This window comes from Camarhynchus parvulus, chromosome 2 (genome assembly GCF_901933205.1).
Source record: "Camarhynchus parvulus chromosome 2, STF_HiC, whole genome shotgun sequence".
NCBI classification, from domain to species: Eukaryota; Metazoa; Chordata; class Aves; order Passeriformes; family Thraupidae; genus Camarhynchus; species Camarhynchus parvulus.
The window spans coordinates 116346385-116418473 of record NC_044572.1 but is presented as its reverse complement, the minus strand read 5'-3'; the positions used below and the strand labels follow the sequence as shown (position 1 = coordinate 116418473).

Here is a 72089-nt window from a genome sequence, read left to right as displayed (position 1 = left end):
TTCTCTTGTCAGTGTATGCAAAATACATTTAGAAAAACACTTAAATGTAATTTTATAGATTCTAGGTTTGAAGAGAAATTTATAACTTTAAGACAATCATAGCAGCCAATTTGCAACAAGCAATAATTTATTCATCTTTTGATACTGGAAACCTGGTGTCTGAAGGAGTGAACTGCAATACTAGTTCTGCTTCCTCTTTCTTTTGGTTATGTAAGGATGTGTTTTAACTCTAGCTGATTTGCTGAAACCTCTGTGCTTTCTTTTGATGCTTTCATCAAGCACTACCTTATTCATGCAAAACAAGGAATTCAGGAGATTTGAATTAACAACTTGTAGCTGTCCATGTTTTCTGCTAGTATGTTTTAATCAAACAATGTTGAGCTACATGTTGCTATGTTACTGCTTTGTCTTTGTCTTTGCTTGCCTTCAACAGAAATAATTTTTCCCAAGGCTGCACCATGCTGCTGCCACACTGCAGTGTGCCACATAGATGTGTCCTATAAGCAAGTTAGCTGAAGTGTCTCTGTGTTGCAAGCTGATTTAAGGAAGCAAGAAAGAAGAGGTACACCTCCTCTCTTCCACACACAAAATATTGTGGAATCTGCAACAACTTCAGAAATTCTTGCATGTTGCTGGAGGTGGTTTTAGTTTTCACACCAGAAGTAATTTAATTTCAGCACTTAAAGCCCAAAAAGCTCCAACATATTGCTAGCGTGCAAAAATTCCATGTGTGCTAAAAAACAACAGCATATGGTTGGGTGGGGTGTGACCAAAATGAACATAGTTATCACATTGTGAACTTTCTTTTTACAGACTTGATTAAATAAGGAAGAGGGGGGCAAAAAGGGGGCATCTAGGACAAGAACCTGGAATCCTCTTAGAGCCTGTCCTTTCAAGTGCTGTGTAGTGAATGGGAAGATTCATCTTGCATAAACTGGTTTAAAATAGGAGGCTGGCATTTCATCTGAACATGAGCATGGAGACAAAGGAGAGGTGGAAAGAAGGCAGGGTGTCTTTGGGGTGAATCATTAGGGGAGAATGGTAGGACATGCAGGCCAGAGGAGAACTTCAGCCCTCCCTGTTTGCTCTTAGAAATTAGGTAGGTTGAGATTATTTGGTTTGAATTGGGTAGAACAAGTTTTAAGAGGGTTCATTGCTGGGGCTATGTGTTTCAGGATGTTTAAACCTTACCATCAGTTCTCTCAGCAAAATTGTTTGCTGAGGTAATTGTAGAAACAACTTAAGTAATGTCTGATTGTGACTGTACGTACATCTACAGTCTTTTTTTTTTTCTTTTTGACTCATTTGAGTGTTAGAGCCCTTGTCAGGTCCCCACATAGGAATATCTAAAAATTGTGCAAATCAAAATCAGAAATATTTCTGGAAATTTGTGTCCAGACTTATCCTTCTAAATCCCTGGTGGTGAGGTTGAAACCCTTTAAGACAGTAATATCAAAAACTCAGATGACTAATATTAATATGCAGTTGTTTTGTGTGATTTTATGGCTGCGCCTAAAACCCCTCCACTGTGTGTATCTCTCTTGAGTCGTTGTTAGTGTAGGATGCCTGCCTAGTTTACTTTTTTGAGCCTTTTCTGCCTTTTCTGTGCTCTTCTAGGTGTAAATACATCAGCAGAAGCTGAATCCTTATTTTCTGGCACAGCACATACTATTTTATCTGGGTTTCAGGTGTGAATACGATGGCAGCCCACCTTTGCCAGGAAGTGGCCCTTTGCAGGTTGTTTTACTGCCCAGGGCTTGGCTCTCTGCACAGCCAGCACTGTTGTCCTCTGGCTGGCCAGGGAAGATGCCCTCAATTCATATTCCCAGTCAAATGATGTAATTTCTGCTGCAGAGGCCAAACACCATCACTGGGCCAAATGAGCTATGCAATGCAAAATGTATCTTTGTTTTCTGCATGCAAGTCTGTCAGATGGTTAAAAGTTAAAAGCAGTCCTAGTTTGGCTCTGTTGTTGCATAATTGGTGATTTCTGTGAACTCTGTAATCTATTCTGGTTTCTAATGGTGATTTTTTTCCATGCTTTTTGTTGTTCCCTTTGTCTTCTCAAGTGAATGATCATCTTTCAGCAGCCTTAAAAATTAAAGCTTGGCCCAATTTTCTTTATGTTCTTGCAAATGACAAAATAACAATTCGCATAAAAGTCTATTCTTCCAATTTGAAAGCTAAGAACAGAAAATTACTTTGGATGACCTTGCAACTTTGTAAGGCCTTCGATTTTTGCCCAGAAAGGCCATTGCTCATGTTAATTTTGTTGGTCGAGACAAAGTATCTTTTTCAGAAAAAAAGCCCAGGTTATTCTGTGGAACAATAGGGTCTGTCAACATGTGACAAGGCTTCCATATCTCAAGGGGAGGATCCAGTTGATGCAACAAAGTGTCAATCAGGATGTGGAGCTGCAGGAAGTTAACTCATGCGTACTCCAGGGTTGTCCAGATCAGATGAAGGAAGTGCCAAAAGAGCTCACCCATCATAACCAGCTGAGAGATGAGCTGTGTGTGAAAGACAGGACAGCTTGAAGGGCCCTGAATGGTGATCTCAGGAGATGTGTCCCTCAAGGGACAGAGACATGCTTCATGTCCAGTCACTTGAAGCAACTTGACGTGAAAATACTAAATAAAACATACAGAACCCCCAAGAGGGCATTTCACCAAAGAGCCCGAATGGGAATTATCCAGCCTTTTAGCAGGTGTAGATCCCTGCCTGAAAGTGGCATCATGGATGTCTCCTGAGTCTTCCCAGTAAGCCAGTAATGGATCTGCAGCTTGCCAGATAGTCTGTCATAGGCTGTCAGCCACGGCTGGGAGGAGGGACAGCAGCCTCTTTTGTTCCCATGTCAAGCATGCAGAGAAGGGACTCCTAAGTAGATAATTCAAGGGGAAACAGCTGCTGAGTTCTCAATTCTCCACGACTCTCTAATTTTGCTTTCTTCTCTTAATGTATTTGCCTGCCGCTGGATGAATGTTGTGTGCTGACAGTCCAACAAATAAAGAAATGCTATAAACTTCCTTGAAAAACTGCTGTGAAGTGTAGCTATTTTGATGCTTATGGGAGAAAAAGTTGAAAGGCTTTCTTGAATATGTGGGGCCATGGAAGGATAATTTTAAATTCCTGTAAAAGGGCATGCTCACTTCATTTCCCTCGTCCTGTTTTTTAAAATGCCGTATTACAAACTCTTCTGGTTTTGTGATTGTGAAGGAATTTTTTTTCCTCTTTTAAAAAGCCTCAGCACTTGACGTCACTTGAATACATGAATATGTAACATTTCACTTAAAGAAATGTTTGAATTGTAGCTTGAAAATGCAAATCCTGTAGACAAAAAAAAAAGGCAGACTGCTGGTAAACAACCCTACCCACCTGATTAATGTCATTTAACTTTTAGGCTCATATCAGGCTTCTCGCTAGTAGGTTTCGGATATTTAGGTTGAGAGTACTTGGGTGTTTGTATCACTTAGCAAACTGCAAAAAGCGGTGAACTCCAGTAAGAAAAACTTGTCTTGGACAGTTTGTCTCTGGGAGAAACTGACTGGCTTAGCGAGGGCTATGTAAACATAACTCCCTCTTACCTTCTCCTGCACCTTTGCTTCAATCCTGCCTCTGAGTGTGTAAAATTTGTGATTTGCAATTGCTCTGAGCCTAGACAGCCTTGGCACTGGGGTGTTTCCGTGGTTCTCTTTTAGGGTTTTTTGGTGGGTTTTTGGAGTCTTTACCTGCGTGCCGTGTCCGCTGGCTGCTTTTGGGATGCCCCCGCGCGGTTTCGGTGCCGCCGCCGGGCGGTGCCGCGGGTGCGGTTGCGCGCGGCGCTCAGCAGGTGGCGCCATTGCACCGGGCAGCGCCAGCCCGGCTCCTGTGATGCGGGAATATCCCACACCGGGAATATCCCACACCGGGAATATCCCACCTCGGGCTCACTCCGAGGAGCCTGGACCGTGTCCGAGCACCGCATGCCTGGCTGTGGGACAGCCTGTCAGAGACTTCCCGCAGGACTAAACGTGCTTCTTGCATCCCCCTACACACCCATCACAAAGGTGAGGACAGGCACAGCATAAACTGGTTTATTTATGTGTGTATGCTTCAGAGGAGTGAAGGTTGACAGCCAAGGAGTACGTTCATGTTGTCAAAAAGGTTTCTTGTTTGCCCCTACTGACAGGCTGCAGGACAGGAGCCTCTGTTCCAGTGTTTCAGCTTGAATCAAGAATGATGTTATGACCTAAGCACCACAGGGTGGTCTCAGAGCACACAAAATTGTTTTCTTTAGGATGAGATCAAGAAATCCATATGCAAGAAGCACAGAGGAAAGTCACACTCCAAACACATCTGCTACAACTGTTACAACCCTCAGACCCCAAGGTAAGATTTGAGACGTGACTGAAGAAACATCCCCCGAACTTTCAGTGTGGATACTCTTGGCTCCAACAGTTTCACTGCATGGATCTGCTCCTTTCAGGCTGTGATAAATCTAATTTTCACAGAGCCTAAACTCACTGTAGTGTCAGCTGACAGAGATAGCGGCCCATAGGGGAAAATGAATGCCTCCAGTTGTGAAACCTGCCTTTACATCAAGTAGGTGATGTGGTTAAACCCCATAGTGATGAAAGGCTCTGGTTTCCATACACACGGAGGCAGTGTGGGCATCTTGCTGACTGTGCCACTTGTAATTTGCACTACTGGTTCTTCAGAGAAGAGATTCAGGAAATAAATTCTGTTTCTTCTTTGTTGTTTCAGTTTTATGGCATGGTCTCAGGCTTCCTACAGACTCAGGCAGGTGTTTCTGTGTGAGTTATGCTGAGTAATGCCAGTTTTGAAGGCTTTTTCACCCCCACCTTAAGCTTGTTACCATTCCCCACCTTAAGCTTGTTACCATTCCTCATTTAAATCCAAAGCAAAAGCTGTGGAGACACATCGAGAAATTTGTTCTCATCTGCACTCCTTTGAAAAAAGCCCTCAAAGATCTAGAAAATGGTGGTGCTTTCATTCTGCAAGTTGGCATCACTTACTAACACTGATATTTTTTGTTATAGTCAACCCTCAAATATGATATTTCTGGAAATGAAAGTTTTAGTTGCTGGGTAGAAGAGAGTTAATAATCCTGAATTTATTTAAAGGTTATGTTTTCTATATTCATGTAAAATTGTACTCAGTGGTGCATAGAGATGAGTGGTAAAATCTGTGAAGCCTCCAACAACTTGGTGAGTGGGCATCCAACACCTCCTTGCTAGAACATATTCCAGGATCATTGCAAAATACATTTAAGGTAATTTGCAAAGTCTAAAATCCTGGAAGCAGGAACTACCAAATTTGGGCTTCCTGTGTTACTTCTACTCTTGCTGTCTGCTGCAGTCATGGCTGGGGAAAGAATTAATGTGATTTTTCTGTGACTGTGCTGCCAATGCTGCAAGGAGGATGTTTCCCAGAAAACTGTGATTCCAGCCTACCCCAACTTCTTCAGGTGTCTGACTTCTTTACTGTAGCTCTTAATCCTTCAGTTGAGGATCTTTGGGTGAAATGTCATTGTGCTTTTATGGAAAAATTGAAATAAGCAGTAAACCAAAAATTTCCATGAGAATTCCCCAGGATTGCTCATGTGCTGAAAAGCAATCATGTTCATAGAACATTTGAATTTAACCTTGTTTTTATTCTGTGAACAAGATTTTCATTTGAAACAGCATTGAATGAAATTTTACCAAATTATAGTTTCACTTAACTATTACTCTGCTTTCCTATCTAGGTATTTTGAACAACCGCAGAAAACCTGGAAAGGAGTCCTGTGTTAAAAATTTTACTTAAATAGTTGTGTTCCTTTATTTAACTGGATATCTTATCAAAGTGGCTTTAAATTACTGGAAAAAATGAGTGAAAAATACAGTCATTTTTCAAAATGCTTTGCTTTTAGTGAATATAAGTTGCCAATGAAATGTTAGCCTCTGAACCTAATTTGTAATAGTTAAGAATATGTGGCAAAGAGCTTGTTTAGAAAAAAAATGTTTTTTATGTTTTGTTCTTAAAGATGGATTGAAGGAAAGATGTTGAAGGCAAGTTGTGCCAGCACTGCTTAACCTGCTAGTATCTTGGAGATTATTTCTGCTGGCTTTGTGGGCCTTTTCAGTGTGATCCTTGAAAATGCTAATTAATTTTGGGATTGCTGTGTGTGTGATATGCTTTGACATACACAGCAAATTAATAATAATATAATAATCTTTCTAAAAGAATTTTGAGAGCAATTTATAGTTCATGCCAGATGTCAGTTGACTGAGTAATTTAACACACTTGTGTAACTGAAAAGTAATAGCTTTTGCAAGCCTGCCATGCTGCTTATGGATATGAATGACAAAATTTATGGGTTTTTAGCTATGTGCATAATCCCAAAACATTCCCTCCCTCTTGCATGGAATAAGCAGTACCAGAAGTGAATGTGTTTTAATCATCTGAAACATATAGCCCAAATGCCATTTTATTTGTTCAAACCAGGAAAAGACATAATTCCTCTAAAGGAAGTGCTGTGAATGCAAGACCAAGAAAATTGCTCTTGTCCTATCAGTAGCTGCAGAGACCACATCTCCATAAAAGTCGTTAAAGCAGCAAAGACAGCACTGTCAGCTTAGAAATTGTGCTAGAAGACACACTAAGCCTCTGGCCCTGGAATATAAAGTGCTTCTTCCTATGTTTGTGCCCAGTGTAATGCCCTTGAATCTTGCAAGTTTTAGATGTAGATGTGACCCAGGGATTTAGGGAAAGCATCAGGATCCATCTGTCCAGACTTGAGCTGCCTGGAAACCATTCACCTGAGATGGAGTTCCTCTAGAGCAGATAGAGAGAGACAGGCAGCTCTGGGAGGAGGTTCTTCCCCAAAAGGTAGGAGGATTAATTGCTTCTTGTGGGGAACCAAATCTAAGTAAGATTATTATCTCTGTCCTTTCATGCTAATGATGGAAAACTACAAAACTGAGTGGAGGGTGTTTCCTTTACCAGCCCAGAAAAAGACAATTTCACATTCATCCTGCAAGTCATGGATTTCTACTGAGCATTTCTAATTTCTCCCAATTTTACAAAAAGTGCCATACATATTTGTTTTTCTTTTGATGTCTAAAGATTTTTAGGGTTTTTTTTCCATACATGTGTATCTTTGTAGATTTTAATATATAGTTGTATTATTTCTAGCATTTTCTTATTTCTCACACTTCAGAACAGCAGCTAACCTTTTATGTCACATTCTTGAAATTCTGTTTAGTCTTAATTTCAAGAAAAGAATTTCTTACAAGAACTCCCTGTTTTGCACCAGGACTTGAGAGACACAACAAGAAATAGGGCAAAGAAGCCCCTGGAGAATCTCGAAGGGGCAGACCCAAGGGTGGGTTACCAGGGCAACTGTTCTCCTATTGGATGTATCTGCTAGATATACTAATTAATTAGGCTTATAAAAATTGTGACGATCTCATGCCATGTGTGAACATAGTTATATTTGTGCACCTGCAAGCTTTCATTAAATAACTGCTCTTTATATCACCACTTTTAATATTTTTGGAAAGTCTTTCTTTCAATTCTAGGCAACAGTTTCACCACTTAGAGCAAAACACCTCCTTCAGATCTGGGCTCTTCATAAATTGTTTTGGAAACTCATGTCCACAGTGGTCTATGGTGATGGCTCATCCTAGGGTATTGGAGTGTCAAAACACTCCCGGCTCTTCACACTGCTGCCAACTCCATCTCCATTACCCCTATTTTTGTCTCTGAGAAAGGATAAGCCATGCAAGGACTCATTTAGGTTAACAATTGTGGGGCTTGTTGAGTTAAATCAAATGGGATAACCACTTTGGAGTGTAAGGAAAGGAGCTACAAGCCTGGTTCCTGCCTGCCATCACTTTCTTAAAGCTGAGACTCTGTGATCTCAGCTCCAATAGAAACTGAGTGTGCTGGGTTAAATATTGGGTTTGTTTTCTTTTTATGTTTGTGTTTGTTTGTTTGTTGGTTTGTTTGTTTTAAGGGTCTTTATGCTTCTCCTGTAGTCTTAAAAGTAGCAACTATCTTACCCTGATAATATTATAACCAGGAATTTCCCATGCATGCATTTAGATGCCCAGATACATCTTTGAATCAGAGGTCAACAGGCATAAGCCAGGTGAGGTGAGAGGAGGATTGGAAAAGGATTGGTTTAATCAAAAAGGGATGGGAAGTTGGTGAACAGTACAAGACCACATTATCTGCTTCACTCAGCCTCCTGCACTGAAATCCCACTGATCTAGAAGATCTGCTACTCATATGCAGAAGAAAGAGGGTGCATACCATCAATGGCATCTCCAAAAAAAGGTACAAGGATACTGAATGAGCTGGGTTATGATTGCTACACACCATAATTTTTTCAGCTCCTCACAACTTTGATATCTATCAGTTTTTTCATCTAAAGATAGCAGTCAAGAAGCTGTTGAGAGTAACCCACATATGCAGTGCCTAGCAGGGAGGGACCTTGGCTTTGAAAGAGCTTCCACAGCTAAGATAAAAAAAGAGAGTTACAGCGTATGCTGAAGTTGTTTTATGAGTAATTTTCCATTTTTTCATTGGGAGTGTTTGGCAGGGTTATCCTATTGACACGTAGGAAACTGCAGGACTCTCAGGGAGCGAGTTAGGAAGCAGTTTTTGTCACCAGTAACCAGCTAGGAGCTGATCCTCTTTAAGGAATCCCAGTCCATACATGCTCCATAAGCTGATCACAAACAACACCTGGACTCATTTTCCCCTGCTCAAAAGCACAGGGCTAATACTGGGAAAGGGAGGGTAACATTGTAAGTGCTGCTCAGACTTTATTGGCTTTTGCACTAGCTGATCTCAGCACCTTGACAGCACACAGCCTGTCTTGCTTTTTCTTCTCGAAAAACTGTGCTCCAGAGAATGCAACTAGGCCCTGAGCATAAACACTGTAGCTCTGAAGTGCCTATAAACCTGTTTGTTTTCATCATATTCCATAGGCAGATTTGGGTGGTTTTGCGTGAGATTAGTTGGATGTTGCAGCTGTAATTGCTGCTAGTAAAGTCCAGGGTAAGGAAGCAAAAAGGGCCTTTGTATAGTATCCACAGATGCTTAATTCATCTGCCCCGTAAGATGCTCAGGATCCAAGGCACACTCATGGGGAGCCTCCAGGTTCCTCTGTGTCCCCAGAGGTCTGGGCTAAACCGTGGTCCCCGGGCAGTACAAAGATGATGGCCAGTGGGGGAATAGGGAGGGAGTGGCTGAGGGATATAACAAGGGAAGGAGGCAATGGGTCCCAACAGCCCTGGAGGGAAAGCTCTTGTTCCTCCCCAACCCAGGGAATGCCTCCCAGGGTCCCCATAGCTAGATAGTTTAGGCAAGAGGGCTGGCTAATGCTCTGCCTCTGTTACCTTCATCTGAGGAGGTTTCCCATTTGAGTTTGCCAGTAAATCTGAAGAATATCTCTGAGAAAGATATTTTCTCTGATTTTGATTGAAAGTTCTAAATCCAGTTCACAGGATTTCATCCAGGCTTCTCTCATGAAAATAAGAGAGGAATATTGCTTTTCTGTCTTTTTGAGACCAAAATGAAGCATGGAGTAGACTCATATTCTACAGGCAAAACTTTGGTTAGCTCACTTTGCTCCAAACAACCATTATCTTGTTTACATATTCCTGCAGATTTGATTGAAGTCAGGAGACCTGCATACAATTCACCAATGCAAACTTTCTTCAGCATAACAACAACAATTTAAAAGCAATCTGCATTGCTTGTAACAGTAACTATGTTCACTTAAATTATAATGTTGCAGGATTCTTGTTAGACAAGACATGATTAATAGTTTTGATAACAGGCTTAAAAATCTGCTCAATATAAGTCATGCCTTCTACATTATTCTGACTGGAACCGTGTGCTGTGGTTCTAAGAAGTAATTTGCTTATTTATTTTAACAGCCCATTTAATGAAACTTTAATGAAGAGCAGTCCTTATGGCAATCTTGGGCTTCGTGTGTGTGGGAGGAATATTGGATCAACGTCATCAGTAACATTTTTAGCTTGCGATTTTTATTGGTGTGTTAGTAGAAGGTCTGTGTTTGCCATCTACTTTTGTGGCAGTGCCACAAACTAAATGCAGTTTCTCAAGAGACAAGGACTTGCCAAATGTTGCCCTCTTCACAAGAGTCTACACGAGTAGCTACAACATCAGACTAACATAGCTGCAATGGCTTGGGGGATCTCTTCCCTTCTGAGAGAAGGAGGCTGTGTTGGCTTTGAGAAGACTTTAGCAGCAAGTCTGAGGAGTCAGATGCTCTCTTGGGTGTGTGTATGTCTGTATGGTAGCTCACTCCCCTTGCTACACCGTCCCCAGTAATGTATGAGAAATCAATTTTTTCTCCTCTGATCTGAAAAGGATGAATTTGGAAATCTTAGTACTTTTTTTAAAAAAATCTTTCTGGCCAGCCCTCCTTTATTAAATTAGCAAATTTATACCAAATGGGGAGCCCTGAAGTTGGCTGGGGATGTCCCTAAGATCACCACTGCCATTATAAAGCTAAAAATATCTAAAAAAAAAGAGGATAAATCCCTTTTGTATAGCTCTGTAAGCAACTCTGCTTGCTGGTTACATTTACATATCAATGCATTTCGATCTTTTTTCCTTCTGAGCGGTTCTGAATTAAGCCTGTTCTTAAGGGCATTTGTTAAACCATGCCACTTAGGAACTTGCAGATATTTTCTGGGCCATTTTGAAGTGTGAACAGTTATCAAGCTTTGTACTAAAGTCCTATGTGCCTTTTCTGAGTAACAGTGTTTCTTTTTCTCTATCCTCCTATGCAGTGTCCTGTTGTTTATTCTTTCCCTGTGTTTTGTCCTTGTGTGAGTTCAGCTTGTTGTGGCAGTATTTACTGAAATGTAGGAGGAAGATCTCTGGGTTTCACTCAAGCCCTGCACATTCTGAGTTGGCCCTCAGGAAAGGAGATTCCTATTGCAGCTCCAGCACTGTCAGAGCAGTGGAAAAGAGGGGGTGCGTGGCTTGGGGAGTTGATGGAGAAAGTGGAAATGCCCTCATTCTCTGTCAGGATGAGAACAATCCCAAGCCCTTGCTGGAGCACACCAGGGATCACTGGGTTGGGCATCAGACTGTGAGGCTTGGTGGATAGTCCTCCTCCTTCCTGCACTTTTCTTGGATTGGACTGTCTCCACAGTCCTTCTGCTGAAGGACTTGGACACAGAATTTACTCCATTCTTGAATTTAACACGCATGGTTTTTGCAGGAAAGAAAGCAAAGTGATGGAGGGTGTTTTAGGAAAATCTGTTTACTTATGAAAATTTGTCTGACTGAGCCCTGGGGAAAGGGAGGACGCCTCACATCAGCAAGCACTGTTTTCTACCTTGTACTCACCCACCCACCCACACAAAACCTATGCATGCTCATATGCACAGACCACTTGTTACCAATTCCAATAACTACTCACAGCACAATCCATGGTTAGGAGACCACAGTGTCAAACTGGAAGGTACTGTGTGTTGATTTGAGTATAATGGCTTGCCTAGAAGAGCAAGTCAAATTTTCCCAAAAAATCACGGATGCAGGGTCTCAAACTTGGTTTTCTGAAGTTGTGGGCTTCAGAAAATGAGGGTCTTCAAAGCCATATTAAGCCTTGACTATCGAAAACATGAAGTCAACTTTTTGCATTCTCTTATTACTATTACTATTAGCAGTAAAACCAGAGAAACATGTGAAACTATATAAAAGCAGTACTACATTATGAATGCATAGTAAATGTAATTGTTTATTAAATTATGTTAATTTATATTACTTTAAATTATTCAGCTGATTCAAGAAGTCACTTACCATTAAGAATATCCATGAGTGTTTTTCAAATGATTTTGTGAACTGATTTGGTAACAAAGAAAATTGATTAAAGAACTTAAAGTAAACACCATAGATGTCTTCAGGCTTTAGTAAGTTAAGTATAGTGGAAGCACTTTTACTTCAGTGAAAGGAGCAATAGAAGAAAACTTAGAATTGAGTATTTTGATTTTTTCTTTTCTTCTACAAATTCTGTATTTTAAAGCTGCGCTCTTCTCTAGGTCCCTTTGCTTTAGTAGATGTATTATAAAGGTATGTGTGTATATAAATATATATGCACAAACACATCTACCTATCTATCTAATTTATCTATCTATATTATATGCACATGATGTCCAAATGTAACACCTGGGAACAAATAAGCATATATCCTGCCAACACACTGCTGTAGCTTGAAGAGTTGGGCCCTGATAGGAAAATTTGGCTATAAATAGTACTTCCCAATAGCATGCTTGACCAGGTTTTTAAAGTCTCCCCTTTCTGAACTACTTTCAGACAGACTAATAATGGAAAAAGGGAAAAAGTCATAGACTAAGAAGTTTATGGCAATGCTAAAGTGAACTGGCAGAGTTCTTCACATGAATTTCCAGATTTTCTCATTATGCCCATCTAATACCCAAGACTGTTCTTAGAAGTTTATTAGCAGCTCTGATTCTTATGGAGCTCCTAAGATATCTGCACATATAAAATTTAGAAAATGTGTCACTTTGGACTATTGCCCATATATTAGACTGTGCCAATAAAGTAGTCCCTACTGCCTCTGCTTTGCTAAAAACACAATTGTATCACATAAGTAATAGAGTGCAGCAGAGAGAATCACATGAGTTAGTCCTGAAAATGTAATGTTTGTAATATTTCTCCCCTGTCCTGCCAGGGCTTCACCTGCAAAAATGCCTTTTCACTTCAAATAAGAGAGCTTCCCTAATAACCAATTCTGTGGTGGTCACAGCTTTTCTACACTGGGAGCTGAGAAGCTGTTCTGGGGCTTCCCAAACCCTGACCCTGGGGACACAACCTGCCCAAGGGCTGTGTGATGGGTATTTAGACATGTGCTTTTCAGCTCCTGCCAGGGTAGGCAGCTCCTGCCAGGGTAGGCAGATCTCCCTAGGACTTTAGATAGGGAGTCACTGAAGCCCAGACTGAGTGCTGAAGTGTGGGCTTACCAGCTAAGTGACTGTCTTTGGAGTTCTGCATGGTGAGAACCAGCCATTAGATGGAAGACTGTAAATATTGTTGAATTTCAATGCCAGTTGTCTGGGAATTGCTGTGTCTGAGGCTGGCTGGTGGTTCTGCAGACCCTGCTGTGCCATGTTGTCTTCACAAGCCCTTCTGGGAGCTGTCTGGAGGAGGGGTAGTCAAGCCTATTGCACTGCATTTGGATGAAAAAAAATAGAAGAAAACTGGATAAATAAACTTCTTAAAATTACTTTTTCTTGTTTCAGTAGCTGGGCACCCCTGAGATGGTATATTGAAATAATAAATTAGGATCCTGTTCACAAATCTGTGATCCCTTTAGAGATGCAGATTTTTTTCCATAAGCAATGATGTTTTCCAAACACCTTCTAAATAATTCATAACCAGGAGCCAAAATGTAGAAGACTTTTAACTACAGAGTGTCAAGTCACTTTTCTTATTCATCTTGATCATATTCTTAAGTTCTTTCTGGGAATTTTCCAGAGTTTTGTTTTTCTGAAGCTGCTTTTTTGGGAGAGTTCAGACAATTTTTGACCCCGTTAACATTCCTCCATATATCACTGTATATTCTCTCACTGTTAGGCAAACTGAAAAAGTAGGAAATTCAGTTCTGCTAAATTGGGTCCCCAGAACTTCTCCATCTCTCCTTAGTTTTTTCCTACAGAACCATCAGAAAACCAGATCTGTTAGTGTGATGTCAGCTAATCCTTCTCTCCCAATACAACCACTTTCTAATCATGTCAGCTCTCACTAGGGACGGGAGGGCATGGCAGATCTGTGTGCAGCTTGGGCATTCTAGCACCAATCCATCTCACCTAGGGATGGGGTTCATCCCTCCCAGCTTTACTCCTAACACTGAGCAGTGTTGATGGTAAAAACCCCACCTTGTCCTTCTCAGCCACAAGAGCAGTGGTTGCTAGTATGACCAAGTTGCTAGATTTTTAAAATTAAGTAAAACATAAAATTAAGGAATCACTTTCTATAGGATGTAAGGGTTGAAACATGACAGGGAAATTTGGATGAGGAATATATGATACAGCAGTGTGCATTATATTGATTTGTGTTGTATTAATTAAGGAGTCGATATGTAACACAATAATTTAGTGTTGCCTTGAGATTCTAGCAGATTCAAATCCAGCCTTCTAGTTTGGTAGGTATTTTCCAAGCATTTTAAAACACCAACTATCTTTATCTTTCACTGATAAGGCCTTTCTGATTTAGCTCTGATATTTGAAATTGCTTCACAGGTGTTGTTACTGCCTTTTCCTGCCTGGACTTAGCTACTGCTTCCCTTTGATGGTGTTTCTAAATTCCAGAGCTGGGCATACATAAGCAGAGTGAAGGATTTGCCCTCCTGTTCCTTAGCAGACTTCCATATCCCTTCCTTCAGGGCAGGCTTTGGGCTGGAGTTTCGGTCCCAGGGCTCAAGGTTTATCCTAAATGACTGTTTTCTCTGCCCTTCATCCTACTTCATGAGATGCAAGAAAGAAACATGCTGCAGTCAGGAATCCAACACAGATTCTGCTGACAAGTTTTCTTCAGAAAATGACTCTTCAAAGACATGCCATAATCACTTGGGACCTGTCAGTGGTTCTTGCTTGCTGGGCAGAATTGCTCATACTTTCTGAGAGGGTGAGTGCTTGAAAAAATTGAACAAAACAATGTGTGCCTGGAGACATGAAAATCTAGTGATTTTTGTGTTTGCCCACAAAATACTAATGTCTGCTGGAAAGAAGCTGGCTTGCACAAATGTCTTAAGCTGAACACAAAACAATGAGCATAGACGACTGAAGGAAACGCATCTTAAGGTTAAAAAAAAGTGATTTTCACAGTTCTATTGTTCTTTGAATTATTTGTCTCCTTTCTGTGCTTCTCCATATTGCCATACAAGCTTCTGAAATTGCAGAATTATTACTCTTCATTTGACTTTGTAGGGAATCTCAGTCTTTGTTCCTACTCAGCATCAGCTACAACCTTCCTCATAAATGCTCAGCTTCTATATTCCCCAAATTTTCCAAGCAGTTTCACAGTTTCCATAAAGATGAGCTTGGGTAGTCTTTCATCTTTGCTCTTCCACATCCATGTGAGCCACAGAGCAGCCTTCATCTGGCAGGCTCCTGCGTTGTATCTGAAAAGGCAGCAGTGTTTGTACTTTGAGATGGTAAAAACAGTTACACGTTTTCAGTTCTAACCTCTGTATTTAGGATTTCCTTACATTTTTGCATCTTTACGTGGCTTTTCTCTCATGTGTGCTTTGTCTGCAAAAGGGAGAGAAAATTATAATAAAAAAATTGTATGAAATGTATATATTGCTGAAATGTATGCCATGGTGTAACGTAACTTTATGGACTGCTAATGGTTTGAAAATGCATTAATGTTAATGCAGTTGATATTTGGGGTAGATTTATTGGTCCATATTTTTTAGTCTATATATACCTTTGTGTAATCTATATAAACCACCTCACTGACAAAAACACTGTGTCTGACCTCCGATATCTCTTTAATCATAAATATCCAGGATCTGCCCTTCTTTGATTGCTTGCAGTTAGTATAGCATAAACCTCATTAAATGTTCTTCTGTCAAACCACAAAATCTATAAACAAGTTATCTTTGCATTTTCCTGATCTCTTTGCTTAAAATCAGAAAAAATAATAAAGAGAAAATCTTTAGAATCCCTTGATTTAGAGAATTTATTTCCAGCAATGTTAACAATGCCATAACATACCTGGATTTTCTGTTCCTGCAAGCTTATGATATTATTGATGTATTGATGTCTATCTTATTATGCAAGTTTCACATAATAACAGAAGGAATGCTTTAAAGAAAAACAGTTATTTGTATAGAACCGCATTTAGGATTTTTAAACACTATTTGTAAGAAAGAAAAACTGGTTCATTGAAACAAAGCAGTGAAATCGTATGTTTTGTTACATTACCCAAATAAATAAACCCTTGAATAAATTAATTTAAAAACCTTATTGTGAACATTTTCTTTTCTTTGAAAATACTTCTCTTTCCTTCCCTTTCTCACTTTCTTCCTATCTCTCTTTGATTTCCCTTTTTTTTCTCTGTCTCTTTGTCTTTTTCTATTGCTCTCATTCTTTCTCTCTTTTCTCATTCTCTTTCAAAACAATTTTTTTTTACAACTGTACTAGATTTTAGGCTCTGAAATATACATTAATCATTTTTTCTTGATCCGGGATAAGATCTCTTCTATTTTTACCTTTTTTTTTTCTTTTCTTTTTTTTTTTTTTTTTTTGAGATTTTGACGTGTTAGAGAAAACAATGAGGATACTCTTCCTGGTAATTTATTTCAGTTACTCAGTCTTAAAAGATTTCTTTTCCTGTCTTCCACCAGCTGATGAGAGCGCTATTTATTAATTTACATTCCTTTATGCCTGTGGTAGTGTTGAGGTCTTTTTTCAAGATAACATTAGTGGTAACATCCTTGTCATACATTACTTCGCCTATCCTAGTGTTGAATCTTCTCTGGTGTTTGCCACAGCTGTCATACTTCCCCTCTGACTACATTTTGCTGAGCTGACAAATCAGGTTCTTGTGATCAGCTCATGACTGGACATTACTCACCCTCCTTGCTGAGCCCTTTGCCTGACCACCACTGATCACACTGTACATAATCCCAGTGCAGGCTTGCCTACACCAAGGGTTATAACAGAAAGTAATTTCCTCTAATAGCATCCCAATGAATTTTTTTTTCCCCTCCAGGGGAATACCACACATCTGGCATACAAATACTATGTAACAAAACAATATTCAAAGTCCTACTCCTCCTGCTGCCACCAGCCACTGCTAGTCCTAACTTACAACATGGAACAGTTTCACTAATTCCAGAGTATGATCTCCCACATTCACAAGCAACATTAAATCCCGTTTCTATTATTCCCAGTCTTTAAAGTCATTATATTTTTTTTCATATCATGTTCCAGAAGTCCTGCATTTTTTGTAGACAAGGAAAAGTGTTTCTGGGACGTCTCTTCAATTATAATGTGTTTCTTCTTTTAAACCAGGATTAATGCTCTATTTTGTGTGTATATAATTTTAGGAAGGCCCAGGATGCATTGAATTGACTGCCTTAAGTGTATGGAGCGAGCACTGACCTTGCTCATGTGTGAGTAGTTTGAACCTTCAGTTCAAGGGGTCTCAGCAGTCCCAGAGCATCTGTCCTGTCCCAGTGGGGTGCTGAGCACACGGGGCTCTTCTCTTATCCCAGTATGGAGCTTTGGGGCTGAAGCATGGCTGGGAGTGCAGCGTGTGCTGCAGCCCATCTTAAATCCAGATCTCATGCAGGGAAGGGTGGGATTGCTTTCCAAAGGTGTATTGCATCCTGCATTCTTCAATGGTTCACTGCCTGCATTTAAACCTGGCTCCTGGTCTAGGACTACATCTTACTAAAACTTAACCTTACTAAAATTAAGCTTGCAAACTTATAAGTGCAGGAGATCTAGCTGAATGGGCACATATGTTGGCTTGATTTTATATTGACCATGATAAAATTAACGTTTCTTTTGTCTTGCCTGACACATTTCTGTGTATTTCTTAAATACTTGTGACTGATAGCTGGTGTCACCAGTTTGATTAAGGTGAGGAATCTGACATTTTAATTGTTTGAAATTGAGCAAAAGAATTGCAAAAAGAAAAAACCACTGATTTTTCTGTTTTCTTTTGGGGTTTTGGCATTCTTTTAAAAGAAAATATTTCTTCAGATTGACTTTTAGAATCCTCTACAGAGGAGAGATGAAGAACTATAAAACTTTAAAATGGGTCAACATGTCACTAATTATTGCTTTAAATAGTGACAGCTACATATTATTTTATACTTTTGTTCAATTTAATAAAAGTCAAATATATCCCAATTTTTCTAGCTTGAAAGAAGTAGTGTCCTTGATTTTTAGTGGACATTACCCAGTCTGTAGATTACTTGGAAATGCCCAGAGTAAAAAATGTAAAGGTTGTACCTTTAGATTTGCTGTCTAGATTTGTGAATATAATGAAAAGCTGCTCTTTTCATTTTATCCACAAATATTAGTAGACTGAATGCAAATTTTCTAAAGAAGAACAAATAGCAAAAAGTTCTTAATTAGGTTTGAAAAACAACAGTGTGAAGGTAAGAGCCTTTACAGAGACCTGCACATTCATCAAAAAATGTTTCTTGGTTGAATGTCTCACACCCAGGATGTAGAACAGTAAATAAAATCATAAATCTCTAAATGGTCCAAAAATACTTTCAATAACTCTAATAGGTCTAGTTTGTGAGACAGGAATGATGTATGGCATAAGTTTTACGTTCAAAAATACTGCAGAGTTATTTTATACAGATTGTGCAAAATGATATAGTGTTGAGCTATAACCCTCTGAAGTCAGGAAGACCTACATGTATTAGTCATTTCCTTGCTCCAAGTAAGATACTTCAGATAATTCTGTAATTCTTTGTTAAAATTGTTAAGCAAAGAATGTTATTGCCTTGCTTACTAACTTCTTTATCAGCTGCATTAATTAAGATCAGTTAAAATGCACACTAGTAAAATCCTCTTTACAGAGTATTTTATTTTTCACCTCCTTGTACAGAAAACTTAGGCAAAACCTGTTAGTGATGGAGTTAAAGAGCTTAGATTGCATTTGAAGTACTTTTGTACAAATATTAAGTGCGTATTTTAGTTAATATTATTTAAAGTGCAACCTGTACTTAATCTCTTAATGAACAGAATTACTCCAATACGGCAAATGATAAACCAACCTTAGCATGAACAGTACATCTGTTAATTTAATAGTTCCCTGATGCTAATTAAATAGTCCTTAATTTACAATTTCAAATATTTTATACTAGCAGTGTATTTAAGATTTGGTATTTCTTCCCTGTTTTCTGATGGTTGGATTTTTCTAGTAAGATTTTCTTACGACTACTTCAGACGCACACAAATATTTAGTATTGAGTAGCGCGGCGCTTTGAATGCCCACCGTGCTATTAAAGAACTTCCAGATTAAGTGAAAATTAATTCACGTTAGACTGCAAATTGCTGTCTCTATTATCTCACTCCTGAGTTATTGTGGTAATTGATCAGTATCAGAGGAGCTAAGTAATACAAAAAGAAATGCGAGGAATTGTGTGCAGAGTGTGAAAACGAGTCTTATGTCATACCTTTGCTGGCTGGCTCATTGACTGTCTCACCCCGTGGCAGTCACCGCCGTGCACCAGGCCTTGAAGCACCAGACGGGTCACTTGTCCTCTGCTTCTCTCTTGGACAGGGGAAGGTCCTGCTGCTGGCACAGCTCTGCAGGATGGAGGCAGCGGGACAGTGCTTATTCTGCTGGAGTGCTTGCTTTGCTTATTGCCTGACTTACCTGTGCTCTACACCTTTCTAAGCCACCACCTTGAGTACAGGAGGACAAGTGAAACAAAATGAAATGTTGGTATTTAATCTTCCTAATTCAAAAACTAAATTAAAGGCTTTTAACTTTTTGATAAACACTGTGTCTTAAACTGGACAATACCTTGACTGTGCCTCTTGCTCTAATTTGTCCCTGAGTGAGACCGATGTCCCAGACTGCCTCAACAGCTGCAGTAAGCAGGTAGTAGCTCATTTCCCTTTATATTTTCACGCCACAGATGATACTCTATAGCTCTGAATTTAAATGAGACAGATAGCCTCGATTCCCACCGGGAAGCTATGAAAACATCGCTTCTCACAATCTACATTGCAGAACACTTAGGATGACGTGTGCTTGACGTTTTGAAGTCATTTTTTATTCGGGACGTTGCTTCAAGATGGTTGATACTCGCAGTTTCCCAGGTTCCGCCGCGGAGGCAGCGCTGCACTGCGCCGCGCCGGGATTGCGCTGGGATTGCGCGGGATTTGTGCTGCGCTGGGATTGCGTGGGATTTGCGCTGCGCTGGGATTGCGCGGGATTTGAGCCGCGCAGGGATTGCGCGGGATTTGCGCTGCGCTGGGCGCGGCGCCGTGCGCGGCCGCCAGGGGGCGCGGCAGTGCCGGGGCCGGGCAGGGGCAGAGGAAGAGGAAGAGGAGGAAGATGAGGAGGAGGAGAAGAAGAAGAAGGTGGCGGATCGTCCCCCTGCCCACCCGGCCCCGCCTGGGGCACTCCCGGCAGCCCCGGGGACAGGCTTTTCCCCCGTGATTCCGGCTGGGAGTCGCTTGAGTAGGGAAAAAGGAAAAATAGCGGGATTTTTTAAAACAAAAAAGGCGTGGGGGAGGGGGGGATATAGCTGTCTTCTATCTCAAGGGGAGGCGGGCAGGCAGCATTCACCACTCCTCTCTGTGGAGAGCCGTGACTGAGGTAGTCTCGGAAATGAGGCTACCCCCTAGAAAAATTGCTGAGAGCAGGGTTTTCATTTCTTTTTCAGAGCAGGAAGGAAAGTGGTGAATATTAAATGTTGGTTACTTTCAGATGCAACCACCAGAACCTCAATGTGCCTACAACAGCAATATGACATTGGAAGGGGAACTCACGTCTCTAGATGGCACACTTCATCACCTGGGTCTTCAGATTTCCATCGCATCCATTTTTTTACATGCTCCATCATCTTCATCACCACTGCTATCACTGCTATTGTAGTTTAGAAGGCAAAAAAGGTTCCCTGTCTCTGGAAGCTTTCCAAAAGAAAGCTTCACCCATTCTAAAGAAAGTTCCATTTCTTTTCAGGCATTAAGAAGTATCTTAAAAGCCACACCGAGGGATTGGTAGTGGAAAGATCACTTACATATTCATGTTTCTTTGGCTACAGAACTATAGAATATTTATAACAAATCTTTAGCGCTGATACCCAAGGGGAAAAAAAAAGTAAAATGTGGGCAAATAATACCTCAGTGCAGGGGTGGTCAGCTCATCCTTGTGATCCTGCAAACAGTTTAACTGAGTGGTTCAGGTCGCTCAGGATACAAGGCATTTACAATATTTCCCTTCTTTCTACCTGTGTGAGGGTCAGTTTCTGCTGTGCATCGTCCTGGCTCGCAAACAAGCAGGCAAAAATGGACTTTCCTCTGTTCTCTGCTTGGCTTCCCTGAGATCCTGTGGAGTGCTGGGTCTTACAAAGGACATGTAAGCAAGGAGCAGTGATGAACAGAAGTTGTGACAATGTGACACTACATAGAAAACATGAAATGTGCTTATACGTGTATAGGTAGATGTGTATATCTCAAAAGAAGAAATGAGAGCAGCTGTGCGGCATGGCAGGAGCAGGCAAAAGATTCAACCCCAACTCAGTGAGCTGAAGGGAAAGAATGGAGTAGCCCATGTGCTTCATCTGTCTGCTGGACAGTGTAAGGGTGACTACACGGGGATGAAGAGGTGACAGGCTGCTGAAAGGACAGGAATTCTCCCCTTTTATCCCTTTGCAGAGAAGGGTGATCAGTCCAATCTGCAATCCGTTTTTTGGTAAAAAAAACCCCCAAACACTGCTGTCAGGCTGTCTGCTGAGACCAATCAGAAAGAGGACAGAGCTCTATGACCTTCAGGCAGAGAGTGTTGTTATCATTACAGTTCTTGTGGTTACTGCTGTTACTTAGTTGTTTTGCCTTATTTAGCCTTTGAGAGCATCCCCTGCCCTGGCTGGCTGTGGCCGCTGTTTGATGGATGAAGAGCAGAATTAGGCCGCGGCAGATGGCTGTGGACGGAGTTGGGATAGGAGCGGGACAGAGCCCCGGCAGGACTTGCTTCCAACCCGGCTGTTTCAGAGGGGGGGGGAGGGACTCGGCGGGAAGGATGCGCGGGGGGAACCAGCTCGGGGACGGCGCCGGGGCAGCGGCTGTGCACTGCGCATCGGCGGAGGCTCGGGCCGAGCCGCTCTCCTGCCGCTCCCGCACCTCTGCCTTGCTGGCTGCTCACTCCCGTCGCGATGCTGGGTTTTCTTCAGTCGGGGACGATCCCACTGCGGTGCCGCCGGGGCACGTCTGCCCGACGGGGGACGAGCGCTCCGGAGGCCCGCGGCGGGAGCGCGGTGCCTCCGCCAGCACCAGGGACAGCGCCGGCAGCAGCGCCGCCGCTCCTTTGTTCCCCCGCCGCCGAGGCCCCGCGGAACAAAGACTTCCGCCGCCGGCGGCGCGGGGACCCCGGCCTCTCCCCTCCCCGCCCCCGCACCCTCCCCGCACCCGCCGGCTTGGCCCGGCCACGGCCGTCGCTTCCCCCGGAGCCGCGTCCCCGGTGTGCCGGCCGCGCACGCCCTGCCCGGCGCGCGTCGCGCTGCCACCGCCGCCCGCCGCCCTCCCCCGCGCGTAAGCTGCCCCGCGCACCCCACGCCGCCGCCGCCCCCCATTGCGCTCCGCGCCCGCCAGCCGCTGCCTTGCGCCTCGCCCCGCCGCCCGGGCCAGCGCACAAAGCCCGCACGCCGCTCCGCCGCCCGCCGGCACCGCTCCGCCGCTCTCCCCACACCGAGCCCACACGCTGCGCCCCCTCCCCGCCTGTCCCTCGCAACCTCCGCACGCTCCTCTGGGCGCACCCATCCAAGCTGCCTCTCCGCACACGGCTCTGCTGCAGTGCCCCCGCGGCACCTCGGGCACCCCCGCCCCGGCACCAGCTCCGCACATGGCTCTGCCGCTGCCCCCCGCGCACCGCGCCGTGACCCGGGCTCGCGTTCCTCGCTTCTAGAGGAGCCCCGCAAGAGGAGGAGCCATTATCGAGCGGGCACTCCTAGCCACCGGCTGAGCGATGCGCAAAGAACAATCCTCGCGATGATAATATTAGAAAATATATTTATTTCCCATTAATCGACTTTACATGGTTCAGCCCAAGAAAGCGAGAGGTCGAGTCACCACTGCCTTGAAAAACCACCGCGGCTCCCGCACCGCTCCAGTAGCCCCCCACGGCCCCGTTACCTGCTGCTGACAGCTGCCCCCGCGGGCCCGTCCCGTGGCAGTGGCATCTCCTTTCCACCGGGCTGAGCCAATCAGTCCACCAGTCCTAGTTAGTCTCGGTTTCCGTAGGTGAGTACAGGTTGTCGAGATCTTTATTGCTTTCTCTCTCCTTTTCTCTCTTTCTTTCTTTTTTCTTTCTTTCTTTTTTTTTAAAGCTCATTGCGATTATTTTTGTTACTAACATTATTGTTATGGTATGCTCAAGCGAGATCTTTCATGCTGCTTTGAGGATCCGCTCTTGGCATTCACCGCGTGCCTTAATTGTATGACATTAAATCAAGGTCCGCTGTGAACACGGAGAGTCAGAGCCTTAGAGCGCTCTCTCTCGCTCTCTCTCTCTCTCTCTCTCAGCAGAACAGCAACTGATCCCCGAAAAAAAAACCCGGTAATTTCCCTCCGCCCTAGTCCCATTCTGGCCCAGGCTGCATATAACTCACGCTCGAGTTTTCTTACTAGCCAGTCTGTTGTTTGCAATGCTCAGGAAGTTGTTAAATATGCATTTAATCGATTGAAAAAGAAAAAAAAAGAAAAAAAAAGATAATAATATAAGCGCGTGCCTATTGCACAATTCCAGACGACTGCTTTAATTTCACCAGCGTCTTCGAGGGATTTTAAACACAGGAGCTGACTCTCCCCGGCTCGACGTCTGTCATTTGGCATCCCTGGCCGGGAGGGATGACCATGTCTTTCCGGCTGTCTCGGTCCGCCTGGTCCTGCGGCTCCCCCGGAGCACGGGCGGGGGGAGCCCTCACCCCCAGAGCATCCCCGCTCCCCTCGGCCAGGGGGAGGGCGGGTGGGGGGGCAACAGGGGATCTTTCGGCGATGAAAAATGAAAGGGCAGGATGTGTCATCTTTCTTTGTAAAGCAGAAAAAAATTTGACTCACTCGCACCTGCCCCTTTCCCGGGAGGGTCTGGGCAGCCCATCTGGCTTGCCTACACTGAACTGGCGAGTGAGGAAATGAGGGGTGAAGTCATTACAATAATTTTAAAAAAATCAGCCTAAGCTTTTATTATTATTATTATTACGCTTTTTGCCATCTTTCACGGCTGAGGATCGGGACCATTCATTCCTTTTCGGTGCCGACGGCGCGCCGGGAGGAGCGGAGCGGCCGGGCACCTTGCATCACCCTGCGGGCTCCAGCACGGCCGGACCCCAGGAACCGGGCAGCTGACCTCGACTGCTTCCTCGGCGCCAGGGCCCGCGAGAGAGAGAGGAGGCGAAGCGGGATGTGCTGCGGCTGCAGGCGGCGGCGGGCGGGATCCTGCGGCGAGCTGGGCTTCCCAGAGACTTTTCCTGTAGCTTGCCGGGGCATCCGGGGGCAAACTGAGAAGGCGGCTCCGGGCCCCCTCGGCACCGTAGCTCCTGCGTGCGGCCGCCTGGAAAACAGACAAAGCGAGAGCGTTAGAGATGCAGGCGGGGAGGAAAGGAAAGGCAGGCGGGGAGGGAAGGGCGCCGGGAGCCCGCACGCCGCGCGGTTGCCAATGACAAAAGGGAGAGAGGGGGGAGTCAGAGCAGGAGAAGGGCGGGGAGGGAAAGGGGAAGGGGAGGAAGAGAAGGGAAGGGGGGCCACACGGACTGTCGCGAAGCTGGGGTCGGCCAGACCCGAGCCTGTGGGGCTGCTTGATCCGCGGCCGAGGACGAGCAAGGCGGAACGCCCATCACCGCAGCGCTAGGGCGAGCGGGCATCTGGGTCCCTGCAGCGCGGTGGGAACGGGCCAGCCGCGGGGAACCGCAGAGAGCAACCTCCCTGCCCACCGCTGCAAAAATCCCCCCAGAGCAAGCACAGAGGAAAGCTTAAAAATATAGAAGAAAAGAAAATAATAAAATTAAGGGACTGTGAAGGGGGTGGGGAACAGCAGTTCCCCCTTCTTTTTCGTCTTGAGGACAATACTAGAGCAAAGAATCATAGGGAGAAATCCAAGCATCCAAATAAAAATAAGAAATAGGAACCCACTCCAAATACCAAAAAAGAGAATCACAATCAAAAAGGAAATGGTCAAACCTGCCGAGGGCTGGCGGCTCCTCCACCCAGTCGGAGCCGGGGAGCTCAGGAGAGGAGAGCCCCTCTAGCTGCTTTCGGGGGATAGGAAGCCGTCCGGTCTCTCCCCCTCGCTTGCTGCTCCAGAATTAGGGATTAATGCCTCTCCAGCCAAACAAATAAGGCATCTGCCTTCAGTACAAGAGGATTACACGGGGTTGCTGACGTCACCAGCCAGGCAGATGTTGGCTCCCAAAGTCCCGATCATCTCCCGTGTCCTTGAAACCCGGCACAATCCCAGACCCGCGCCGCCCGGCCGGGTCCCCGCAAGGTCGAGGGGGACCTGGTCGGAGGGGACCCCGCCGAGCCGCTCTCTCCCAAAACGTCCTCACGCATCATCGGGAGAGAAAGGTGTGAAAAACCGAGCCCGGCAGAAAGTTCAACCCTCCCCCTTCCCTCCGGGTCCTCTCCCTCCACCCCCCCCGCCCTCCCCCACCTCCCCAACCTCAATGTCACATGAATCTGTACAGTCATAGCGAGGAAGAGGAGCCTGATCCCCGGCTCACCCGGAGTCCACCCTCCCCGCACGGCAGCGCCGAGCCCCCCTCACTGCGGCACCGCCGCGCCCCGGCCCCGCGCCGCCCCAGCCGCCCTCCCGCCCGCCCGGAGCCCGGAGCCCGGAGCCCAGCCCCGGGCCGCAGCCGGGCCGGGCCGCGCCGTGCCCCGCGGCTTTGTTCCCGCCGTGCCTGTCCCGGAGCGGCTCGCTGGCCGTGCGGGGACAGCCCTCCCTCTCCCTCCCCGTCCCGCGGTGCCTCTGCGGCAGGCAGGCCCCGGCGGGCGGCAGCGAGCCGAGCAGAGCCCGGCCGAGCCGAGCCGAGCCGGGCCGGGCGCGCAGGGAGCGCTGAGGCGGCTCAAGGCCTCCCCTCGCCCTGCGGGGCCGGCGGCAGGCGCTGGAGTAGGGTTCTCCTGGCTAAAGGACTTGGAGGGTGCGTTTCTGCAGTTCTTAGGTGGAGGCAGAGCGGCTTGTCGTTCCCGTGGCTCAGCCCCGAGTTTGCTGGAGCTGTAGGGTGGGTTGGAAGTGCCGCAAAGTACATCTGAAAGGGGAATCCAATTAGAAGCGCGATCAAAATAAAAAAAGAAATTTGCCTGAGAACCACGTCTGTTGCTTTTGCTGTGGCATAAAGTCCATGACTCATCATCACTACTCCCTTTGCATCAAACAATGGTTTCAATCATTTCGGTACTGCAGAAAGGCAAACTAGACGATGTGACATAACGGAGCAGGATGAAGAAGAAGGAATCGCCAGTATCTAGGCTCCTGTTGGGTTGATGTTGTTGTTGTTCAAAGGAGCTGTTTTATAGATCTGTTCCATATTATCCTTGTCTGTCAAAGTGGCATTTAATTTTTCCAATTGTGGAACTTGGTCACTGATAAAATCAATTTAATTTACACCACTGTCATTCAGCCGATCCGAGCAGTAGATTTATTTTTGGCTCGGAGTTGAAGGGAAAAAGCAATCGTATGCAGAATGGAGAGATCCTTTTACTTCTTTTGCGAGCAGTAAGAAGAGAAACCACTGGCATGGCATTTTAGCAGAGCTTGCTCTCCTGCAGGAGAAATATAAACGCAGTTTCTCAAGTCTTTTGCCTAGAATCTTGAGCAGGCACATGAGAGGGATAACAAGAAAGACAGAGCAGCTCGCGGCCCCGGCGTTCCGTGGGGGCCGACAGCCTGCTCTCTGCCCTTTCCCGGGGTGACACCAGCCGGCTCCATCCTCGCCCGGTCCCTGTCCATGGTCCTGACCCGCCGGCGGCAGCGGGCGCTGCTCCTGCGGCCGAGCCGTGGCCCTGCGCGCCCCTCCGCGCCAGCGCGGCCCGCCGCCGCCGCGGGGCCGGGGAGCCTGCCACCCCTCCGCGGCAGCTCCATCAACACCTCTGCTTTGCTCTTGTTGTTGTTGTTATTATTAATACCATTTTTTTTTCAAATTCAGCACCTTGGAAGGAGGTGGCGGTGGCAGTGAGGATTTACCTTTCTTGGGCTTTATTTGTTAGCTCTCCTTTTCCAAAGAGCTTTTAATCACTGGGGCCTGGGCAAACCCGCATTCTAATGTAAAGTGGTTAATATCGGACAACAGTCTTTAAACCTCGGATTCTCATTTGTTTCCTTAAATGGATTAACGTGCAAATTCAGACGCAGTTTTTAGTAACCGGTACCTACCTACGGGATGACCTGACGAGAACTGACAACATTGGAAACTAATTTTTTTTTCATTAGAAGTTGTAGCGGGAATTACTTGCACACGATAGTTAAATATCCTCTAAGATATCACTTTGCACATATATATGGCCTCTTTCTGGTCCTAAAAGAAAGATCTTGCTACCTAGCTCCATGCATGCGCAGAGATACACTCTCTCTCACGTACACATACATGTATATATACATAAACTTTAAATAATTTAGTGGAAAAGTCAGGCGTCGCCGTTGACAAGTCTTTTCTCAGATCACACACACACACACACACACACACACACACACACACACACACACAATTGGCTAACGCTGTTCCTTAGCATTTAAAAGCAAGGACAGGTCTCGAAATATTATGTCTTCAGTCCCCTTCTTTCTCTCATAACCTGCTCCCCCGAGTTGAGAAAGTCGGGCAAAGAGCCGCTGAAATAGCCCCTACGCTGCAAGAGGCTCTGAATGCGGCAGCTTTAGAAATTGTGCACTAGCCCTGCAAAGAGAAATGTGTGGGCTCTCTAGAATGTGATGTGCTACCGGCTGGGGAAAAGGCAGAGCTGAAGCCATTCACACTTCGTAGGCTGGGAGATTTCTTTCAAAAGAGCCCTGAAGTATTTAGGATTTGGGGGGAAACCCTTGTACCGGAAGAAAATGGCCTAAACACAATAGGACTCGCCATTTTCTCCTTCCAAAGCACAAAGCAGCTCCGCGGCTTCAGCACCACACAAAGAAAGCCCGGACCCTCTGAATTCTCTTACATTTTCCCCCACGATTTCAAAAGCCTTGCCCTCTATCCGATCCGCTTTCCCAGGAGCGCTCTCACAGAAATAAAGAAAGAAAGGAGGAAAGGGAGGGGGAGAGAGGCGACTAGGCTAGGCGCGAGAGAAACAGTTTTGGTCTTAGTTTATTTTAAGCAAATCCTGCCACGGAAAAGTAACACCATCACATGTACACTTGAGAAGGGTGTCTGGGGGGGGGGGGGGGGAGGGGGTTGGAATCCCGAAAAACCAAACAGCTGGAAAGCTGTTTTGACCACCGCATTCCTTCGAGCTGGACGGACTCAAGTTGCACTACAGAGACCCAAGCAGACCACGCTGCCTGGGGATGTGAATGTACACACACAGGCGTGCACATTCCTGGGCGAAAAAAAAAAAAAAAAAAAGAAATTCAAACCATCCAAGCCCACAAAGTGGTGCTGAGAAAAGCCCTCTGTCCCTCTCACTGCCGGCACCGGGCGCTCCTCCGCGCCCGCGGAGCCCCGCACCCCCGGCTGCTGCCCTGCTTCCGCACCGCGCTCTGCCCAGCCGCCCGCCCCTCTCCCTCTCCCGATTTTATTTTCTTATTTTAGCAAACCGGCAGAAGACTGAAAAAGAGGGGATGGCATATTTAAGGCAAAAAAAAGAAAAAAAAAAAAAGAGAGAAAACAAAGAATCAAAACAAACCCCAGCAACCCCAACCTAATCAACAGCATGTCACTATCGCCCTGAAATGCAGCAAGAGACTTTGTACTTACAGGCAGCGCTAAAGTGAGTAATCCTCATCCCAGCGTGGTTGGGTTTGTTAGGGTTTTCTTTCCCTCTTTTTTTTTTTTTTTGTCTTGTTGTATTTAAGTACTTTTTTTTTGTTCCCGTCGTCCATGGCTCGGAGTGGATTCAAGCAAAAGCGGTCGGTTAGCAGGAATAAAAATAGAAGTGATTTCATTGTGTAAATGCAGCTAAGACACAAGAAGCCGTGTTTCTCCTAATACTTTCGGCTTGGGAACCAGCAGCTCTCAGCTCAGGAAAGCAGGACTCTGTGAATCTCCCCCTCCTCTCTCTCTCTTCCTCTCTCTGTCACACACACACATACACGAATACGCACACACACACACACACATACACACTTACTTTTCTTCTTCTTCTTGCTTTTTTTTTTTTTTTTCAAAAGAGGGCAGGCCATTCCCTGAATCCCAATGAGTTAAGTCAGTCACTTTCCTTCACATGCATCACAGCCTCCTTAGAGCTGCAGGCACAAAAGAGCATTTAGCTGCCTCCAATTTGTGTAGAAGGCCTGGCCTTATTCTTATTTATTTATTTATTTTTAAAACATGTTTAAATAGTGTATTTCGCCTAGTATAAAAATACCACGTCCCCAGCTTTGACGACTGAACCACTAATTGTAACCTTTTAAATAAATTCTTGAACTTGTATGCATACTTAGCTGGTCTGCAGGGGCTTCACAAGAAATTGATGCACAGTATTTCTCAGCTGTACAGACCCACACCCTGCTTTCTGTAAAGGTCAGAGCTGTACAATCCACAATTACTTTCCAATGAAGTCCTATATCAACAAAATCTCCTTGAAAAGATTACAGGCCTCTAAAAATAAAGCTTTAATCTTAGATATACACGGTGGCATATTCCATTTCAATCAAATATGAGGGATTGTTTTAAAAAATGATCGCACACACAAAGGTGTGTTTTCATGCAGGGTTACTTTTTCCAGGTGAACAGAGATAAGCATAAACAAGGCTGTACTCGCTCCACATCTCATCGCCTATTTTATATTTATTCTTTATTCTAGTGGATGCAGGAGCATCCATTCATGTTTATGTGTGGCTATATATGTATAAATATATATAACTACATATTTGTGTATGGCGGTGTGGCTCGTCAGAGAGCTGCAGGGCTGGCAGAAGCCCGTCACCAGGCAAATGAAGCGCCAAAGGGACCCAGCGGTGGCCCTTGCCGCCGCGGAGCCACAGCGAGAAGAAAGGCCGGTCTGCGCCGGGGGCCGGTGGGCACTGCCCTGCCCAGGGCCGCCCCCATCACCGCCCGGGGTGTCCTGGGGGACACCAGGGTGGCCAGAGCCACCCCGACGTCTCTGTCACCTCAGGAGTTCTTGGCACTTTCTTTGCATGCTTGTCATCCCCTAATTCCAGCTGCACTTGCTCAAATGGGCGGTAATCCGACTCTAGAGGAGATTACGGAACCAGAGATAGCTGCATTTAGGATTACCAAAAGGAAATGAAGGAATCTAATCCACTCCCACCCCTTACGTTGCTGGGTTTCAATAAGACCTTATACCACCTTTTAGGATTTTAAACAAATGAATTTGCTTGGAGAAGGGGACAGAAAGAGACCGAGTGATGGAGAGTGTGTTTGCCCATTAAATGAACTGAATAGGAGAGAATAAATTGAATTGCAAAAGCAGCCAGGGCCGATCTGCTTTTTTTTCTGCATCCCAATATGGGCCCAAGGCTTGTAGCTTCCTCAGTGCTCTCCTCAGGACCAGGGCAGGTTGAGGAAGCCACACTGGAAATCCATGTCTAAACTGCAAAATCAACCTAGTACTGACTCGAACTGCAATATGACAGTCCCCCACCACATCACGCACCTCAAAAGCCAAAACCCGACAGCATAATGTGAAGCTTTAAGTACGTCGTTTCCAGTCAATAAGAATTCCAGTCAATCAGTAAACCATAGAAAGTGCCTATATTCAGAGAATTGTTTCTGCTCTATTTTGGTTGCATAAAGCCAAGCAGAAAATAACTAGTGCCTGCTACAGTGATAAAAGTAAAGCCCTCTTGTTTTTCTTAGTTTCACTTGCAGCCAAAGAAACAGCATATACTTTTGTTTCCAAACATACAGGAAGTCTGCAATGACAGAACTGAGTTACCCTAGTACTGAGACCCGGTCCTTCTTCTGAGGAAAAGCTATAAGAAGAGTAATACAGAATTAAAAACCAAACCAAATAAAAAAGAAATATCAAAACCCCCAACAAACACCACCACAACAAATGGAAAGCCCGTGAAATTTATAGAAGTTTTCTTTTTGTAATTTCAAATATGCCCTTTCATTTTCCCAGAGGATTTTTATATTCAAAGTGCTAAGCTGACTACAACAAGCCTCTCAAAATAGCATTTAATATGAATATGCTTAATTGTACTGAGCTTCTTCATATACTGATTATCCTCGGTGCGTTATCAAGGTAGTCTAAAATGCTCTTTGGTTGTAAGAAAAGAACATTAATGTGAAGGGGAAAATGGCTAGTCATCCCTGAGTAAGGTTTTGTTTTGTAGAGGGCTTGTCATGGTCCTTTGCAATCCTGGAAGCAACGTGAATCAAAAGCCTCGGAAGAAGACTTACGTCGACAGAGGCTCCGTATATAGCAGGCGCTAATTATTAAAGCTCGCTCCCTTATTTAGGACTCTATTTTCCTTAGCAAGCCCATCATCCTGACACAACGCAGCTCAGGATGTTTGTTCAAAGCTTATGAAAATGTAACCCAACTCATTGCTAGAAGTTGTTGCTAATTAGTTGATAATAAACTTCTCCGTCCAGGACACAAAAGTCTTTCAGAAGTGCAAGGTGTTCTTTGTGATGCCCTCACAAGGGGAATTAGCATATCAATTCGGCAGGGGAACAATGCAGCAGGGCGCTCGCCTTCCCTCCCTCCTCTCCTCCCCCCACTTCCCCCTTCCCCAGGCTGATGCGGTGGGCATGAAAGTGAAAGGCCGGGGGTCCCCGCTCCGCCCCGCGCCGCCCCGGGCTGAGCCCGCCGCGCTCAGCGCGCCCGCGGCCGGTCCCGCTCGGGGCAGCAGCGGCGGGGCTGGCGGACCACCGGGCAGCCCACCCCTCCGCACCGCTGCCTTTGCGACCCCTCCTCTGTGGCGCTGACAAATGGAGATAGCTGGGGGCTTGCGAGCCCCCGCCCTGCCTCCCCTTCCCCTCGCCACCGATGAAAGGGTTTCAGCCTGAGAGCCTTTTGCAAATGGATGTTTTACAACGCCTCCCGCCCCCGCCAAGGTAATTCTGCTACCCAATATCCTTAATAAAGACTGTTGTTACCCCTTCAGTTGTTAGAGGTTTCTCTGACAGGCTAGTCTTTTCTTCCTCACCTCCAAAGGGTGGATTTCTAGACCTCCCTATTCAGGTGTAAACGCCAACAGAGAAAGCAATGGTCCTGATAAAAATGTTCAGTCAGTTATAGATTCAAATAACTGAGGGAGAAGAAATCCCATTCTTAGCACTTTAGCAGAAGTTTGTCCTATTGATTGCAACATTCATCTGCTCTTTTTTTTTTTGTTTGTTTTCTAATGCCTAATAAATTGACAGGAAGACACAAAACCTGCAAATGCAAGGCACAACCAAGCACCCTATCCTAGCCACTTGGTGACGTGTAAGTGGATACTTCAGAAGAATGGAAATCCATGTATAACAGGCCAGAGAAAGCAATTTAAAAAAACTCTGCGATCCTCAGACCTCTGATCCCTCTAACCGTGCTCCTACCCAGAGGCTCAACAAAAGCAAGGGTTATTTATCCACATGGTTAGATAGCAAATAAATGCCTAGGTTGGAATAAGAAATGTGGTTTGGACCCTACAGGTAAATCAGAGCAAGTCTATGGAATGGCATGTGCCCTCCTTGGTGGCTGCAGATGAACTCTTTGTGTGGAGTGTGGGGAAAGGGCCAACCTTCGAGGAGATAAAAGCTATGCTTGCCTAATCAGGGTAGAAATAAACCAAGATATTTCAATCTGCTTTTATTTAATTTCTTTTTGAAAGAAGCAGCACTCTCCAGTTGGCTCCCACTCAAACAGAGACTGCTTCAATACCGTTATTTTTAGGAATAATATGATATGTAGTGTGCATTAGACCATAGCAATATGCTAAGAAATAAAAGAAAAGAAACCTCTATTTTCCCCTTAAATCAGTAGGGAAGCAGTACCCCAGGAAAAATGTGTAATTAAAAACAAAAAAAAAAGTATTTATTAAGAGAAAATGTTTGTTTTCTTAGGTTTGTATAGAAAGTCTTGAGCAAAGAGAATAAAAGCCCAAATCCTAGGAGTTTTTCTGAATTTCAGTTTAGGGAAAAAAAAACCTGTTAAGGATGGTTGTTTCCCCAAATGCAAAACATCAGGGAGGAATCTGAAGAGAGCTTTACTTTCTGTGCAAAATCTCCATTGTTGCTTGGCAAACAATGGGAGCTCTGGGCGACTGGAAGGCTGTGAGAATGAATAGGGAATCCGCAGGATGTGTGCGGGTCAGTGCTTGGGGTCTCTGTCCTAAAGCCCCTTTCTCAGCTTGCCACAATAAAGTAGCACAAGGTTTAGTCTTTCCTGGGTCACTGGCCATCTTCTATTATTCAACACTTCACAACAAAAAACACTTATTAATCAGCGCTGACCAGAGGCCCCTTTTGAAACAAGAGAAGGGGAGAAAGAGAGGGGGGAGAGAGAGAGAAAAGAAGATTGAGAAACCCTGAACAGACCCTCCCAATACAAGAGCAACCATAGGCAGTTTCTCAACTGGCCAAAGAGATTTTTTTTTTCTTTTTGCCACAACAAAGTTTCCAATCAGGTCAGAGAGGACTGGACTTTCCTCCCCTACCCCCACCCCTCTTTTGCCTCTCACTCTCTTTCCTTCTTGCTCTGAAGATGATGGAGACATTGTTTTGCAAGTAAGGATGGTTTTAGGTCAAATTGCCAAGGTCTGATCTTAGAGGTGTATCCTTGCTACTCTGGAAGATAAGGCTGTTTCTCATCTGGGCCTCAACTCTGGAGATGGCGTAGGAGAGAAGAGGTTTGCTTGTGGGGTGCTGCTCTTGTGCTTTAAGGGCTGATGGATGAGGTGTCAGGGCAGAAGTTGTGTGAGGACTTGGTTCAAAATGGTATGAGAGAGAGTCAAATGTGCCATTTATTGACTCTGCTGAGGGCAGTCATAGGCTTGTTGTTGTTGTCCTGATTTTCTAGCAGTATATATGGCTCAGGGCTAAACTAAGAGCTTTGGAGGGAAAAGGAACAAATAGATTTAAGATAAAAACTTTGTATTCCTCTGCGCAAAAAAGGACTCAAAGGCAGCACTGAAAAGGAATCTTAAGGACCTAATACGTGATAATTTAATTTGCAGGGGGAGGTGTTTGCTTGTTTCTTTATTTTTCTTTGTTACCTTCTGATAATTTTTTTAGGATTATTCTTAAATAAGTTGATATTTCTATGTAATGAAATGTGCATAGATTGTCACACAGCACATACTACGGTGTTCATGACTTTTACCCCACTGAAAATGATCCAAACAACTTTTTACAGAGAAGTTTTGTTTGTTGGCTGGAACTATTTTTAAATAGAGAACACAAATGAAAAAATGAAGTAGTTCAGACTTTGTTAATGGTACAGGTACAGATGTACCTAAGAGAACAAAACCATTTGTACTATTTTTTTTAATTTAGCAAATGCATAGAGACAGTAAATATTGAATCCCCTGTGGATTACCAGGGAAAATGAAATTGTTCTCTCAAGGAAAAAAAAAAATTAGTCCACAAGAAAGGTAAAAAACTTCCTTTTTTTTCCCTTTTCCCGACTAAATCGTGTGTGCGTTGTGTCGTGGTGGTGGGGGGTTGTTTGTCTGAAGTCGATGTGGACATTTTAGCTAGAGTATACAACAAAATATTATAAACCTAAGGAGAAGCTGTTCCTTAAGCCTTCTGAATATCATGCTTCATAGCATGTAAACTGTGACTAGTGCTTCATAGAACTCCTCAATGAATGGTTTTGTTAGTGGAAACTGGAATAAAGTGTTATTTGGAGGGCAGCATCAGTGGTGCTTTACCAGAGTTTGCATTGCAAACATCAGGCTGCACTTCCCAATTTGTTTGCAGGAAATGTGTTTTACTTAAGTTGAGTATTCTCTCTTTTCCCCTCAAATATTGTGTTGCTCAGATTTTGTGGAGCTTGATGTTCCAGCAATGGAGTAATCAAATGTTACCTAAATTATTTAAAGCCTGGGATTAAAGGCCTTAGCTCTGAAGCGCTGACAAGCTTTCAAATGTAGCCTGGGAAAAGTTTTGTATCCTTTCCTGTTTGTGTACACTTTGAAAATAATTTGGAAAAGTGCAGTGAATTATTCTCAAAATGTATGCACAGAGAGAATGAATAATTCTTTTACAAGTTGTTCTCCAAAGGAATGAGTGACTATTAAAAATACAGCAGCAATATATACACAATAATATTGTGGCACCTGCAACGTTATTTTTAACAGATCAGTTTCTTTCATGGAGCTTGTTTAAAGGAGCTCTTTTATTTTAGAACTTTGGTTTGGTCTGAAATGCAGAGAATGCATTAATTCACCATATATGACCATTTAAAATGTTAAATTCCTGTATGTTTCGAGGCCTTACCTTTCATTTCTCACTCTTTAGGATTCTCAGTGGCTTGAAACTTCTGTGTGCTGAAAATTAATGGCTTTAAAGTATAATTACCTTAAAATGTTATATAAAATACATAGACATGCATTTTTAAACAGCAAAATTTTATTTCCACCTGTATGCGGATTTGGTGAACTGTCTTTATTCGTGTTCTTCATCATAGCTTTGTTTTGTGAATGTAAGGATTGTTGGTGTTAAACGATTGTAGACAATTTATTTCTTCTTTTAGATAGTGTACAGTTTCTGCTATACAGAAATGTAAAAGCAGATGCATAGGTCTGCTATATTCTGAGCTTTCATTGCATCACTGTGATATACTTTGGATGATATTCTTTAAAACTAATATGACTCACAGAAATGAGATTTTTCTAGTTTATTTAAAATATAGCAAGGAGAGTTACATTTTTGCAAAGGTTTCATCATTAGTAGGTTGTTCTGTTCCATCAGAAGACATACATTAGAAATGTTACTATATAATGTTAGCTTCTCTTTCCATTCTTACTAATGGCTGATTGTGTGAATAAGTCCCATTTAAATCAGTGAGACTATTCAAGGGCTGAGATCCTACTCTACATGACAAAGGGAGTGACAAAATTTGGCCCACAGAATTGAATGGGACTGTTGAAAGAATGAGATAGAGCTGGGAGTGAGGAACGATCCTCAAATCTATCTGTAGTATAAAGCACCATTTTTGCACAGTGCTTTAAAAACACTGACACTTCTGCACATATTACTTTGAAGCTTCAGCCAAGAGAGGCAAACACGAGCTGCTGGGGATAAGTGAGGCATGTGAGACTGGCAAGGATGGGAAGTGGAGAGTCTGGGCTGCAGGCAGGAGTGCAGGGTGAGGCGATGGAGATCAGAAGGGAGGGGACAGCAGCACTTTGTCCATGGGACACATGTGCCAGGCTGATGGGCCAGTACAGAACTGGAGAAGGGTTTAGGAGGTGAAAATAAGCTTGAGGTAGCTAGAGTAAAGTACGCAGAACACAGAAGGTGTATTTACCCAAGTTCTCTGATTGTAAGGGATTCGTATTTGCTCGTAAGGTAGAAAGATTTTTAAAATGTTGCCTCATCTGTACAGTACATCCTGGGTTAAAAAATGACTGATCTTATAGTAACTGTTCCATGTATCTACTTGAATTTGGATGCTCTTGTAGTAAATTAAGCCAAATGTTAACCTGGTATAGATATAAGAATCTGTCTGACATATCCTTGAAAAGCTACACAATTTGCATTTGTTTTCACCTGTGTCACTATAGATTGATGAAGAAAAGGTCTTGCTTACATATCTGTTGTGTTTTGAGTCTGCAGCTTGGACATGTGTAAATATCTGTATGTTTATTTTAGTAAGTCTTCTTGATATTGAATACCAACATTTTATTCATTTATTAGAAACTGTGATGTATTTAAATATAGGGAAAAATGACATGTATTTATTTGTCCACTCCAGAAATTGTAGAGTTACTATGAAGGTTTCTGCCAAAGACAAGGTGCAAATTATCAGTTAAAACTGTGGCAGAAGCATACAAGGCTTTGTTGAGTGAAGATGTACTTTTAATTAACTGAGAGCGCAGAAAATGCAGATCTGTGTGGGATACCACAAAACCTGATGCACACAGCCTCAATGCACCTTCACTCTTACCCACCCCATAGATTTTCCTCCTGTTCTGCTCTGCAACATTAGACATTTGTGGAGATTTTGTCCCACATTTTAATAAAGGCATTTTTTTCAAAGGCCTGTGGCATGTGGTTCCATCTAAGAGGAGGCTGATGACAGCCTACCTGCTGGAAGGTCTCAGCTCATTGTAGCCCAGGAGTTTGGGACCTGCAATCTCAGCAGCTGATGAGCAGAATGCCAGCTGGGAGGGGCAGCAGGGAATAAAGAGCTGAAGGTATTGGTCAGTTTGAAAGTTGCCTTTATAACATTTTTTTTCTCTAAAGTGGAATCTGAGAGGTGAAATGCTCACCAAAAATAAGTATTATTTATCTGAAGAATTCAAAACTAATGAGTCATTCCTTCCAAGCCTTTGATTATTTTTTAATAATACATTTAGGGCTTGTTTGCCTGTTTTTGAGCCTGAGGCCCTAGTGCTTTCATACTTTTTATCTGCAAAGGCTGGAAATTTACTGTAAAAACAAGATTTGAGCTTCCCTTGCAGATATCTTGATTTGAGCAGCTGGGGCTTTATGAAACACTGCTCATGGAAGTGAGAGAGCTAGCAGCATTAAGAAGCTAAGGAAAGGGCCTGAAATTATTGTGAAGTCTTATAGCTCAGAGAGATCAAATAACTATTCAAAAGGCTTTAAAAAGCCTCTGTCATTCTGTGTGTGAAGGGGTTGTTTGTGCAGGGGGGTGACTTTGTTCACAGATCCTCAGTAAAGGACTGTGGAAATGTGGGGAGAAGATGCCAGTGAGGATGAAGTTGGTTGCTGACGTGTTGGGGGTGAGGCTGTGTATGGATGAGCATCACAGAGGAGTGCAGGGGTAGAGGTGGTAACTCCTTGCAGAGGCAGGAGCAGGGGTCTGGGAGGAAAGCTGCAGCTAGTTCACTCAATGGCTAGTTTCTTTAGCACAGAAAAACTGATAATCTCTGCAGTAAAAATTCAGCTTTCTGCATGTAAGGACTGCTTCAGCTTGGCTGCAAACACTTGAACTCCATGCAAAGTTGAAATAGCTCAAGTATGTCTTTCATGGCAATTTTTTTTTTTATGATTGATATCATAGTTCTGGTAAATTGTACCAGTAGATGGCGTGCAGAAATATTCAGCACTGTTCATAGGTTTTATTGGACAAATGCAAGTTCTTTTTATTGCAACTGGATTTGGGTGCAAAGAAATGCAAGAAATGAGTTAATGAGGTGGTTCCCAGTAAGCAGGGAGGACGTCCACATCAGGGGAAAAAGAAACAGAAGACCAGTGAGATTAATTTAATCTATTCTTCATCTGTTTTCAGAAATAGGTTTTTAACTGATGCTGCTTCTTTTTCAACGCTGTCAAAGCATGCCCTCTTCCCCAGTGGTCATTTCCTCCCTGGGTTTCACACTACAGTCCTCTCTTCTCCAGTGCTGACCAAAATACATGGTTAGGCTTTATCTTGGAGATGAGAACATATATATATGTAAAGAGAAGGCCTAATTTCTTTGCATTTTATTGAAATTTAAAAATAAAGACAATTGCAGGAAAGATCAAAATTTGAATAACTCACAGAAAAGTAGCAATGGTTTGGAAAGTTATGGGTTCATGAAATAGGGGCTGTTTGGTTTTCTTAATTTTAGTTGGTGGTATTATTATTGTGTGTTTATCTGTTTAATCTTGTTTAAACTTTCTGCAGAACTGGAAATTATCACCTGAAATAGGACTTTGTTGTTTGTTTTTTTGGTTTTTTTTTTTTTTCTGTAATATAAAAACCCTAAAAGACATAAAATAATTTATGACAGTAGGTTTTGATAGCTGCCAGCTGATACTGCCCATTTACAGAGGTAAAAATGTGAATTTACTGCCAGTATCTCTTATTCCAATATGGAAATGTTCTGAAACTGCTTCTAAATATAGATGGTCATGGTTGTGATTACGCATACATAAAAACAGTGTTTAATAAATGTATTTGGTTGTATCAGCAATGCTCTGCCTCCTTTGCTGTAGTTCTCTAAGAAAGGTTTTGAGGTTGGAAGTGTTCCCTATGTGCTCCACAGAAGGAAATTATATAATGTTGTATGATAGAAAGAAAGAAAGAAAGTGTGATATGAGTGTCAGATGACTACAGGAAAGACTTGAGTTGGTTGGTAGCCTGATATCTGTTTAAAAATTGGGAGTCACTGATTAAATCCCCTACTAATCAGCTTTGTTCAAGCATTTATACCAACCAAACACCTTTGAAGATGCAGACTTAAAAAACTTCTGAGAAACATCCTCCCTTTCTGCCTTTCCCTATTTACTGGGGTTCACTGAAATACCATGAAGGCATATGAGAATTTGCTGAGACAAGATTTCTGTTACAAGGCCATGATATAATGTGCCATGCAAAGGACTGAGAGAGAAAGCTCCATTGGACAGCAGTCTGGAATGCACTGCGGTGCTCTTAGGCTTTCTAACTCTAGCACAAACTGCTGTTCATGGAGCTTCAGAACAGAAAATATGAAAATCTAGATAATTGCTAGGTTCTATCTGTTGTTTTACAGAAGTGGAGGCAGGAACCTGCATACACTGGAGTTTTTTGCTTCCAGGAGAGTGAGATGGGCAGAATTTTCTCCTTCTATAGGATCTTTGCAGTCATAACAGACTTGTCAATTAGCAAATGCCTTTTGGAAAGTTTTGCTAATATTTATAGCTCATTGCTTCTCTGTGTCAGTTCTGCTTGTTATTTGCACAGCTATCTTTATAAGTGGAAAGATATAAAAACAGCCTACTAAATATAAAATGAAATACCCTGTGATGGTTTTTTTTATTAGCTTTATATATTTTATGTCTTTCTTGTCTTTCTACAGCATTCTGTCCTAATTAGAGCTCATTTGCAGCAATCTACATAAGCTGCCTGTTTCTCATGACAGTACTACTATTTAACCCAAAACCAATAAAACCTTTTCATCATGCCATCCCTTCTTGATTTCTTGTTTCTATATATATGATGGTGATTCTTAGATGAGATTACAGTTTGAAGATGTAGCATACATATAATTCACTTAATTTATACTGTGCTCCAGTACATTTAGATGGCCACATCTATTTTATTTTCTTGACAACTGAGTATTCTGTGTCTAGTGGTATCATCAAGTACACTATGATGAAATGGAAATGGAAGATGCTGAATTCTGTTCTGTTGTATACTTTCCTCCCTGTTTTAAAGCAAAGCATGTAAGTATCCATTCTAGATGAAAGGTTAAATGACAAGATTTTAATTTTTTATGACTCACTTGCCCTTTTGGTAGTGGAATTTAGTAGGAGTTAATGATCTGAGGTTTTCAGTGTAAAGCATCATTCTGGTTCTTTTCTCTTAATCTGTACTTATTTTTAAAAATAATTTAATTATTTCTGAAAACGAAATGCCTTTTCTGTCAGACCAGGAACTTTCTGTGGGACACAAAAGCTGATTTTGATGACTTCAGATTATTTGGATCAAGACTAAGTGGTTCAGGGTTTTTTCTGGAACACAATTCTGTGGAATGAGGAATTCCACAGGAACAAATAAACTATCTATTAGTAATTAATGCTTAGCTGCATTTATTAATGCAACAAATATTGTATGGATTTTATGCTTTTCAAGGGCCAGTACTTACAATATGAGCTAAGAATAATTTTTTGTGTTTCCATTAAGAGAGACAATGTGATCTATTGCACGTCCATTAATGGCTTCGCTGGGTGCCTTGAGACATTTATTTGGGAAACACCACATAACAGTGATCATAGTGTGTGTGAAGGAAGATAAGCAGTGCTCTAAAAAACATGTAATTTCATGAATCTACTTAAGTGGAATTTGAGTTTACCTGCTTTTTAGTAATACCAAGCCTAGCCAAATTTTATGGAGCCTTTCTTCTCTCTCCCTTCCTCCTTAAAAGCAGCCAGTCAGCTGCTTGTGCCAAATAATATCTACACAAAAGTTTCTTGAACTCTGAGTAAACAACTCTTAGCATATCCTTTACAGCAGAGCAGGTTTCTGTGAGCAGACCTGGGACCAATGTTAAGAACAGGAGCCTTAATTCCCAGAGACCAGTTTAGAGAAGCAGCCAAGCCAACAACAACGGAAGATACAAGGTTAGAAAATTAATACTCTACTGTGATTTAAAATAGTTTGCAAGTATAATGATATCAGTTCCCTTGCCTTTGCAAGGACACTCAGCTATATTTTATCAACCCCAGAGACCAACTCACCTCTAAAAGTAATGGTTTCAGAGTTCACAGCTCTGTTTTTCTTCTTTTATCCCTTGGGTTGATAACATGACTTTGGACAAGAGGATTGAAACGAGTGGGTGGATTGGCATTTTTCAAACATTTCCATGAATGACTGGGGTGCATTTTAAATTTTGCTTCCAGATTACTCAGGCTCAAACCCACTTTATTGTCAAAGGTCCAAACCACCACTGTTATGTTTAAAAGCTACTACTGTGAAATTCTCTACAACTTTAGAAAAGATGTGAACTTATTCCTGTATTCTTGCTGTGAATTCCTGACATAACTGCTACTCAAAATTAGGGTGTTCACTCTTCAATATCTTTCTCTGGGTTAACAAACATCCTTGACTTTTTCCTGTATCCAATTGATTTTTTTCTGTTCTTGCCTCACTGCATATAATATCACTTTCTTGTCACATTTATTTTACCTATATAAGGTTTTTCTTTCAAATTATCCTCTGTCCTCCCACACCTTCAATTCTATGGTTTTCCCAAATCTTATGAATGTGAAGATTGATTAATCAGAAGCAGGTTTGCAATGGAGAAGGGAGTATTCTCTCTGCTTTAATTTAATGGAGAATGAGAAACAGAGGTTAGAAGACCTGGCTGGCAGGAGAAGAATTTTGTTCAGGGGTTTGCTACTTAGATGTTTTTTTTCCCTCCCCTGGACCCAAGTACATAGTCTGACAAGGGGAAACTTGGTAGAAGATTTAGTTGCGTGGTCTACCCTCTCTACAATTTGAATATATAACGCGCTTACAAGCCACAGTTTCCACAAACTTTGGCATCCAGTGTCCTATGGGGTGCCAGGGAAGGTCAGGTCACCAGGCAGGAGAAAGACACCCTGTGAGCTATCACAGACGAGTGTGGCTATCTGGAGGGTTTAATCTTTGACCTCATCTGTGATGTGAGCTGTAGCTTTTCCTTAATTCTGAGACCTGACAGACACCATCAGCAGGGCTGAAAGGGTCTCAGTAAAGGGAAGCCCAAATGCAGCTACAAACCTGCAAGAGCCTGCTGCTGGTGCAGCGTGTGTGAGCTCTGTGCAAGCATCCTGCCAGCAGCTTTGGGCAGGGAGAGTCCCTCTCACATTGGGTTCAAGGTTTAGGGGCTCTTACTAAAATGTCTCCCACAGCAATTGTGTGCTGAGCAGTAAAACCTGGAGAGCTGGCTCCCATCTCAGCATTACTCTTTGCACTCCATTTGCCTTACTAGGGTGCATTTAGCTGTAATTAACATTGGCCAGCCTGCTGTTTGCCCCTATGATGCACAAAGGCAAGGGGCTGCAATGATTGTGTATAAAAGCTACATGCATTGGAGGTGTTAGATCTGGCTTAAGCTGCAGGTTTACCAGAATAAGGTTTTCCTTCTCTTTTAGGATGATGTGTGCTTTAACAGTAACATTAGAAACAAGCTTGAAAACTTTACTTCAAGTGACAATATTTACCTAGTCACTTAGTCAAAGATCCATTATGGAATGTGTAAATGGATTGCGCTGAAAAATACAGTCCTTTTCCCCAAAACCTCTAATTTTCTTGTAAATGTTTGTAATTTTTTTTGTTAAAAACTCATTAAAGTTTAAACTAAATCAGTTGAAGAAATTGTTATCTCTTCTGCATTAAAGAAGTGGACAAATTACAGGCAGTGAGGAAGGAACCTACCTCAGTTTTGCTTGTGCAGTTGTGCTGTTGGGAGTAATAATAAGTAATGATCTATAGATAGACCATTGTATTAATGACATAGGCAAAGGAATCGAGTACACTCTCAGTAAATTTGCAGATGACACCCAAGCTGAGTGGCGCTGCTGACACACCTGAAGGACAGGATGCCATCCAGAGGGAACTGGACAAGCTCTAGAAATGGCCACATAGGAATCTCCTGAGGTTTAACAAGAGGTTGGACATGACCCAGCAATGTACACTCACAGCCCAGAAAGCCAAATGTGTCCTGGGCTGCATCCAAAGGAGGTCACCAGGGAGAGAGAGGGCATTCTGCTTCACTCTTCTGCTCTGTTTTGGTGAGACCCCACCTGGAATATTGCATCCAGCTCCGGAGTCCCCAGCACAGGAAGGACAACAACGTGTTGGAGTGATGGTTCAGAGGAGGCTATCAAGCTGATTAGAAGGGTGGAACACATCTCCTAGGTGGAAAGGCTCAGGAAATTGGGATTGTCTGGCCTGGAAAAGAGAAAGCTTTGGGGTGACCTTCTAGTATCTGAAGGGAGCCTACAAGAAAGTTAGAGACTATTTAGAAGGCTATGTAGCGACAAGGACAAGAGGGAATGGATTCAAACTAAAAGAGCGTGGGTTTAGATTAGATATCAGGAAGAAATTCTTTACTGTGCGGGTGCTGAGGTACTGGAAGATCTTGCCCAGAAAAGTTGTGGATGGCCCATACCTGGAAGTATTCAAGGCCAGGCTGGGGCTTTGAGCAGCCTGGTTTAGTAGAAGCTGTCCCTGCCCATGTCAGGGAGGTTGGAATGAGATGATCTTGGAGGTCTCTTCCAATCCAGGTCATTCCATGATTCTATGATATAGATAGCTGTTCAAATATGGGGAAACAAAAAGGGAAAATTTTTACATATGTAAACTCTGTCTTTCCTGAAGATGAACACATTAGTTAAAGAGATAGATCTGGCCTGCCTATGGTGGGAGATTTCTAGGTCTGATTCTGCCCTAAATAAAACCCCTTTTCTATTGCATTGACAATGTCCATTCAGCATCTTTCCAGAGCAGTGTGAATATGTGCAAGATGTTAGTATTTTTCTGAGAGGAAACCATTATAGACCACAAATCCCATGAGGAAGATTTTTTTCTCTTTCCCCTGAGGTACCTATCCCAACTATACTTCATCATAACATAAATAATATTAATAATTTTATTTGTTTAAATGGGAAATGGTTTCTCAAAGCAGGAAAGCAAAAGAGGCAGAATCAGAAGACAAAATGAAGGTTCCACCTTGATACTAACAAGATTGATTTTTGAGTGTCCTACAACTGTTTATCCCCATATGATACCTTTGGTAAATGTGGTTACTTTATTTTGTACAAGAAATCGTACTGACTTCAAATGGCAGCTAATAGTGTGAGTAGTCCCTACAATGTTTTTAACACCTAATCTATTTTAAGACAAGCTTTAGTTATAAATTATTCTACAATATTAGGATCTATATAGGAAGCACTATTTCTTTTCGTTATCCGGGTGACTGCTAATTGCTGCATTCTGCAGTAATAATAGTTTTAATTTGCTCGTGGTCATACTAAATCATAAAGGGGACATTGATAACCAGCAATGGCAGCTTGGTATGACTGAAGATAATTAATATGACGATGTCAAAAGGATCAAGACTCCATCATGTCCAGTGGTAAGTGACAAAATGAAACCAAGCAGGGACTCTCACACCTGAAGTTCTTCCTGGTGTCAGCTGTGGGTGAAAGTTGAGGTTTAAAGTGATGCACACTGAATTGATAAATAAAATGTTATTGACTAATTAAGATTAATCCCAGGTTCTGAGCAACAGGGCTGTATTTGTTGTGTTCAGCTTATACATCCCCAGTAAGCACCGTGTGTAGGTCAGGTGTGCTGCATGGTTATTGTAATGGCCTGCCATCTAGCCAGGTGTTGCTGTATGAGGTTATTATTGACTGAGGAAATGGTGGTGGCTGGAAGCTGTGTCCACCTGGGGTTTTCTAGGAATGGTCAAACACAGGGTCTAAGGTTGAATAAAGGAATTTGCCATCTTCTCTCTGTGGGAAATACAATGTGAGGTGAGCCATGCTTGAAGGTTGACAGAAATGAGGTACTGAATGAAGGGCATTTGTGGAAATTGCTACTGTATGAGAATACAGGTTTTAAACATATGCCCAGAGCAGTTGTAGTGGCCTAAAATCATGAGACAGCATGAGAGCCACCTATATCCCTGAATTTCTGCTTGAGTGCTTCATCGTGTCAACTTGCATTAAAAATGGTACTCTTTCATGCAAAGGATGTTTGTCACGGACATTTTATGAAAAAACCTTTTGTTGAGATCTTTTCTCCTGAGAAGCTGAGAGGCCTCAGAAATGAAATGTAAACAAAAATTACCTGCTGCTGTGGAGTGCAACAGGTGCATCTTTGATTGGTCTCATGTGCTTGTTTTTCATTAATGGACAATCACAGTCCAGCTGTCTCAGACTCTCTGGTCAGTCACAAGATTTTATTATCATTCCATTTTTTCCTTTCAAGCCTTCTGATGAAATCCTTTCTTCTATTCTTTTAGTATAGTTTTAGTATATAATTTTCTTTTAATAAAATATATATATTAAAATAATAAATCAGCCTTCTGAAACATGGAGACAAGAGTCTCATCTCTTCCCTCATCCTGGGACCCCTGTGAACACTACCACAGATGTTAGTGTGACTTTGTGTTGGAACCTCACAGCAGACAGTGCAGAAATCTCACCCTAAATCCCTGTATCCATCTTATAGGATGGAGCCCCTCTCTCAGACACTGAGAGTCTCAGAAGAAGTTGAGTGAGGTCATGCGGGGTTTACTAGCTGTATAAAGCCACATATGAACTCTGTAGATTAAATTATCTCTGTCATATCACCAGATAATCTCAGTAGAGTGAGCGTCCCTCGGTGCAGCACCTTGCTCTGAAGGAGGCTCCCATTCAAACCCAAGATGAGTTCCAGAAATTATTTTGTTAACAGTTACAACAGAAGCCCTGTAATAATGTTCTGTCTCATTCTACTGCTGTAACTCCTCCTTTGAGACCCAGGGGTGCTTTAAGTCATGGTGTCACACAGGGAGCTCAAATTGAGCTGCACCAGGAAGTGGCAGTAGGGAGATTTTCAAAGTATGGCATGAGAGTAAGTGGTGCATCATTGTTGCCTCTTCTAGGGATCCTCTAAAGCAATAATTCTGAGAGATATAATTTTTCCCCTTTTAAGTGGGATTTAACGTAGTCCTAAAGATGAAAAGTCATTTGTCAGAGTAGTTTTTCTATTTCTTATTTTCTTTTTAATTTTTAAGCTGTTATCCAGCTATTGCACTTATCCTGGACTCATTCTAGAGTCTTGAAAGTCCATGACTTTCTGAGTGCACAATTCTCAATATGTTTATTAATTCAAAGATACTGCAGAGCTTCTAACAAGTGCAGTGAATTCAGGGGACAACATGCAAAATTTGGGACCAGCCTCAGCAAAAAAGCATGATAACTTGTTCATGCAACTGCTGAAAATAGGATGAGATCTATTTTCTGGTGAGCTGGGGTAGAGCTTTGAGCCAAAAAGTGCTGTGCTGGTGGTAGGAGAGGAAAGTGTGTATGAGAGTTTCCTATTTCTCAACAGGGTGTCTGTAACACTGGAATTGGCACCAGAATTAAAAGGAGATTATTAATTTTGTAGGCCTCTTCCTGGAATTTCTCTGTTGCTCAAATTTGTCCCCTAACTGAAATAATTTTGTGAGCTCTACTGAATTCAGCATGGATGAAAAAACAGTTTTGGTTTACGGATTGCAGGCTGAAGAAAATTCCCCTGCTTGTGCACCTGAATAATTGGCATATCCTGCTCCAAGGAGAGCCAATCAATGGAGCAGAGCAACATTACAGAATAAGCTGCTTTTTCTGGAAGGAGTGGGAAAGGAGTGGTATGATAAAAAGATTGCTTGAAGGCTGAAGCTCTTGGACTTTAGCTACCAGATAGATCTTGTTTCACAGGGGAAATATGGCAAATATATCGATTTTGAGAGATCTACAGTCTACTTAAAAGACAGGACACAATATATCTTTGAGATCTAGATGTTCTGGATGCATTATTTACATGGTTTATGGCTATAAAAATGGATGTAAATGAACATTTTTTCCTCTTCCATTCCCTATAAAGCAAATTGATGGAAAACCTGTAGAGATAATTTGGTATTATTATCTAGGTACATCCTTCCTTGAAAAACAAGCTGTCCTGAGGAGAGAAAGACTCTTGAAAGTGATCCATTCATAGCTCTTTTCATCTCATCTGGTTTTGTATCATTTCAATTGCCCTAACCTAAACCACAGTTTCTTAACAATTTCCAAACAACACAGCCTCTAATATGTTGGTATACTTAGAGGATGAGACTATGATTTCTTTCACAACTGACATCTGTATTGGATCTGTGAAAATTCTCCCACTTTCTCTTTGACATCATCTCACCCTGATGAGAGTTGTTTATGGGAGGTTTAACTATTTTATTATTAAAATAGTTTATGATACAACAATAATATCAGGTGATTGCCCTTTTGGATCTGAAGATGGTAGCAAAACTCATTTATTTTCTAGATATTTATTTTCTGACACTCAAAAATAAATAAATTTTAAAAAATCATCTAGCATTGGAATAAAATGGTTGCTTTATTCCTGACTATTGTTCACTTTTCTCTTCCAGAATTTGACCCTTGGAAAGGTGCTTAGGTGATTTTAAGGGCATAGAATTCAGTGGGGAACAGCCTACAATGATCATATAGTCCAACTGCCTGACCAGTTCCGGGCTGACCAAAAGTCAGTGCTTGCTGTTTTGGGGGCATTGACTACCTCTCTAGGGAGCCTTTTCCAGTGTTTGATCATTCTCTCAGGAGAGAAATGCTACCTAATGTTAATTCTAAACTTCCCCTGGTGCAGCTTTGAACCATTTCCTTGTGTCCTGTCCGTGGACACCAGGAAGGAGTGATCGGTGCCTTCTTCTCTAAACTAGACAAGCCCAAAGTCCTCAGCTGCTCCTCAGGAAACATTCCTCCAGGCCTCTCCCTACCTTTGTTACCCTCCTCTGGACACATGCAAAACCCTCCAAATCCTTCTTAAATGGTGGGGCTGAGGACAGCCCCCAGTAGGAGAGGCTTTTGTCACATAAAGGTGTGTTTTAAAAGTTGGGTGATGCCTAAAAAAAAGCATATCTGTAACTGCACAAAGAAATGAGGTATTGGTTTTTAACTCACTGATTTAAAAATATTGTCCTTCTGCATTACAGCACCATAATTTTTTGGTTGTTGAAGATAAGTTGGGAGAGGAAGGAGTTGTAGCTGCACAAAGCATTGAGGTGAGAGGAAGGAAAGCTGGAGAGGGGACCACAGAATCTAGCCACCACGAGAAAAGGGTGTGCCCCACTATGGGATAAGTGGGTAAAAGACTTGGGGTCCCTCCTAAAGAAAGGAAGATTAAAAAAACTAGGAAAATAGATTATATAGGATATTTTAAGACATAAGTGAAAAATATTTTAAGGGTTAAGAAACTATAATTTAAAGAACAGTAAACTAAGTAAAGTGTTGTGTGCACTCTGGTGCTAAGGTCGTTCCAAGCATAGGCAGGAGTTTATTAGTTTTGCAGAGGCCCAGACAGGATCACTTTTCTTATTCTTTTTGCTTTGGTTTCTGTATATTTTTTTTAATTTTAATGAATCCCAAACAAAATGTAAAGTAACCCAAAATAACAACAAAACCAAGTTTTTGTACCTGCATTTCAGACACAAGATCTTATACAGTAGAAGGTCTGATAATCATGAGAATGTCTTCATTAGGGGGTATCCCTTGAACCTAGTAAGTTTTAGGTGCCTGAATTCCTTTGAGATACCCAAGGGGAGGTGAAATTTAAGTTGGGTGCCTCTGTCTCCAAGACCTTTTCCTCTCTGGGACATAGTAAAATTTAGGGGCTATTAACCTAAGAGCTCCCTAGTTCAGGAACCAAGGAGAAGCTGGGAAACCTCATACCCAGCTGACCCAGAAGGGTAATATAAATAATTATCAGATTTAAGCTAAGAAATATTGATGTCTCCCTCTATTTTTGTGTTTCTCACTCCTTTCTTTTAGGTTTTGGTTGAAAGGAGACGTCCCAAGATTAATATTTTACTGTCTGGTTGGGGCAGGTTAAGAAAACCTTGGTATGCCTCTATGGTGAACCAGAGCCACACTTCACCTGGAGGATTATATTCAAGGAAGGGGCATAGTGCAGCTTTCTGCTTCTTTTGTCCCCCTTTTCCTTTGTACTTGGGGATAAGACTCTGGAGCACATGGTAGAATAGAAACCTATTCAGAGGAAAACTATAGATATTGAAAAAAATATGCATTAAGTTATTGCAAAGGCAGAAAAGATGATGTTAAGAGTTGTCACTCTGGGAAAAAACAAAAAGTTTATCTTATGAAACTTTACACCATGCAGTGTTTCAGTATATCACCTGGCAAGTAATCTCCCAGTAAAATGTAAACCAGAAATTGTCCTTGTCTCACAGAGACATGTGCTAAGAGAGCCTGAGGGCCTTGCACCAAGGCAGGGGTGACTAGGGAGGATCGTCTGAAAGCTCAGAAGACAAGTGAGTAATGCAGAGCAATGCCCATCACCAGGGACCCTTGGTACTAAACCAACCCAAAAAATCTTATTTACTTCTTTAAAAGGCTGACAGTTATGTTAGTGAGTCTCTGTTTTGAGAGGAGATTCCTGGGGGCTTCTTCTGTAACTTGAGAGAATGTCCTGCCTCTTGTTATACTTTGTTTTGTGGGTTTTGAAAGCACTGAATGATGTGTCTTTTAAAAACAAACAAATGAGTAAAACTGGCAATTCCTTGTTGTTTTTTCCCTTAAATACATAAAATGCTTTGTTTTGCTTTGTTTCTTAATAGCTGCCGACAGCAATTCACTAGATGAAATTGGATTCTTTTTCACAGAAAATAGCGTGCAACCATTGCAAATCTGGGTGGTGGTTATGGTGGCTACCGATGACTAGACTCTTGTGTGGATTTCACTTTGTTCTGGCTGCATGAGGGATTGTGTCTCTACGTGAAAGATATACAGAGTGAGAAAGGATTTATTTTTCTTCTGAAAGAACATGGGAAGGTGGATTAAAACTGAGTTTTTGTTCCTGATGCTGAGACCAATTTTCAGAAGTGACCTAAACTATGCTGCCCAAGCTTAACTAACCAGAATTCAAGTTACTTCTGGGAACCCCTCTGCACTGGATATAGAGATATTGAGACCTCACTTCAGTATTTGGCTTTATCTAAACATAGACTGACTAGTGGCTGCATGTTTTGGGGTGACCTGTGCCTGGTTTCCTGATCATACCTGTGCTGCCCAGGTTTTGGTCTGGTTCCTCTTTGGGTGCTCTTTGGGTTTGGCTCTTTGTGACCACCCACAGCATCCATGTGATGGCACACAGCACTTACACAGGGCTCCTCCAGGATGGGCTCCTCCTCTGCTTGCCCCAGTGTAAGAGAACAGAGGGTCTTCACCAGGACTAAAGAAAGTGCTCACACCTCACACACACAGCCCCTGCCATGTCCAGCCCCTGCAGAGTGTGAGGGATGGAGGATGCAGCACCAAATGTGAGAGCAGGCAGGGGAATAGAGCAGCAGAGTTACTTGCATCCTCTAACAATTTTTTAAAAAAATATATTAAAGGAAGAGTTTCATTTTGCAAAATGCAGGTCTCTATTCAATGTGACCAGGAGCAAATTTATCTTGTTAGCACTTATTTACAACTGACAATTCTCAATTAGCATTTGAGCCTAGATTCTCATTTCTATAAATCCCTAATGAGAGTATAAATTACTAACGAAAGAGCTAAATCTCAGGGCCAAAGTCTTACTTCATTAACACACTAATGTAAATCTGAAGTGTTTCTGTTCTTCTGAGCAGAGTTACTTCACAAGAACACTGGTTTAAGTGAAATGAGAAAGAATTCTCAAGGCTTTTATAGTGGGCAGCATGAAGTAATATTCTGTTTGATTTTCAAATTCTGTTTCTTAGGAAAAATATCTCCAATGTTTCTGTAGTGCTGTGCTCAAACTCATTTGTCTGACTTGTCTGACTTCAGACTCTTTGATTCTTTTAAATATAATTTTTCTTTTTACACCTGCTGCTCAGTGCATAAAGACTGTGGAACCCTAAAATATTTGCCACTTTTTGGCGTAATCAGTAAGAATATTATATTTATTTCAACTAGTATTCAATTTCCAATGACATAGGACTCATAGGAAATAGCTAACAATTTAAATTTCAGAAATAATAGGAATTATGTAATTTTTGATAAATGTTTAAATTTCTCATTGAATGTATCATGCTAATCTGTGATAATATCAATAGGCTGCTGTAGACCTAATGGTAAAGTCACTGTACTGAGTATATTCTTGATTTGAACATCTAAAAAGAGTAATAATATTTGGTCAGGTAAGGGGTTTTTTAACCCCTGTAACCACTAGAAATAGAGCCATGTTCAAAGGGTCTTTTAGGAATGATTTTTAGAAAAGGTCTTTTAGGAAATCCTTCCTAAGAAGTAATATGTGTCCTATCAGTGTCAATGATGTTGACTTTGACATAAATATAAAAAAATTCAGTCTAACGTGAGCTAAAAACTCTACGATGCAGCTTCCTGTGCAATTCATTGTGTTTGATGTTCAAATTTTAAAAGACCGTAAGTTACAGCAAGAGTTGTATTTGAAGGCCAAACAGCAATAAAATGTGGATTTACAATTTTCTCTGTTATGTTTGTAAGCTTTTTATCTTAATGGTCTCCTGATCTCCAGGCTCCTTAATGAGCCTGTTCAAAGGGCTTCTTGAAAAGTATTAGGTAATTAATCAGAAATCCTAACAAATATTAAATGGATGACAAATTATAAAGAAAATGTTATTATATTTATGAAGAAATAAATCTAGCATTATTGTTTTGAATCAATAAAAATTTTCCTATTTCAAGTAAGAGAAGTTCACACGTATGTTTAATAAAGGAGAAAAGCCTACTAAATATTAAAATACTGGCATAATTACAGTAAAAAATTATTCTACAGCTTTTTTATCATGATTTATATTAGGATTCTAAACTATGAGCTCCAACAGTTCTTAAGAGTACTAGCACTCTACCTTGTAGAATATTGTACACTACAAATGATTGTGCTGGATTGCAGGCAATAGGAAAGCAGGAAAATGTAAATAGATGCTTTGACTATGCTGAAATGAGATGAGAGGCACACTTTTATTAGATCTTAGGATCTCTTGTCAACCTAGGAAGGAAAGGAGGAAAAACTTGCCAAATGTTAGCAGAAGTTGCGTGTATTTACGATATAACACAAAGCTTTAATACACCAATCATAAACTGGTTTTCTTGTCCTTAGGAAGCAATGAAGCAGGTAGAGTCAGTAAAGGAAGTTATGCTTAGCAGAAAACTTTCTCATGGAATACTTAAGATGAGATTGGTCATGTAGGTTGTAGTTTTTGAAGCCATTGCTGTGGCCTTAGGTAAGTTTGAACTGTTTGTGTAAGGGCTCTCTGTGAAGTTATGAAGCAATGCACCAGCTTTTCCTCAGAACAGCACAAAATATTTATTTCAAACCTCTCCATGCCTGAAGATAAAACATGAATTCTGTGTCACATAGTTGGCAAAGGCAGTTTCAGAATTAGACATTCTGAATCCTACGTGGCATGCTTCATAAATGGCTGGTTTTAGTTTAAAAACAGAGTTGTCATCTTGCTAATATACCAATATGTAAATAAAAAAGATGATGTGCAAAAATAGAAGAACAAATATAAAACATTTTGTAACAGCTTACTATATTTCTTGTAAATACTTCTTTTTAGGTGACACACTAAAATAAACAATCGTAAGTAGAAGTGTAGCAATTTTTGTGGTCACAGTGATATTGGAATAAAAATGACGACTGGAATTGATTGTCAAGTCTAATGTTTGCCAAGAATTTGTGTTTTAGGGGTGTATGTATGTGTGTATGTGTGTGTGTTTTGTTGTGGTTTTTTTTTGTTTGATTTATGTTTGGTTTTGAGGTTTTATTGCAGAAATACACTCTGTTCAACACATTATTGTTTTGTGATTATCAAAATTCAGACAGATTTGAAAATTGAATAAAGTTGTTGTTTGGTGCCTGACATCTATTTTAGTTTATTCATATAACAAGGTTTAAAAAAAAGTGCAATTCTGGTCTTTTCTAGTTAAGAGACAAAACCAAATTGTAAACAACAGAACAAAATAAGGGCAATTTTAAGAAATATCCAAAAGAAAAAATCCAGTCAGTAAAACTATATGTAATTTGGTGTACTGTATGTATATTTTACAGGAGGCCTTTTAAGAGTGTACAGTTTTGCATGTAGCATAAGTAAATAGATGAGGAAGGATTTCTGTCAGATACTGTTGTGACAGGCTTTAGTTTAAATCCTTAAGACAGATAGATGGAAGCAGATTAACTGGCCTTAGCTATTCCATGTTCCCTGTCTGAATGGAAACATGGCTCCATGTTGTGCTTGCATGTCCTAGCAGCCTGAAGTTTTAATGTATTTACTGCCTTTTTGTGCATCTTGTTTAACATTTACTTAACTTATTTATTCAAATGAGGCTGGGCATTTGTTTATTCCTTATCAAATGAAGTGGGACAGCTCTAGGACAAGAGATGGTATCAGCAGAAACACCTTTAGGCTTCATTTTTTGGTTGTGGTGATAAGATGGCGCTTAGAAAAGAAAATATCAACACTGGAAGATATGCTTATGAAGTAATTTCTCAGCCAAACTTTGGATAATTTTTTTTTTTTTTTTTCTTAACATGTAATATACTTGAAATGTTGCAAGGAAGGAAATATTCAAGAACCAACCTTAAATGTAAATCAAACTCCCATCTTCAACCATTAAACAAAAGAACTAGCTCAACTCTGGGAGCATCTAACCCAATCAAATAAATAAATAAGCCTAAGGGTAAGGTTTCTAGATGGACTATGATTAGAGTTTAATTCAAGCGCTCAAAAGATAAAGCCCCAAATAATCTATCCTGACTGGCAGTTGTTTGGGTTACCTTGAATAAAGAACAGTGTGTAGTGCAGCTTCTAACGGGGTGGCTACACATGGAGGCTCTTGTCCATTGCCCATTCTTACTTCCTTTCTCCTGTTCTTCTTCGTATTGATTTCTATTCCACCCTGTGGTCATCATTGTGATTTGTATAGACAAAACCTGTACCAAATCAGTAACAGTCTTAATCACAGCGGATACTTGGTTCTGTCCTCATTCTTCAGGCATCTTCTGTCGCTTATTGTGATCTGCTTTAAGGATTAAGTGCCCAGACTTGCCCTTAGATCTGCCCAGCACATTCCCACCACATCAGTAGGTCACACAGGTGTGTCCTGGGATGGCTGTGGAAGATAAATGCAGAATACCTTTTTATTGACCCTGGGGAAAAATCTGTCCATGTAATCACAGTAACTTCCCATGTGATTTTTTGCTTTGGAATGTTTACCATAAAATCTATGCTGAAGTGTCCCGAGTGAGTGAAATGAGATTTTAAATATCAGAGGGAGAGTACTCCCTTAGAAATTACCTGCTAACCCTATAGCAGTGAGTAGTCTCACATAAACACGCTAATCTCCAGAGAGCATGAGAGGAAAAGATGTCTTAAAAATTATGGTGATTTAATTTTATTTTGCCCTAGAATGACATTCTCCTGAGTATTTGTGAAAATGAAGATGAATATGCAAGGCTACATTTGGTTGATTTCGCGCCAGATGGCCAGTTGCAGAGGCTGAACTAAGCTGAACTGATTGATTCATTTTTGCCATATTGCATGCTGGCGTTTGCCAGAGTTCACATCATTCAAATACTAACATTTTTGGTGATTCCTCTTTTTATTTATTTTTTTATTTTATTTTTTATAATTTTCTTGGTATGACCTCTGCTTTCATAATGGACTCTCCCTGCTTTCTTTTCTGCCCCAGACTTTAATGGTATCAGTCTTTTCTCTACCATAGTGTTGTTTGGTTGGATTTGGTTTTTCTGGTCTTTTGGGGTTTTTTCTTTCTTTCTTTCTTTTCTTTTTTTCTTATAAAGATTTAATAAACTGCTCACCGAGACAGGGAAAAAGGAAATACAGAGGGCAAATATGCACTATGGCATTTTTTTTCCTCCCCAGAGGCTTAGCTTTCTCTTGCACTTCTAATTTATTATATGTGAACAAAGAATACAGCATCTTGCATTAAAATGGAATTCTTAAAATTCTGTGGTTTCAAGTTACCTGTTATTTTAGGCACTGTAGAGCAAATAATTTAAATACCCAATGTTCTAACTCTCCTTCTTCTTAATGGAGATATTCCATTAAAAGCGAATGGAATTTATATCAATAGTTACACTGAAATTGCACCAGAAACTTTGGGAAATTAACACATTAACAGGGAAAATAGTTTCTGTATGTTTTGAGACATTTTTTATATATACATATATATATAAAATAAAGAATACATAGGGAGTAGCGTACCATGTGTAGATGTGCACATATGGATTTTATAAATCAGAATAGGTGTACTTTAGGGGAAGATTTAAAATACTTAATGAACATGGGTTTTCCTAGTAAGTTCTGTGGACTTTGGAGACATTTCAGTAAAGTTTCAGGAAAAATAATATCTGAATGTATACTAAGAAATAAATAAAAAGAGAGCAGTCCTTTGGCAAAAGAAGATGTGCACTTGTGAACTGAGTCTTCCTTTCCACTCAGTTTCAGCCATAATTCTTACGTGTAATGTTAGGATCCACCTTTGTTAAGCTGAGTGATTTGCAAAGCACAATTCCTCACTGATTTCCTATCTTAAATAATGAGAGCTTTGTAGGGCCAGAAGAGAGGGGAAGAGTGTGAGAAGATATTTTCCTAATGGTCAGCCCTACAGGAGAAGTTTGGATCAAAATATTGGTCAGAAAACCAGGAAGAGATGGCAAAGCCCTGTATTGACAGAAGCCAGTAAAGATTTTACTGTGGACTTCAGAGGCGCTGGAGTTTTTCAGAGAGGAGTATAGGGCATTCTTGTTATGCAGGACTGAACCTACAGATAGAGCCATCAGCTTAATCTCTAGTATGTTGCAAAATCCAACCAATGCTTTTCAGAGCAGCTGACCTGCATGACTGACACATGCTTGTGTGGAGCTGAGAATCCTCCAAACTACTTCAAAGCAGATATTTATGCTGACTGGTTGCCATAGGCCTGATAATTTCTTCAAGAGCTATGTCTAGGGAGAGTAGAGCTATCCTCTGTTCTCCAATTCTACTTCATTGCAGTTCTGGTGGGCAATCCCCATCAAAATTTTCTTTACCTGCTCAGTGAAATCATGCATGTTCCTCCACAGCACTGGGCAAGGCAGGAGAATTCTTTGTGCTGGGTTTCACACCTCAGCTCTGAAATAATGGATTTTCATGGCCCCGGAGTTCAGACACAGGCACATCCTGCAATAGGCACCCACTAATTGGGGTGACAAAAGGGGAGGGGATTTCAAAGGACACGCACATATAGAAAAGATGATATAAAAATATTTTAAAACTGTCTGAAGCGCTATAGATTTACTCTGCAAACCCAAAATATTCTCTGAACTTTTTCAGTTTGGCAAGGTGTTTTACCAGCTGGCACAGTGAAAATGGTATGGCACTAAAGTTTGCCATCTATCTCACCCCAAGAACCACCTGCCACTTGTGCTCAAAAAAATGCACAGTGGGATTGATACAAACCTCAACTTTTCTTGAGAAATCGTTGCACATCTTTGTCACCTGTAACAGTTCTGTGCATCAAACAGAGCAGTCAGAAACCCAGCCTGTAGGATTGAGAAGGATTAAAAAGGGTGAACCTACGGTACTTTATTGACCTAGGTCCTCACATTAACCTGATCTGATCCTTTAATTACTATGAATAGAATAGGGCTTAAAGTCCTACTAAATAACACCCCATGCTTTTTGTTCTATAAAGAGCTTTCCTATTCATGTGGCCTCTTCTTTTCAGATTTACAGATTTGTAGCAAGAAGGAATGCATGGGTTTTTTCTGGCACTCCAGGGGAGAAAGCTACCTAATGTGTATGTGTGGGATACTGGAAAGCATAACGGCAACTTTTCTGTTTTGAAAAAGTTATTTACCAATCAATCCTCATTCAAGTTATTGGCCAGGTAAAGGTGTAAGGAGAAAAGGCAACCAAAACATGAGATCTTATTTTTGTAAGGGTAGTAGAAGGAGCTTAGCATAGTTTCTATGCTAATCACAACCGTAATCACATCAGATGCACACTTTTCCCCCTTCCCATGAACATTTACCTCCTCCCCACAGGTTCTCCTCAGAGAATCAACATGTTACTTTAACCTAGGCAGACTAATATATACACATGTGATCATACATATGGGTGATATATGGTACTCTAATTAATAACTGGTATTTTCTTTGCATTCAGGAAAGCAGCTGCAGCCTACTGATAAGATACTTTATGAGAATAAAATCAAAGCTGAGCATTAATAATTATAATTTGTTGTGATCAAGAACAGTGAGACAATAATTTTATTTCCTGAGACTGAACTGAAATATGAGTGGGCTGCTGGGTTAAAAAAGACAAGGGGATACAGGTTGTGATTGGGAGCCCAAGACATTGTGCTAAGAGCATTATGAAAAGCAGAAACAGTGTCCCTAATTGTTACATGAACATATTGTGCCTAGCATCTTGTGTGAATCCACCCTGAGGCCAGGTTTAGGGTACAATCCAAATTCGGTTTTGAGTTAAACATGGAACGAGTGGCAAAAGAGAAGTGGAGGGTTTAGGGATTTTTAGGGGGAGGAAGAGGGAAAGGAGAAGGAAAAGGAAGAATCTGGCAAAAATGGGTGGAGGTAGTGGAAAGAATCAAACCAAAATAATTTCCTTCTCTTTCTGTCATTGCTTCTAGTATGATTTGCCTGAGCACACAATCCTTTGACTGTTGTAATTATAAAAAGATTATAGTTGTATACTGAATTTGGAAGAGAGGGAGCGCTGAAGATATTTTACCATTTGGGAGTTTTTCTACTTATTAACGAACAGCCATTTCAGCACTATTTTAAGGCTAAAACTCGATTAACATGCAGCAGTGAAACTGGTCTAATTTTATTTTACTAAATTTACTGTAAATAGCATGTTAGCAAAATAAATACTGGAAGAATATGGTATCTGACAGGGAAGGCGTACTTGGAGTGTCTTGCTGTAATTCCTTAGCTTTCCCAAGACAGGTATTGTTAGGAGCCAGTCTGATTAGTCTGTCGAAGGCACACTGCTGCCTCTGTCTCCCCCACCTTCCACCCTCTTGAAGATAGAGCCTTTACTTTGCTTTTAAGGAATGAGGATTTAAATGGAAGCAAACTGTGACAGTGCCAAAGCATGCCTATTATTGACAAGTTATATGAAAATGATGGTTTGAATTCATAACCCACAGACAGACAGACAGACAGACAGAAAGGCACACAGATGTATATAATCCCTGCTTTAGCATTATAGTCTTTCTGTCTATTGCTACTCTATACAGTTGTTATCTCAAAAGAACATTTATTAAAAGTGAAATATTGTATGTTCCTGTAGCCTCCTTTCTTGATTGTGTTCCCAGGGCCTTGTTGGGCAATTGATTACACTGTGCACAATCCTGCTGCTTTAGGTATTAATGACAAAACCCCCATTGTCTTCGGGATTTAGGGCCTTTATGATTTTTTTGAAGTTCATTATATTTTGCAAGCAACTGAGTTTAAAATCCCTGATTGGAAAGACTTAGCCCTCACATCTTCCTGTGAAATGTTTTACCTTTAGAATGAAAAAGCATTTGGAAACTGTAGAATGGTTTTGATCTGTGGGATTAAAAGAAATCAGTGCTGAAAATGGATTCACATCATTTTCTTTTTGGGTACACGATTCTTGGGGGGAGGAGGAGGAGGAGGAGAGTAAAAAATAACAGCTGATTTAATATAAGTGGGCTGAATTCCCTCTCCTGGTGGGTCTTTCAAACCTCCAGTTTCTGTTCTTGCCATTGCTCTATGAATATCCCCCTCCCCTTTTTGTTAAAAGGCATTTACTATGAAAGCCTACAAAAGCAGCTTTCAATCTGATTAAGCTGCTGCTGTAAAAAAATACAAAAATAGGGATACATTTGGGTCAGTATCACTCTGCTATTCATCTGCCTTAATTTGCCTGCTTACTAAGGATGCTGAACATGAGCATGGAAGCCTCCCGCAGTCATTAGGGGCTCTCCAAAATATAATTTATGAAATTCCAAGGTGCAACAATTACCACAGGCCAAAAAGAAATTGTCAGAAGGCTCTGAGCATCTTGACATAGCTGTGGGCTCACTATTGCAGGTAGCATTTTTCCAGCCTGACCAGTAGTGAGCTGTTGCTTGATGGATGCAGAAGGAATGGTTGTCTCCTGAAAACCCCACCACTGGTGATGTCTCTTTCTCTCTCTGTTCTCCCTCGTGCAGAGGTGGAGTCTCATACTCCCAGCTCTGCATTCAGTGCGTCCACTTCCAGAGGTTGCTCACTGACTGACCCTCAGTCAAGGCCAACCGTGCCCCACCTTAATCTACCTACCTGCGGAATGGGTACAGAACAGGTATTTCTGATAGGCTTTTGAGGGAGGTTCAGTACCTGAAAACCTTCTCTGGTGTTGACTTTTCTCAGCATCAGCATCTGTATCTCTCACTTGCCCATTTACAGAAATATATACAATATTTCTCTCCAGCAAATTAATATCTGTGTGAAATATTTGTGCAGCAATTTACAAAGGTGTTGTGATAACACATGTAAGTGTTTTAACTGTGTAGGACTGAAAAATAAGTTTGAACTGGAACAGTGATTTGTTTCTGCCCTTGAAAGAATTTTGTAACCTTTCTTAATATTTTTTTTCTTTAGTACACAACAATGTTGAAATGTAATCTTTATCACTAAATGAATGAATGAGTGGTGTTGCTTAGGGCACAGACTAAAAAACCATTTTCCCATGAACCCAAATATTGTTGTTGCAGTTGTCCGGTTGTTTTATTAGCTCTGAACAATGTTAGACTACTCTCGAAATCTAATAATCTCTGTAAAGTGTCTTCCCTCGGTAGCATCTTTGATAATGGAGAATAGATTCTAAAAACACAAAAGAAGCATAAAGGCGAATATTATCATAGCTGCTTTCAAAAACTAGAAAAAAATCCAAACAAGGAAAAAGGAGACAGAATGCATAGAAAGAAAAAGAAGAAAAGATACTAAATGTAAGTTTTTTGTAATTTTTGTGTGTGTGTTTATGATTTACTTTGCTAACAGCTGTGTTAAGTACAGCATAGAATTTAGTGGAAATTTCAGTGCCAGCTGCATACTTTTTATTTCTGAGGAGAAGGAGAGAGAATTAATCAAAAAATACGATTTATTTTTTACTTACCAGTTGAATTATAAAAAAAATTATGTTTTTTTTTTCCTAATGCCCATCATCATACATATAGAAGCAACATCATCAAACATATAGAAAAGGAAAACGGTTGTTTTAAATATTGTAATTGTTCTTTATATTCTTCTTGTTAGCTAGGCATTTTATGATCTCTGAAGAGCAGAAGTGGCCCAGGAGACAAAAGCATCTTTGCGGCGTGTGTGCGTTGCGGTGCGTGCATGCATGCGTGCGTGCCTGCCTGCACACGCACAGATCTGCATGTGCACCAGGCAAAGACCTTCACGGGCTTGTAACTGCACAGCAAACACCCGTGGCTGTCCTTTGATTTTTGAAAGCAGAAAATATGAATGCTGGCCCCAGAATGTCAGAACATTACAGCCCTTTTGCAGTGTAAGTGGAAGATATATTTCTTTAATTATGATCTTTTATACCAGTGACTTTTACATGAAGCAACATTCAGATGTTTTATGTTTCACATTTATTTAAACAATCGTGTCTCTCAAAATATTTTCCCTGAAACCTTATGTACAAGTAATAAAATTCTTGCTTTGGAGCAGGTTCATCTGATAACAGCAATATAAGGTTGTCTGATTATGCCAAAATGCTACTGAAGAAAGGAGCTTTTATTACCTGACTTTGAACGAAATCCATAACATCTGTGAGATTTCCCCCTTCCAGATTGACCAAAAGTTTCATTAGAGAACAGAAATCTTTTTTTAAAGCATACATGGTAGAGTATAAAATACATTTAAATTGAAGCTAGGGAACAAATGATAACCATTAAAATTCTTTGCCAGAAATTCTACTCTCCACTCTGCCCCCTGCCACCTCCCTCCTGTGTGAGCATCTTGATGCAGCATCTATATGCTAACACTTCAGGCAATTGTCTCTCCTCTTTTAAGTAGTGTGAGAGGTAACCTCAGTTCAGAGAATGTCCTAAGAGACAGGTTTAATGCTACTGGATGCCATGCTTATGTCTTTTCTTCTTCTGTCTTTGTACAGGTCAGAAGTAGCTAGGTTCTGCCACCCACATTAGATTTTGAAACGCTACTCCCGGTGATTTTGATGCACATTTCACCTCAGGAAAATATTTGTTCCAGAAACAATTTTGCCAGGGGTCTTCAAATGGAGCATGTTTCTGTACAGGAGCAAAGAAATGAGTGTTAGTTATGTTCCTGTAGAAGCAAGGTTTTTCATCCCCTTTTGCAAGGCTGTTACCATGTAGCTGTGGCAGTAACTTTTCTCCCTCTTTGGCTGTCTGCAGGATGACAGGAGCTGTGGGCAGACTTGTGTGCAGCTCCCTGCTTGCCTCTGGTTTTTGTGGGAGCATTTTGCCTCAGACCGGACTCATCCTTTGTAAAGGGTAACCTCAGCAGCAAGAAGGAACACATAGGGGAATGTTGCTCACTCCTTTTTCTTTTGGTTCTGTCACAATCCCATTTCTATCTCTTGGAAGGGAACATAACTTCTCACTTAGGACCTTCACAGGATTTCCAGGCGCCTGGCCTGAGAAGCAATACTGGGTATTTCTGGAATATTTTCTCCGGGCCACCACTCGGAGCTATTTGCCATTGTGGACTACAAGCAATGCTGCTTGTAGTTCTCAGCTTATTTTTTCCCAAATATTTTCAGCAATTCAGTACATTTCTATTTCAAAAGATCTTATTGGAAAACATGAAAATAAGTGATTGTGTTTTTTTGCTTAAAAACAAACCCCAAAAGCCTTATTACGACTACAGCAGGTTTTATACAAGTATTTGGTCATAGCATTCAAACACCTAACATTCTACACTTTAGTAAACAACATCCTTTTCCTATATAACAAGATATAATGGTTCAGCATTAAAAAAATCCACAATGCCCCCAATAATTAGAGCAATCAATATTTAAAAACAATCAAACAAATGCAAACACTAAGACTTTGGTTTCAGTCTGTGGTGACTAAAAATAAGGCCATCATGGGGAGAGGGTTTTGAATGAGGTAGTAAAAATGGTTGTGTCTGGCTAGAACAGAAAACTTTGAAAACTGATTAATTTTAATTATTACAATTATATAAATCACATACAGCTATCTTACAATTGGCAAAAAATGAGATTGGAGGAAGAATTTTGCAAATCTGACATTTTAAATTCTGGGCTATCCATTTCATTTGATTTCTGACTGTACTTAAATCCCGATTTCTCAATAAATTCAACAAAATATAGGATTTTGTAAATGACATGTAATAAAATATGAATTCTGAGTACCTACTGCAAAGGTAATTTATTTTAGAGAACTGGATTATGTTGATAAAAAATAAGCTGTTTTCAGCAGGGAAATAGTTGTTTTGTGTTACTCAAAAATATATTTACTTTAAGAAAACTTATTTTCTGTTACATAATAAAATTTCTTCAATTTTGAGCCTTTCTACCCTGCTCTGAAAATATTTTGTTCGCTTCTGTTAGATTTAGTACAGGCACACAGAGTAGCATTTTTATATATTTCCCTTGCAGTAATTTCCTGGGCCTTATTCTGTAGCTTCTGAGTATTCTTTCAGCAATAAATAAAGGCTTCTGAAATGGACGTTGTTTAAAAAAATCCTAAACGACAATATGGTAAAAGAATTCATAAACTATTTGATCTGCCTAAATTTGTTTAGATACCACTGAATTCCCACTATAAATGAAAACAGTAGCGGCCACATTTGTTTCTACCAGACAAAAGTTTACTTGACACTCAGGATCTAAGCTTGTCTTTGATGCTGCAGAATTGCCCTATTTGGAGAAAGGATTGTAGCCATTGAAGGGTTAAAGTCAGTTTTGAATTTGAGTTAATCCATATGCTAATCTATTTTAAATATCCCTGCATAACTACCATCATATTTTTAGCAGCACAGTTTGTTGTTCCAGTTACCAGCTATTTTTGATGACATAACAAAATAGGACAGAATTCAGTTCTAATGTTTATTTTGGCCTCTAACTTTAAAAAGAGCAAAATATCCTCTTGTCCAAGGATATTTTTGATTTGAATGGTCTATACCTGCCCTCTGCAATCATCCAATTATTGTAAGCAGTGTGATGGGCCCAGGGTATTAGTGCTGAGAACGTCCCTGTTGTCCCTCGGGTTAGGGATTGTTTTGCAATGATCACCTGTCCTGATTTGAAGATTGCATGACAAGACACTATTAAAGTAAGGGCAAGGAATTCAATTTCTTGATGTCATTTTGCCTGGCCTGGTTTTGAAAATAGGTCACTGTACGCTATCTGGATTTGTATATTATAACAACACCTGCTAGCATTTTTGTAGTGGAGGGTCTAGCCGTATTTTCATTATGAACCCCTATTTTCAGGGGTTTATAGACTGTAACTTGATTATAGAAGGAAGTTTATATCAAAATGTTGCCATGCAAGGTCTCTTCTAAGGAACATGGTTTTTACCCTGCAAATCTCAATAGATACGTGTTCAGCCATTTCTGCCAGAGTGAAAAATGAAAATGTATTTGCAGCTACAATTTGGCATTGATAGTAGATTCCTTTAGAATAAAAGATAGCATGTTATATCTATCTTTTAATTAAAATGATACTTGAAAGAGCTGTGTTTCTGATGCAAGTCTTAATAAGAATCTGAGTAAGTATAGGTTATAAACATTGGTGACTGGGCATGTATATTTTAATTATGCAAATCCACAGTAATAAATGCCCTTATATAATGGAAGGATTTAACAGGGTCAAAAACTGGTTGTTTGAAAAGGTTGGTAAATAAATCATACGGATCTGAATGTCGAGTTTATGTTTATCTACTCATTTACACCACTTTTTCCCATAATGTGGAATTGTTTCTGAGGGAGCCAGCATCACTCTGTGGCCTAATATTTTAAATAGTGAATAGATTCTTGCTTACACAACTGAATCAGCACAGCTGTGCAAATGTGTGTATTTAACACTGATTAAATGCTTCCACTTATACATTAAAAAAATCAAACCAAAGTGCCTTACTACCACAAAGTGTAGGTTTTTGCTGAATAGCTGTAGAGGCGCATTTCATCACCTGCCATACCCTTCCTAATGTGTTTTACTTTTGTTTGTTAATAAGATCGGGAGCAGTCAGGCAGCCACGGAGAAAAATGGAACTTCTTCTAAAACAAAGATAATGAAATATTCTTGAGGAACATGAAAGGACAGTCTGAAGACTGCCTATGTAAGGAAATTCAGGGTTAATGCTGCGTTACTTAATTTTGAAGTCAACCCCATAGCATCTATTTATTGCAGGGGTCTTCAAATGGAGCAATTGCACAAGGATGTGTTGGAGGATGCTGCAGTAGCCGGTGGGCTCAGCCCAGTGCCAGACTTTCAGATGGTTAAATGTAAAACTTCCAAATGTCTTTTGGAGGGAGAGATGTAAGGGAGAGGAAGAGTAGGAGGATGGTCCTTGCCAGCATCATTGGTGGTGGCTGTGTTTTGGGGTTCAGGGCAGCACAAAAGAGACAGGCACCCCAGCACCCAGGGCTGTGCCTCATTTTGCCTAGATATCAAGATTCCTAGAGGAATTTTTTTTTACTCAGTCCTCGAAATACCCACTGGTAAACCAAAATCCCTCATCCCTTGCAGAGCCAACAGTTTGCTACTTAAATGGGTTTAGACTTCATTTTAATGGAAGTGAAACATAGTCGACGGAGGCAAATTAAAACCATATAATTTTGTAATCTTAGTTTAGCTATAATTGCGGCAATAAAACAGGGGAAAGAATAATTGGGGAACATATGTTTGTGAGTGACATTATCTAGGTGACTTCCCTTTTATGGCGCTGCGCTGCTGTCCTATTTGTCTCCCCCTCCCTATGCATTGGAATGACAAACCTGCGAGCCTGGAGTTAATGCTGATTGCGGCAGCTGCTTACACACCGAGTCGTCATGGCAACCGGGGACGTTGCCACGCAACCGTATTCTTTTAGGGACAGGGAAAATGCCCAAAGGCTTACTAAAAATACATGGAAGAGGGGGGAAAAAAATCTTAAATTTTCTTACTACTGTTAATGGGTATAAGGGACCATGCTTCTACTTGAAAGCAGAGGTCGGACAAATAAAAACCCAGCCCTGACCTTTCCAAAATTGCTTGCCGTTGCTTGAAATCCCCAGCTTTATTGACAAAGATGACTTTTGATCGATTGTAAAATTGGTAGCTAACACGCAGCAGCCCTCGCAGCCTGCAAGATGCAGCGCCTGCCCATTGCTATTCCGGAGGGGTTGAAGGTCAGCCGAGAGCCATCAATGCCGTATTGATCAGCCGAGCTGAAAAATGCCCGTGTTTCCAGCTCCTCGTGCAATGGGGCTGCGCTCCCAGCCTCCAGCACACTCTGCCGCCTCGGCATGCTGCCGAGCGAGCCGTCCTCCCAGCAAAAGTGACATCACTTCACTCAGCTCAGCTGTTTCTGCACTTTTCTATAAATAGCTAGATAAAAAATTGAAGGCTGCTTTTGGAGAATTTAAGCAGCCAATCTTCTCCTCGTCAGCAGACGAGACAGGCTGATTTTTTTTTTTTTTACCCTGCTAATATTGCGCTGCAAATTCTTCCTCCTAATATTTGGAGCTTGACACTGAATAACCAAAAATTTTGAATGATATGCATGTCTGCATTCAGGATTGTACTGGAATGGATACTTAATTCATCATTCATCAGCTCTCTAGCTGTAAAAACGTGACCAGGTAGGAGTGAGGGACGGAATGAGGAGGAAGGGTCGGTGCTGCCACTCGAGGCGTGCAGGCTTGGCGTGTTGCTGATGTGGCACATTTGCTGAGCTCAGTATCACCCCTGCCTACAGAATTCCCCATGTGCCAGACTCCTGATTGCCCCCCACGCGAATGAAACACATCATGAACTGGAGTCAGAGTTACACCAGGGCTCTTGTTGGCTGTAATAGGTGAGACAAAGTACTTGAAGGAAGCAATTAGAAATGCAAACAAAAGCGCTGTTAATAAGCACACTTCCTATTTTTCCTTGATTCCCATTTTGCAGCTCTATTTCTTAATTAACCCTCCACGATAGCTGATGAAAGGAAAACATCATCCGCCTGGTCTGTAAATAACCTCTTACTTGATAGTATTTTTTCAGGAACAGGAGCATTTACAAGCTGCAAAACACAAAATAAAGTATCGAAACCATCCAGATAAAAATGTGCATTCCACAAATTTTATGAAATTTTGGAGATTATGTAATTTCTTTTGGGAAAAGTAAAGGAAAATACACTTGTAAACATAAATAATAACCACTTGAAGAAAAACATGTCTTCCTCAGACTCAATTTATAGGTAGCCATTATGGCTTTGTTTACCACACCTTTGCTGTCCCTGGGTTGCATTCCCAGAAGGAAACAAGCAGGGAAGGGGAGTCTCACAGAGCCTGTGAGCCTCTCTCAGCTCTTCAGCACTCCTGAGCACAAGTCTCGGCTCAGCACCACACAGGGTTGAACCTCAACTGTCCCCACCTTTGTTGATTTGAACAGGGAACTGAAACTGCTAGGCAACAAAAAAGATGAAAGTACTTGTTTTTCGGAAAAGTTAATGGCACTAGAAATAGAAACCTGACAGTTCTTTGAAGGTGGGGAAGAAGGGACCTGAAGTTTTTCTCTCCCTAGTGCAGTGCAAATTGCAGTGTGGAGAGTATTGCAAAGTGAAGTGCTATGGCCTGTGTCGTATGAGGGATTAGAGCAGAGAACTATAATAACTCATGCTGGCCTCAATATATATAAATGTCCCTTAGCAGTGGAAGTGCAAATGAATTGCAAAATGTATGTGCAATTATTGATGTATGGGACTTCAAAATGTGTTTTCTTTCTCTACAGAAACTGATCTATAAATGATTCTGAATGTAAAATTCACAGTTTAGTCTAGGAATGGAGATCAGTGAGGCTTGTATTCTTAAATATCTTTTGAATATCTGGGTGCATGTGATCCTAAACCAAGTTGCAGCCATTTATTGAAATATTTTTGATAACTGAAACACAAATTTCAGATTCACCCCAGCATGAGGAAGAACTTCCTTAAGTGGAGAGTGGCAGAACACTGGAACAGGCTGCCTAGGCAGACCATGAAGTCTCCCTCTCTGGAGACATTCAAATCCCACCTGGATATGTTCCTGTGTAATCTACCTGAGATGACCCTGCCTTGGCAGGGGAATGGACTAAATAATCTCCAGAGCTGCCTTCCAACCCTAACAATTCTGTGATTTTGTGATGTTTGGTCTTTTGGAATGGTCAATACTGATGTTTCAAACGGAACCATGAGGTAAATCCAGTCTACTTTCTCTGCAAAGTGAGCAAAGTAGTATTTGACCCACTGGTTGAGTGGAATGAAAATAAAACAGGCTAGAAGATTTTGCTGCATATCATTCATTTCACAGAAAACTAGTAGTTGAAAGATGCACTTAAATTTTGCCCAGATATTTGTTAAAAATTTATACAACTTCCAGCAAAACCACTAGAGAAGTATTGTCTAATAATAGAAAATCACAATCCCAAAACAAACAACAGTTATAATTATTTACTAGGATGGTATTCTAAAACAGAACTGCATTCTGTTTTGAAATTTTATTTAGTTTTGCATATAAATGAATGTTGAAGCCTTGCAGATTTTTTTCAGCAATGTATTTATTTTTCAATAAGGTTCACATTTTGCCCTTATCATTATATCCATAAGACATTATAAATAGCACATTTCTATAAATGTACTTCTTCCACTTTGAAATAAAGCACAAATAATTGGCATTTTTGAGTTTTTTTTTTTTTTTGATCAAGTTAACATCCTTCCTACTTAAACAATTTTCTGCTTGGTAAAGGCAGAATAGAGAGGGCTGGAAAGAAAGGCCTTCCTGCATTCCTAAGCCCAACATCATCTTCTCCTATTAGTCAATGCAGCTGGCATATATTGAATACTGAAAAGCTGGACAACTGGTTTTATTATCTTTGCCTGGTCTCAAGCCAACCCCCTTCTGGGGACAACGGTCTTGACTCTGCATTCTGTGACCTTTTCAACATCTCATATTGAAAATACGAGTGGATTAGCCAAATTTGTGAATCACAGTCCTGCTCTCTAAGTCAATAAGAGCTTACTTGCTAATTTCAATGGAAGCAGGAGCAAAACCGATGTCAGACTGTGCTCCAACAAAACTCCATTTGACTTTCTGTCAGGATAAAATTAATTTCCATTGTTTCTATTGTTCTTTCGTGTCTTTTTACTAACAGATAAACAAGGAACTTTACTGAATTTTCTGAATCCTTTCTCAAGAAAGGTTAAGTAAGCCTATCACTTTTATTTCTGAGCACACAAACATCACCCACGTAGAACTTCCTCTCAGTCCACTGCTGGTCAAAGGAAAAAATTACTTACGGTGTGGGTGAATACTGGTTGAATGTCTGCTGGTATGATAAAATCTGATATTTGTCTGGGGAAGAGAGGAGAAGTGCCCCAGGGAACAATTCCCCAGACTACCCTGAACTCATGCAAGAGCCTTGAAAACCCTACTGGGCTCTGTGTTTTCCGTCTCTCTCCATGGCAAGGAAGAAAAAGAAATAGCCCTGTAAAAGAAAACCTTTGAGAAACTGTGTCCTAAAACACCGTATGACACTATTTGGAAGGACAAGGGGATTCCTTCTGTTGTCTGTAATGTCCTCCTTGACTTTACTCTTTAAGGCTTTTTTTTTCTGTCTGGTTTTCTCTTGCCACTCTAGTAACCTGACTTTGAGGATTTCTTCAACATCAGAGGCTGGCTGAATAGAAACAGGGTGTACTTGTTTGTGCACAGACACACACAAGGATATCAGCAAACATGATGCTTTACAAGGGTGTTTACTAGTGGAACTGTAGACTGAGCAGCTATCTTTTTATTAAATATCTGTTTAGTATCTTAAAACTAAAAACAATAGCCTGACCAAGGCTGATTTTTAAAATATTTTTGAATGAGATGAAACCTTTCATAAAGAAATCCTTCTTTATCATTTTATGTGTTTGTGTCAAAATATCTCAGGGCACAAAGCCCAGCAGAAAGCCAACTTAGAAAAAAAAAATCTTTGTAAGTGCTTTCATGACAGCGAACCATTAAATCTCCTGAGTAATGTAGGGAAGAGCTGGATCATGCATAGCTTGCTCTTTACCCAGGATGCACCGTTGTCTGCAAGATTCTGAATAAAAAGACACACCTGCTAGCTAGCTGATAACACTCTGGGGTCATTTCATTGAAGAAACTGTCAGCCAGGAGGTATTTAAATAAAGCCACTGATGAATTCATGACCTGCACTACTGAGACTAAAAAAAAAGGTGTTAAAGCAGAAAGGGAATGCAGATAAATGGACCTTCCTTTGTACTGCAACAAAACTTCCCCGTGTAAATCAACTGAATGGGAAAGAATGGTGAGAGAATGCATTTCTCCATTCCGTGATGGGGAAGTGAGATGGTACAGCTGCACATCTGGCTACCAGCCAAAGCAGTCGTGTGCCATGCTTGTTTGCCTACTAGTGCTGCTTAGATTGGCAAATGCCCATGCAGTTTGAAGAGGGCAGGCGCATGACTGGACGGCTGCCAGTAAGTGTGCGGGACTGATGCCACTGCTGGACGCCATAGCCTGGTAGGAATGAGGAATACAAAGGCATTCAATAATCTGAATGTCCCTTTGCTTCAAGAGAGTGGTGCCAGGCAGCATTTAATGAGAGATTGCTTTGTTACAAAGTCCTCGACATCAAGTGGGCTGGTGAGCTCATTAACCTGACTGCAGCAAATAAAAAAGGCGCACTCAGAAGACTCCCATGATAGCATACTCAATAGTGTGAGAGTCCTTTTGCTTCCTTTATGGTGATCCATTAGCAAGCAGCAGTGTAAACACCATAAAGCAAGCCAGTTTTCTGATTGTTCAACTAAAGTCTGTTTTCCCTTGGGGATTATGCCACCAGTTGATGCAGAGACATCCCCCCCACCCCTCCCTGTTATCTGTTACATAATGATCTTCTCTGCAATGAAGGACTTCCCCATATTCCTTAGGAGTACAACAGCAGCTAAGGAAACTACTGACAATTCTCATCTCTAAAACACGAAAGGCGATGATGTAGGGCACATCAGAAAACAAATAAACCACAAAGTGATGCCAAGGGGAATGGAAAATATGATTATGCTTATGTTTATACAATTCCAGTTAGAACTTATGAAAATGGTACATATCTTTCTGTGTCGCCTTTGTTCCTGTTTACACAGGGCTCTGTGTGTGTAGGAGAGGCAGCCCACCTTACTTGCCTAACTTAGGTCTCTGCATTTTCCACAAATGCTCTTCGCCCTCAGGAAAATGCATTATAAAGTAGCACTTCCACAATAAGTGCCTACCATGTATCCATTCAAAACACAGCCCTTTGCTGATTTGCTAATCAAAGGGAAAAGAGGGAAGAAGCAAATCCCCAAAGAATTTCCCCTTTCAAAACAAAGGGGAAGATTCCTTGTTGTAGTTATTCCATTAAATTCACTGGAGTGACACTACTGAAAACATTTTTTTCAACACCTAAAAAGGTCACATTAAAATACCTGTGTTTAATCCCCAGGAACTGTAAAGGGCTGTTTCTTCCCCATAAGCATCCAGCAACCAGTATCAGAAAAAAAACTTAAAAAAGCAAATGATTTTTTATTTTTTGGCAGCTCGATGATCAGAATGGATCTGGTGCACACTGGTATTAAGGATTTTTGATTATTCAGTTGCTCAGTCAAGATTCTATTACTCAAGTATCTGTCTAGTGCAGAAAGTAGAAATTAAAATCATCTTAGGCACTAATTAATATGATTTTCAGAAGAATTACATACTAGTTACAGAGTTTGAACTTATTCTGTTCTTAGTAATAAGATTGTTTTTAATTTTTTAATGAATTTCAGAATTCTGTAATGATTTTCAAGGTGCTGCCACCAATCAGATTTCATTAGAGGAATTTAAAGTTACCAAGCAATAATTATATCACCACTGTTAGTATGTGAAATTGTCTAAAAAGGACCAAAAGAAATAATGAGACTACCTCTTCCTATCTTTCTGTACTGTATGACAAAAGAGTCTGAATTCTGTTTTCTCTGAAATGTTTAGACAGTAATTCACATTTGTAATTAAAACTTGTCTTGGTCTTTATTTTCCTATGTTGCTTCCCACCCTTTCTGTCAGAAACATGCTGATTAACTTCTGCAAAAAATCTACCGTGGATTGCTGCGGCAGATCAGACACAGATTTTTCTAAGCCCCCAGAAATTGTGAAAGGGAGGTCAAGGAAATGATCTCATAAGTTTTTGGAGGTTTGGTGCTCTGAACAGTCAGAAACAGATGGACAGGGCATGTTGGTGAGGGCAGTGAAGGCCATTAAGGGGCTCGGTGGGCTGGAGCACATCATGGAGGAGGAGATGCTGAGAGAACTGGGTTTGTTCAGCCTTAAGATGAAAAGACTTGGGACTTGTCTAGAACTGCACATGGGAGAATGTAGGCAAGATGTAACCAGCCTCCCTCAGAAAGTGTGCAGTGTAGCACACCAGGCAGCAGACACTGGAATATGTGAAGTCCTATTAGATATGAAGGTGGGTTTTGTGTCTTTTACACCATTACAGTGGAAATAAATAGTTGTAAGTCTCAGCTGGATGTCCAGGAAGATGGAATTGCTATCCTTGTAAACATTAAAACTCAGTTGAAAAGACCATGAGCAAGCTAATCTGATTGAACC

At 41.4% G+C, this 72089-nt stretch overlaps 1 long non-coding RNA gene across 3 annotated transcripts; it reads right to left on the bottom strand.

Annotated features, from left to right (window-relative positions):
* Window positions 1-22749: 22749 nt before the first annotated feature.
* Window positions 22750-29019, bottom strand: LOC115901483. 3 transcript variants are annotated; one of them, XR_004060548.1, is made up of 2 exons: window positions 28664-29019; window positions 22750-24306 (listed from the first exon to the last, which is right to left on the bottom strand). It is a non-coding gene; the product is annotated as an uncharacterized LOC115901483 (long non-coding RNA). The 3 variants fall into 3 exon arrangements; XR_004060549.1 differs by lacking the exon at window positions 28664-29019 and adding an exon at window positions 24933-25367; XR_004060550.1 differs by lacking the exon at window positions 22750-24306 and adding an exon at window positions 25839-26516.
* Between the last annotated feature and the right edge of the window lie 43070 nt (window positions 29020-72089).